Below are 72,089 nucleotides of genomic sequence, written 5' to 3' on the forward strand. Positions count from 1 at the left end.
AATTAACAGCCTGAGACAAATTGGAAGCAGCTGTGAATAATTAGACAATTTAAGTGCTGTGAAGGAGGAATAATTTCTGAAGCCTTTGTAATAAATCTTATGCTGTCTCAGGCCCCACACTGGACTTGAACCTTTTTTTTTTTCCCAAGGGTGAGTTAGCACATTACTCATAAAAGAAACAGTATCCCTTTTGTTTGGCCTGGGTCTGTTTAATAACAGAAGAGCCTATTGCAATTACGGGGGCAGCTCGGTAACAAAGCAAGTGCCGCTGACTGAAGGGGCCTGCACACTCCATGGTGAGATGGGCAGAAGCTCTCTACCCAGCTGTCTTGTCCAGCGTGGCTTGATTTCCACTCCAAACGATCTTCATTTTCAATTGGCTCCAGACTTTGGAGTTTACCATGGAAATGATAGAGTATGGTATTCACATAACACAAGACAGATCTTGGGTCCATGAACGTTTTAACTTCTACAGGATCCCGAGTTTGTTTTGCCTCACCATATTTCAAAGAGAGAGAGGAAAAAGCCTCATCATTAAAGAGCAGAAGGGAATAGAGGTGGCCCCTAGATCAATCCGTGGGGCTTCCCTGGTAGCTCAGATGGTAAAGATTCTGCCTGCAATGCAGGAGACCCAGGTTCGATCCCTGGGTCAGAAGATCCTCTGGAGAAGGAAATGCCTACCCACTTCAGTATTCTTGCCTGGAGAATTCCATGGAGAGAGGAGCCTGGCGGGCTACAGCCTGTGGGGTTGCAAAGAGTTGGACACGACTGAGCTACTAACACACACCAGACCAATCCCTTTAGAGAGGAGAATTGAGACACACAGAGAAGTGATGTGGCCGAAGTTGCTGTTGAAGTGGCAGCAGATGCAGGTCTAAAATCAGTCCACTTTGGATTCTGCACAGCAGTTCCAAGATGATTAAATAATCAAAGTCACCTGTTGCTGTCATTCAGTTGCTCAGTCCTGTCCTATTCTTTGTGACCCCATGGACTGCAGCACGCCAGGTTTCCCTGTCCTTCACCACCTCCCAGAGCTTGTTCAGACTCATGTCCATTGAGTCGGTGAAGCCATCCAACCATCTCATCCTCTGTCGCCCCCTTCTTCTCCCACCTTCACTCTTTCCCAGCATCAGAGTCTTTTCCAATGAGTCAGTTCTTTGCATCAGGTGGTCAAAGTATTGGAGCTTCAGCATCAGTCCTTCCAATGAATATTCAAGATTTATTTCCTTTAGGATTGACTAGTTTGATCTCCTTGCAGTCCAAGGGACTCTCAAGAGTCTTCTCCAGCACCACAGTTCAAAAGCATCAGTGCTTCGGCACTCAGCTTCCTTTGTGGCTCAACTCTCACATCCATACATGATTACTGGAAAAACCATATATTTGACTACAAGGACCTTTGTCCATAAAATAATGTCTCTGCTTTTTAATACTCTGTCTAGGTTTATCATAGCTTTTCTTCCAAGGAACAAGTGCCTTTTAATTTCATGGCAGCAGTCACCATCTGCAGTGATTTTGGAGCCCAAGGAAATAAAGTCTGTCACTGTTTCCATTGTTTCCCCATCTATTTGCCATGAAGTGATGGGACAGGATACCATGATCTTAGTTTTTTGAATATTGAGTTTTAAGCCAGTTTTTTCACTTTCCTCTTTCACTTTCATCAAGAGACTCTTTAGCTCCTCTTCTCTAAGTCACCTAGAGTTCCTTTAAAAGGAATGTATAGCAGCTACATGAGCACATTGAAAGGATTCAGATTATGGAATTTGGAGGCAATCTTGGGTTACAATACCAGTTCTACCCTTCCTAAATGTGATCTTGGGCAAGTCACTTCACCTCTTTAGGTCTCAGTTTACTCATCTGTGAAATGGGTATGAAATATTGAGTCTGTATGAGGATTGATGGGATAACATCTCACTAAATACAACTGCTTCATCAGTGTTGGTACCCACTCAGCTGATCATGGCTGGGGAAAAGCATGCACTTGGGCTCTCTTTGAGCTCATGATCCAAACCTCAGGTGGTATCTTCAGGCCACCCATTTTCCCTAGATCATTCTATTCCTCTCCTTGTCTCAAACTGCCACACCCCCTCTTCTCTGCTTGATTTCAGCTGATGACCTTCCATTTATTTTATTTCACTAAAACAAACTTGAAGCAATCAATCAGAAGAGAACTTTTAAATGGTCCTCCCTGAAATGAGGAGCTTCTTGTAGCTCAGCTGGTAAAGAATCCACCTGCCATGCAGAAAACCCTGGTTCGATTCCTGGGTTGAGAAGATCTGCTGGAAAAGGGATAGGCTGCCTACTGCAGTATTCATAGGCTTCCCTGGTGGTTCAGCTGGTAAAGAATCTGCCTGTGATGCAGGAGGTTTGGGTTCGTTTCCTGGGTTGGGAAGATCTCCTGGAGAAGAGAAAGGCTACCCACTCCAGTATTCTGGCCTGGAGAATATATTCTGGACTGTGTTCTGGACTGTATAGTCGATGGGATCTCAAAGAGTCAGACACGACTGAGCGACTTTCATTCCACTTTGCATGAAATCAACCAATCTACTCATACTCATATACTCTGCTTTTTCTTCTGTTAAAAAGGTGAAGGCACACAGTCTAAAGGATTTCTTCACCTTCTACTGGATCAAAGTTCAGAGAAGCTAAGTTATTTGCCCAAGGTTAATAATAGAGCTAAAATTTTCATCTTGTACCTATTAGAGAAGCTCTAGGAGACCTTTTCCTTAGCACCCAACAAAGAGACTGGCATAGCACATATGCTAAATAAATGTCTGTGATAAATAAATTATTAAATGAATGAGTGATCTCTGGATTTCAATGGAATTTCCATGATGCCAGTGATTTGCCAGCTATAACTCCCCAGCTCTCTCTCCTGAGAGAGAGGTCTCAGGTGTTTGTAAAGAGATAGAAGAATGAAATCTCTTGCATAAATGGCAAGGGAAGTTTGCCACATGTCCACAACTCTGCAGAGGGAAAAATTCACCTTCTAGAATTTGGTAGCTTAGATGAATTTTATGTTCCTCATAAAGGACACATTAACACAAAAACTATGAAAAGCTGTGACAAAACTAGATAGCACATTAAAAAGCAGAGACATCACTTTGCCTACAGAGATCCATATAGTCAAAGCTATGATTTTTCCAGGAGTCCTGTGAGTTGTACCATAAAGAAGGCTGAGCACTGAAGAATTGATGCTTTTGAATTGTGGTGCTGGAGAAGACTCTTGAGAGTCCATTGGACAAACTGAGATCAAACCAGTCAATACTAAAGGAAATCGACCCCAAACATTCATTGGAAGGACTGATGCTGAAGCTGAAGCTCCAATACAAGCCATGTGATGCAAAGAGCCAACTCACTGGGAAAGACCCTGATGCTGGGAAAGATTGAGGGCAGGAGGAGAAGGGAGAAACAGAGGGTGAGATGATTGGATGGCAACACCAACTCAATGGACATGAGTTTTAGCAAAGTCCAGGAGATAGTGAAGGATGGGGAAGTCTGGTGTGCTGTGGTCCATGGGGTAACAAAGAGTCAGACATGACGTAGCAACTGAACAACAAACACCACAAAAACTGACACTGGCCAAATGAAACTTGCAAAGGCCATTTGTAGAGACAATTCATAATCCAATGGGCATAGAATTTCCACAGGAAACAATTCTGATGAAAGATGAATCTACAATCAAAAATTACAGACCATGTATGACTTCACTGGTGGTCCAGTGGTTAAGACTCAGCATTCCACTACAGGCAGCACAGGTTCATAATACTTACAAAATGGATTTGATGTGTCAGTTAAATGTATAATTACTATCATTTTAATAGTTGTTTATGTACTTAAAATATCTCCTACACCACCAGTGGTATACCAACCAAGCTATAGAAAATATTAGCCTAGAGCAATTCCCCCGTTGTTTCAAATCTAGGGAAGTAAATCTTTACCAGAGGTCAAAGAGCAAGTTCAGGACAGAGCAGAGCTTGAACCCGGATGCCAGCATCTCGGTCCAAGGGTTGAGTCCTGGGTTTTGCATGACGTTGCCACCATTCACATCATCTTTACATAACTTTTAAATCTGTCGGCAAAAGTCAGAAATTCTTTATGCTTTTTCCAAAATAAACATATAAATGGTTTTAAAAGAGAGGGAGTTGTTTCCACCAGACATTTATTACTACTCTGTAAATTAAACCCATATTTATGTATGCCGATGAGCAGCAGTCCCCTAGTGGAGAAGCAAGTCTATGTGGAACGTGTTAAGGTCACAGTTAATTGAGGAGCTCAAAGGGCTTCATTAATGGGAAGTCATTTCTAACACTTGGAAAGAAATTAAAGGGAGAGGGATTTATTTCATGACTAAAATATTCCTAGTCTATGGGTAAATGGTACGGAGAGTGTTCCCATATTCCTCATCTGGTTCCCCCTCAAGCTAACATCTTACAAAACCATAGTACAATGATCAAAACCCTGGAAATTAACATTAGTCAACTCTCAACTGAACTAAAGACCTTATTCAAATTTCACCGATTTCCCCATCATACCCTTTTTTCTGTTCCAGGATCCTGACCAGATCCTGACTCAAGATTCTCTTGAGTCTCCTGCACGTCTCTGGCCATTTCTTCATTTTCCTTAGTGTTTTTGACCCTGACGCTTTTTCAAAAGTATAAATATGTGATTTTGTCAAATGGATAAGGTGAGATTCTTGACAGATCCGATGTTCTAGGGCAAGAAACTGAATCGATGGGCCAAAGTTTATAGGCAAGGAAAGGCCGTGTCTCTGCCTCCAGGGTCTTCATAGGTCCCACTGCCTGGTGCCACCCCTCCCACGATGAAGCCTCACCTGAGCTGTGTCCAAACCCCCCATGGACAGAAGTCAGCAGATGGGAGTCCCATGAACACTTTGTCCAAGAGTGGTGTCTTCATAACAGCTTTTAAGACAATATGTTGAGATGATGATTGTTACGACTGATTTTTTTTAAGTAGCAGAGGAGATAATATGAAACAGGACACTGAACCGCACACAGACACTTGCCATCAAGGGGAGCCCCCTTTCGCTGTGCTGTGTCCCTGAAACGAGCCATACAGACGCGTTGCCTTCAGGCCATCAAGACCTCCTCCTTCTCCAGCTCCAACCCTCTGTTTAGAATGTACTTGGTCTCTGTTGCTCATCTAGGTTGCTCATAACTTTTCTTCCAAGGAGTAAGCGTCTTTTAATTTCATGGCTGCAGTCTCCATCTGTAGTGATTTTGGAGCCCAGAAAAATAAAGTCTGACACTGTTTCAACTGTTTCCCCATCTATTTCCCGTCAAGTGATGGGACCGGATGCCATGATCTTCATTTTCTGAATGTTGAGCTTTAAGTCCACTTTTTCACTCTCCTCTTTTATTTTCATCAAGAGGCTTTTTAGTTCCTCTTCACTTTCTGCCATAAGGGTGGTGTCATCTGCATATCTGAGGTTATTGTTATTTCTCCCGGCAATCTTGATTCCAGCTTGTGCTTCTCCCAGCCCAGCATTTCTCATGATGTACTCTGCATAGAAGTTAAATAAGCAGGGTGACAATAGACAGCCTTGATGTACTCCTTTTCCTATCTGGAACCAGTCTGTTGTTCCATGTCCAGTTCTAACTGTTGCTTCCTGGCCTGCATACAGATTTCTCAAGAGGCAGGTCAGGTGTTCTGGTATTCCCCTCTCTTTCAGAATTTTCCACAGTTTATTGTGATCCACACAATCAAAGGCTTTGGCATAGTCAATAAAGCAGAAATAGATGTTTTTCTGGAACTCTCTTGCTTTTTCCATGATTCAGCAGATGTTGGCAATTTGATCTCTGGTTCCTTTGCCTTTTCTAAAACCAGCTTGAACATCAGGAAGTTCACAGTTCACGTACTGCTGAAGCCTGGCTTGGAGAATTTTGAGCATTACTTTACTAGTGTGTGAGATGAGTGCAATTGTGCGGTAGTTTGAGCATTCTTTGGCATTGTCTTTCTTAGGGATTGGAATGAAAACTGACCTTTTCCAGTCCTGAGGCCACTGCTGAGTTTTCCAAATTTGTTGGCATATTGAGTGCAGCACTTTCACAGCAACATCTTTCAGGATTTGAAATAGCTCTACTAGAATTCCATCACCTCCACTAGCTTTGTTCATAGTGATGCTTTCTAAGGCCCACTTGACTTCACATTTCAGGATGTCTGGCTCTAGATGAGTGATCACACCATCGTGATTATCCGGGTCATGAAGATCTTTTTTGTACACTTCTTCTGTGTATTCTTGCCACCTCTTCTTAATATCTTCTGCTTCTGTTAGGTCCAGGCTACTTCTGTCCTTTATGGAGCCTATCTTTGCATGAAATGTTCCCTTGGTATCTCTAATTTTCTTGAAGAGATCTCTAGTCTTTCCCATTCTGTTCTTTTTCTCTATTTCTTTGCATTGATCACTGAAGAAGGCTTTCTTATCTCTTCTTGCTATTCTCTGGAACTCTGCATTCAGATGCGTATATCTTTCCTTTTCTCCTTGGCTTTTCACCTCTCTTCTTTTCACAGCTATTTGTAAGGCTTCCCCAGACAACCATTTTGCTTTTTTGCATTTCTTTTCCATGGGGATGGTCTTGATCCCTGTCTCCTATACAATGTCACGAACCTCATTCCGTAGTTCATCAGGCACTCTATCTATCAGATCCAGGCCCTTAAATCTATTTCTCACTTCCACTGTATAATCATAAGGGATTTGATTTAGGTCATACCTGAATGGTCTAGTGGTTTTCCCTGCTTTCTAGATACTATCTAGAGCAACCTAGATAGTATATTCAAAAGCAGAGACATTACTTTGCCAACTAAGGTCCGTCTAGTCAAGGCTATGGTTTTTCCAGTAGTCATGTATGGATGTGAGAGTTGGACTGTGAAGAAGGCTGAGTGCTGAAGAATTGATGCTTTTGAACTGTGGTGTTGGAGAAGACTCTTGAGGGTCCCTTGGACTGCAAGGAGATCCAACCAGTCCATTCTGAAGGAGATCAACCCTGGGATTTCTTTGGAAGGAATGATGCTAAAGCTGAAACTCCAGTACTTTGGCCACCTCATGCGAAGAGTTGACTCATTGGAAAAGACTTTGATGCTGGGAGGGATTGGGGGCAGGAGGAGAAGGGGACGACCGAGGATGAGATGGCTGGATGACATCACTGACTCGACGGACGCGAGTCTGAGTGAACTCCAGGATTTGGTGATGGACAGGGAGGCCTGGCGTGCTGCGATTCATGGGGTTGCAAAGAGTTGGACACGACTGAGCGACTGAACTGAACTGAACTTGTCTCTGTTTGCGGACATCAAGTCTTCCCTTTCCTCCCCGTATCCATACTCACTCTTCAGAGGATCAAGGGGTTGAGAATTGCACAGCCCCCAGCCCCCAATCTGGTACCAGACAGCAGAGCCCAGTGATCCAGTGTGTGAAATCTGAGCCACACTGGCCTGGGTTGGAGGTCTGTCTGCTGAATGGAGTTTCTCAACCATAGGATACAGTTTTCTCATCTATAAAATGAGATAATCAATGCTAGCTCTACAGTGTAATTGCAATGCAATAAATAAGACCATATATGCAAGGCTTCCCAGGTGGCTCAAGCCGTAATGAATCCTCTTGCCACTGTGGGAGACTCAGGTTCGATCCCTGAGTCGGGAAGATTCCCTGGAAGAGGAAATGACAACCTACTCCAGTATTCTTGCCTGGATAGTCCCAAGGGCAGAGGAGCCTACCGGGCTACAGTCCAAGGGGTCACAAAGAGTCAGACGTGACTGAGCACGCCCCCTCCAATTTGTAAAGCGTTGGACCAGGCACAGGTCAACAGGTCAGGTCAACACCCCTGAGGCAGGTTACGCCAAGGAGGACTCACCCAGATGCTTCTTCCCCCTCTTCTTTCTCACTAAACGGTGAGTTTCCCTGCTCCCCGCCCCGGCCCCCAACCCCAGCCCACAAAGGTCCAGGTACAAAGGTCCAGAGACCTCTGGCTAGAAAGCCATTCGAAGATTCTCTGAGGCATCATCTTGCAGTGGGCGGACCTGGGTTCTGCAGGGACAGGAGTCAGGGGAGAGCAGGCAACTTCTGCTGCAGTTCAGGGAGCAAAGAGAGGGGCTTGAAGGAGACCCTGACCTCCGCTACTGTCACCCCATGAAGAGAGAACAGCACGCTGACTGAGGTAGGCAGACATGACCAGTGGGGACTGTCCCTCTGAGCTGGGAGGCAATGGGGACCCATATTAGGTATTGTCATATCAGCAGCCCATCATCCCTTTCTGGAGGTCATATAAGAATTTGGACACTTAAAACTGCAAAAACAGGACTTTCTGGTGGTCCCATGTGAAGAATCTCCCTGCCAATGGAGGAGACACGGGTTCAATCCCTGGAAATATTCCGCAGGCTGCAGAGCAACCAAGCCCACGTGCCACACGTACTGACGCGCAGCCAAAAATTAAATAAATAAATAAATACAAATTTTTAAAAACTGTAAAAACCTCTAGAGAACAGAAGAACTGTTCTGCTAGGATGCCCGGAGCAGTGCAGCAGAACCCCCCCGGAGGGCTCTTTAGGGCACAGCCTGCTGGCCCCACCCTGAGTTTCTGACTCTGGAGGTCTGGCTGGAGCCCAAGAATTTGCATCTCTAATAAACTACCTGGTGACGCCTTCTCTGCAAGTCTAGGGAACACACTTTGAGAACTAGTGCCCTAGAAGAATCCCTTTAAACCAGCGGTTTTTCTCCTGCTCATTAAAATCGTTGGGGATGTCTTAAAAGAAAAAAAAAAATCTGTGCCTGGACCTCCACCCCTAAAGATTCAGATTTTAAAAGTCTGCTTTAAAAACATCTCCCCAGGTGATTCTAATGTGACTCTAAGAGTTGAGAACCACCGTGACAAGGTCCTCAGGTTCGATCCCTGGGTCAGGAATATCCCCTGGAGGAAGGCATGGCAACCACTCCAGTATTCTTGTGTGGAGAGTCTCATGGACAGAGGAGCCTGGCGGGCTATAATCCATAGGGTCGCCAAGAGTCACACACAACTGAAGCAATTCAGCATGTACACACACATGCACACACATGATAAGGTAACCAATCAATGCATGCTTCCTGGGTTTTCTTTGTCTAAAGAGATTTAGTCCAAAACATTTCTTCTTCCTCATATTCTATAGCAGTTTGGAACTGGTGGCAGGTTTTTTCCCATGACTCCGTAATCTAAGGAAGTATTGGTGTCATTGGAATTATCCCAGTGCTTCCTTGCCGGGGTCCAGCCCCGGTGGATCCAGGGAATTCGAAGGGTGGACGGCGTTGGCGTGGAAAAACTCGTTTATTTATTAATATAAGATTAGATTAAGAAACTATAGTGCAGTAGGAAGATTAAGTGGAGAAAGAGGGCTGAATAGCTTGGTTTACACGGAAGACCAATAAAATTCCAGACAAGGAATTTGCACCATCTACGTTGGGCCACCGGTGCCCGCTTGAATATCTAAGGGTGCCTCGCCTTAAGCTCCCTTTCTCGCGGATCTTAATAACCACGGCAAATAAGTAGACCTGGCGAGCCTCCGCGCCCCAGATGGAAATTCAGCCTGAAATTAAAGAGCAGAGGGAAGAAAAGGGAGAGAAAAAGAGAGAGAGAGAGAGACACGGGGGGAGCCAGATTCCCCAGAAACCAGGCCGAGACTAGTCCGAGAAGCTGGTCCGAGAAGCTGGTCCGTCCTTTATTGTTCAGAAGGCCTTTTATACTTTTGATAAAACATGGAGATCAATGGGCAACACAAAATTATGTAGCGTTCGCAGCCCAGACTCTTTCTATACATCATTTTGTATACAAAAGGTCTCAGGTGATTTACATTATCTTCTGGCCAAGAGGCTTGTTAACACTTTTTGGCTCTCTTCCTTAATGAATGTTAATTTTGTTTCTCCTGAAGTGTTTTTCTTTAATCTACATCTCCTTAAAGCACTAAAGTTACATCTCTATAGAACAAAGGCACAGTGGGTTATAACAAAGAAGGTACTTAACTCAAAGATCTAATGTTGCTAATACCAGGTCTACTACTTGTTTTTCTATATACCAACTATATCTAAAAACAAAGGATATGAAAATTTGGCAGCAAGCATTGACTCAACAAATGAAACTTTTAATCAGTCCTATTCTAAAGATTTTGACTCTTCGGAAGCCCCTACATTCCTAGGATGTTTTAAGCTTCCTGTGCCTCCTGCGGTCAGGAGGCCTCAAACAACCACATGCGCAGCTGTACGAGTCCTGCAGGCAGGCTAGAAAGCCATCAGAGGGGTTTTTTGGATTGAAACACTCTTTCAAATGTAGAAGACTAAAGCCCTGAATTGACTTTTTCCAGAAAATGTCAGAAGAGTGGAAAAGCAGAGCACAAAAACCGGCAGATTTTTGTTGGGGTACATGCTTAGGAATTTCCAGAGGGGTCCCTGAAGTCTGAGCACGCCTTGCGTATGTCAGCTTCCTTCCTCATGACCTTGTCACGGGCGGGATTCCTCACACTGGCTTCCGGCACTTCCTGGCAGTTCTCTGATGAGAGTTTTCTCCAGGTCCACAGCGGGAAAGTGCAGAAAACTCAGGATGCTCAGGGCTCCAAGGGACCTGGGGAAACATACACACAGCTGTGCTAGGAGGAGGCCATCGGCCCCTCACAGGCGAAGGGGAAAGGAGTCCAAGCCTTCACTGGCATTAAGGTGGTGAAATTCCAGAAGTGACCTTCTCCAGGTCAAGCAGCAGACCCAGGGGGCAGCAAATTCAGGGCTAGAACTTTGTTGGCCTATGTTAGTTTCCTGGGGCTATTGCAACGCATTATCACAAACTTGGCATCTTAAAACAGCAGACATAAATTCTTACTTCTGGAGGCCAGAAGTTCCAAATCAAGGTGTCAACAGGGCCCCACTCCCTCGGAAGGAGCTAGAGAGAGAGAATCCTTTCCTGCCTTTTCCGGCATCTGGTGCCTCCAGCGTTCCTTGGCTTGTGGTCACCTGACTCCAGTCTCTGCCTCTGTGACTGCATGGCCTTCTCTGTGTCTGTGTCTCCTCTTCTGTTATGAGGACAGTTATCATTGGCTTGCCATCCGGCTCAGTGGCAAAGAATCTGCCTGCAGTGCAGAAGACCCGGGTTCAATCCCTAGATCAGGAAGATTCCCCTGGAAAAGGAAATGGCAACCCACTCCAGTATTTTTCCCTGGAAAGTCCCATGGAAAGAAGAGCCTGGCGGGCTACAGTCATGGGGTCACAAAATAGAAGGACACACCTTAGTAACTAAACAATAGGGTAATCCAAGGATGGTCTCAAGGTACATAGCTTAATTCCATCTGCAAAGACTCTTTTTCCAAATAATGTCATGTTCACCGGGCCCAGGTATTAAGACCTGGACATATATTTGGGGGGGCTACCCTTCAGCCCATAACAGCCTGTCTGCCCACAGCCTCGACAGAGAAAGGATCTGGTCTATACTCCCCCTGAGATTCCTCACTCACAGCCAGATGTGGAAGAGAATTTTTGCACTCCAGATTTCACAGTCAGGAACTGCCTTGTTTTAGGAGCTGAGAGGAATAAAGATTAGAGTGGAGGAGGGGAGGAGGGCAGAGGGAACTCGACAAGAAAGAACCTGGAGTGCCAGCCAGCCCGGGATTAATTCCCAAAGAACACTGGGTGGCCAGTTAACATGAAGGAGGCTGTGTCCCTATCAAGTCAGGCTGTGTCACCTATGGTCCAGCGGCCCCCCTCCACGCACGGGACATCCCATCCATCCGTGAGACTGAGTCTTGTCATCGCCTGCTCTCCTGCCTTCCCCTCCCGGGGCTGAGTGTCTCATTCCTTTCCTCATGTCCCCAGAGTCCTAGATATGGGGGAGGAGGAGGGAGCCTTGCAGGAAAGCAAGGGGCTCCAGAAATTGGACTCTGCTAAAAGGCTGAATATAAAACACGTCAAGTCATCAGACAGAAATGTCTCGTGAGTTTCAGTAAGATTATTGAGGCAAGAAGAGGGAAGAATCACTCCTGTGTGTTTGCCTGGTAGCATTCAATTGATGGGCTTCCCAGGAGGTACTGGTGGTAAAGAACACACCTGCCAATGCAGGAGACCAAGAGATGGGGGTTTGATGCCTACGTTGGGAAGATCCGCTGGAGGAGGAAATGGCAATCCACCCCAGTACTCTTGCCTGGAAAATCCCATGGACAGAAGAGCCTGGTGACTATAGTCCATAGTCTGAAGGAGCTGGACACGACTGAAGCAGCTGAGTGCATGCACCCTGCGACCCCAACGGTGATGATGTAGATTTGGGCCACAGGGTTGGCTTTATCTGTGAAGGAGGTGAGGTGAGGTGAAGTCGCTCAGTCGTGTCCAACTCTTTGCAACCCCATGGACTGTAACCTACTAGGCTTCTCCGTCCATGGTATTCTCCAGGCAAGAATACTGGAGTGGATTGCCATTTCCTTCTCCAGGGGATTTTCCCAACCCAGGGATCGAACCCGGGTCTTCCGCATTGGAGGCGGACGCTTTAACCTCTGAGCCAGAAATAATCTGTGAAGGAAACCGTGGACAATACTTAATTTACACCCTACCAGGTAATTTCTTCTTTTTGTAAGTTACATTATTTATTTTTAATTGAAGGATAATTGCTTTACAGTATTGTGTTGATTTCTGCCAAACATCAACATAAATCAGCAATAGGTACACACATGTCCCCTCCCTCTTGAACATCCCTCCCACCTCCCCGCTCCATCCCACCCCTCTAGGCTGCTACAGAGCCCGGATTTGAGTTTCCCGAGTCATACAGCAAACTGCCACTGGCTATCTATTTTGCATATAGTAATGTAAGTTTCCATGTTACTCTCTCCATACATCCCACCCTAGCCTTCCTCCCTGCCCCCACTTTTCTTTAAGCAAACGATGCCCTACAAAATCTAGCCTGCAGTCAGGTAAACTGATGACTATGGAAAGCCATGAAAATACCATTTCCGTAAATGCTCAAGTCACAGGCTCTGACATTTGGGGCCCGTGTGGGACAGAAATGACCCAGGACCAGCCCTGACCGAGGTCAGCATGGGGCTGGAGCTGCCTGTGCAGAGCCCACAGCTTCCATGAAGCCACTGGGGCTGGAGCCCCTTCCTGACGCTGGTCTCCAGCAAAGGAAGATCTGAGGGGCCACCGCGGGGCTGCCACCCTTGTTACATAAACAGGGGCCTTCCTGTAAGCAAAAAAGAAAGCATGAGTCAAGGCTCGTGAGGATGGATGTGCAAGATGAGTTCCCTCAACTGGATCACCTGGGGAGCAGGCAGTAAGGTGGGAGAAGTAACAGGAGGCCAGGCCCACGCACTGGGATTTTATGCTAAGGGCGGTAAGGAGCAGAGTGACGTAATTAGATGGATGCTTTAGTAAGATTGTGCTACTTATGATGTAGAAGCAATAAAAATGAATACATTTGATTTTGCATGCAAAAAGAAACTTTGGGTAAAAGATTTAAATTTCTGCATGGGTGAAAGCATGAATAAAGTCCAAAGACAAACCAGACAGTGGAAAAAATATTTGCAAGTCATATCAGAGAGAAAAGGTTGAGCTCCTTAATTTCTGAAGAGCTGCACACATCCATAACCAAAAGACTCAATTCTGCAAAAGAAATGAATGCATCAGTCATAAAAAAAGAAATAAAAATGGGTTTTAAACATGTTAAAAGTTGGTCAAACTCATTCTTAGTAAAGGGAATGCAAATAAAATACAGGATTCCATTTTATCCACTAAGTTTTAAAATTTAAATATTAAAAACATCTTTCTGTATATGTAGGTTGGAAGAGAGCAGTCATCTGCACCTTTAGGGAGAAAAATTGTCAATGGTGATTCAGAGTTAAATGCAGATATTCTTAACCCAACCACTTATCCACTTCTAGGAACTTGTTCTGTGGTTACATGCATGTATACGGATTTTCACTGGCAACAGGAAAAGTCTGGAAATGACAGAGAAGCCCATTAACAACTGAATAGTGGTTGAGAACATAGTTTTGGGCTGAAAGTGTCCCTCAAAAGGTATGCTGAAGTCCTGATCCCAGCACCTAATTTGGAAATAGAGTCACTGCAGACGTAATTAGCTAAGATGAAGTGGAATAGGGTGGGCTCATAGTCTAATAATTCTGGCGTCCTTATAGGAAGAAGCGAGGCATAGAAAGGAGACCACCACTGAAGGCAGAGAGGCCCAGGGCGAGGAAGCCGTGTAAGAGTGGAGGCAGAGGCTGCCGGGAGGCAGGTGGAAAGCCAGGGAAAACCAGGAACCATCAGCCACCACCAGAAGCTTGGGGAGAGGCATGGAACGGATGCTATCCAGAGGCTCAGAGGAAGCGTGGCCCCACGAACACCTTGATTCTGGACTTCCAGACTCCAGAGGCCTCCAGCTGAGAGAGAATAAGCTTCTACTGTTTCAGTCACAAGTCTGTGGCAGTTTGTTACAGCAGCCTTAGAAAACGAAGGCAGACACACACTCTGGAGCTGGACCGCCTGGGTAGCGTGCCTGCTCAGCCACTGGCCAGGCTTAGTTTCTCAGCTTCTCTGAGCCTCTATTTTCTCATCTCTAAAATGGAAATAACAAAGCACCATATCTCCTAGAATCGCTTTTAGATTAAATAAATTCATGCCTAAACTTTTTGGCAGAACTTGGGGCATAGAATACCATTGTATCAGTGTTTACTAGATACAAATAGATATATTTTTCCATAAGATAGAGCAGCTGTACTGCTTACAATAGCCAGGACATGGATGTACATGGATATACATGTACATTGGCAGATGAATGCATAAGAAAGCTGTGGTATATGTACATGATGGAATATTACTCAGCTGTTAAAAAGAATGCATCTGAATCAGTTCTAATGAGGTGGATGAAACTGGAGCGTATTATACAGAGTGAAGTAAGTCAGAAGGAAAAACACCAATACAGTATATTAATGCATATATATGGAATTTAGAAAGATGGTAACGATGACCCTATATGCGAGATAGCAAGAGACACAGATGTAAAGAACAGACTTCTGGACTCTGTGGGAGAAGGCGAGGGTGGGATGATTTGAGAGAACAGCATTGAAACATGTATCTTATCATATGTGGAATAGATTGCCAGTCCAGTTTCGAGGCATGAGACAGGGTGCTCAGGGCCGGTGCACTGGGATGACCCTGAGGGATGGGATGGGGAGGGAAGTGAGGGGGGGGGCGGTGTTCAGGATGGGGAACACATGTACACCCATGGCTGATTCATGTCAATGTATGGCATAAACCGCTAAAATATGGTAAAGTAATCAGCCTCCAATTAAAATAAATTAATAAAATTTTTTTTAAAGATAAAGCAGCTGTATAAAGAAAATACTATGGACGCCTTCAAAGAATGTGTGGATCTAATACACTGAAATGGAGTGATGTCTAAGCTACACTAAGGAGGAAAAAGTATTACAGGGCCGAATGCCATATGGGATTTGTTTCTTTTACCTTAGCCTTCATATTCTATTGCTTTTGCTACAAGTTAAGAATGTTACCTACAGCCTGAAATATACATGATAACCCATTCTCAAGGCTCTGGTCTTTAAAGACATAAATAACACTTTTCCATTCGGTCAAAAAAAAAAAAAAGTTGCAGAACACAGATTAACATTTGTTTAGTTGGAGGTTTATAGGAATATTGTGACCTGACCTAAGTGGAGAGCTGCAAGAACACAGTTTTCTGGTGTAAAAGAAGCCTGAATTCTAACTCGGGTGAGATGGTTCTTTGGGGACACTAGTCTAACATCTTCTTGGTCTGCTGGCCTTCCAAATAAAGTCGTGATGCCTCACCCTAATATCTTATTTATCAATTTCCTGGCCTCGTATGTGGCAAGCAGTACAAGCCTGGGCTCAGGAACAAAAGCAAGGCGCAGGTCAATACGCCCATGGAGGTAGAGACAGGCGAGGACAGGGGTTCTCTATCGCTGGCACCGACTGTCTTTGGAGGGAACTGCCAACTCTGGGGGTCTCTGGGGGCACCTGTGGGGCCTGGGGACAGGGTACCTAGTTTTTTCCTCATGCCTCATACTCTTTGAATTTTGAATCTTGTGATATATCTCCTTTTTATAAATTGAATAAAAAATTTCAAAGAAAAAGACCAGGCTGTCCACATTGGGAGGTTGGGTGGAGCTGCTGAGGTCAGAGCTCAGCAACTGACTAGGACTCAGTGTTGGTAGTCATATGGGAGATGATTTGAATCTGGGCAGCGGGTGGGAGAGAGAAGCAGGAACGTGGAAGCATATGCAGAGATGCTGAGAAGATGGACCCACAAAGATGCGAGGGAGAGGGAGACCTCAGGATGGCTCTGAGGAATCTGGCCTGAGCCATAAGTGGATAGATAAGCCATCTGCTGAGATGGAGAACAAGAGAAGAAGGCTAGCTGACTTTGGGGGCCTAAAGCCAGAGATGGCCAGTGGGGAGAGTAGAAGGTATTCAGTTTGGAAAATGCCCTTTATCTCATTCTATCTTCTTTTTTTAAAATTTAAATTTATTTTAATTGGAGGCTAATTACTTTATAATACGGTATTGGTTTTGCCATACATCAACATAAATCTGCCACAGGTGTACACGTGTTCCCCATCCTGAACCCCCTCCCTCCTCCCTCCCTGTACCATCCCTCTGGGTCATCCCAGTGCACCAGCCCCAAACATCCTGTATCCTGCATTGAACCTGGACTGGCGATTAGTTTCTTATATGATATTATACATGTTTCAATGCCATTCTCTCAAATCATCCCACCCTCTCCCTCTCCCACAGAGTCCAAAAGACTGTTCTATACATCTGTGTCTCTTTTGCTATCTCACATATAGGGTCGTCATTACCATCTTTCTAAATTCCATATATATGCATTAGTATACTGTATTGGTGTTTTTCTTTCTGGCTTACTTCACTCTGTATAATCGGCTCCAGTTTCATCCACCTCATTAAAACTGATTCAAATGTATTCTTTTTAATGGCTGAGTAATACTCCATTGTGTATATGTACCACAGCATTCTTATCCATTTGTCTGCTGATGGGCATCTAGGTTGCTTCCATGTCCTGGCTATTATAAACAGTGCTGCGATGAACATTGGGGTACACGCGTCTCTTTCAGTTCTGGCTTCCTCTGTGTGTATGCCCAGCAGGGGGATTGCTATCTTCTTATTTCATCTGTATTCTTATTTGTTCTCTACTCCATCTCATGAGAATGGACCCCTGTGTTTTCAGGATTCAGCTGTATTCAGCTCAGATAGAACCAGCCTTGTTTCCAAGCCCCACCACAGCAGTGTGAGGTTGGGCAAGTCAAAATCCTTCTGAACTTTACGATTAAATGAAGTCATAGATATAGAAAGAGTGGGTGGACTACCGGAAGGGATTAACAATGGGATTGATTCCAATAATAATCATTGCCACAGAAATGATTCCTTTTTTTCCTAAGAATTTCATAAGCATACGTAAGTAGAGTTATCTTTAAGTCTTCTTTGTTACAGTAAAAATAAAAGTTGGTCTTTGCTTCTGCAAAAGGAACCCTTTGGATTCTAAATAAATAGATTCTGGAATCCAGTATGTGCATGCTCAGTCGCTCCAGTCATGTCCGACTCTTTGTGACCCCACTGCCCATAACCCACCAGGCTCCTCTGTCCATGGGATTTCCCAGGCAGGAATATTGGACTGGATTGCCATTTCCTTCTCCAGGGGGTTGTTTGAAATGGGCAAACCCCAAGAATTCCTGGGCAAACCCTGGAGATTCCCTCAGAATCTCCAGGCAGAAGCATGTCTACGAATGAAATGCCAGGTAGACAGGCATCAGTCCTCAGACAGCAGAACCTAGGAGCTGACCCCACACAGCTGGCACTTCTTTCTGGGGGCCGCCTACACAGAGGTCACTATGAGTGACTTCTACACTCAAGAGTTGTACTGATACCATTGCCTTGAATTCCAAGTGCAACGAACAAAACATGCCTTGTAATTCCCACTCATGGATGGAAACATGGAAGGTTGGAGAAGTTAAAGGATGTGTCAGCAGCCACACAATTCCACTAAAGGGCTAAAGCCAGAACTTGAACTTGGCTCTGTCTGAGCCGGTTATCCCAACCAATGTGTATGTGTGTTCTTTGTCACTCAGTCTTGTCTTACTCTTTCCAACCCCATGGACTGCAGCCCACCAGGCACCTCTGTCCATGGGGATTCTCCAGGCAAGAACACTGGAATGGGTTGCCATGCCCTCCAGGGGATCTTCCCAACCCAGGGATCAAACCCACTTCTCCCACATTGCAGGCAGATTCTTTACCATCTGAGCCACCAGGGTGGCCACACTTTCTCCCCAGTTTATTTCTAATATGAAGCCCTCACTACGTGAGCACAGGCCACACCTTTCAGGGGTGGGGGCCCAGTTCCTGGGTCCTGCTACAATATTATGGCAGTGGGGAGGGCAGGGAAACATCTGGGGTTTGCCTCTCTCTGCCAGCCCCTTCTGCACACATTGGATTTAACCACCAATTTGTCTGGAATAAAGAGGCTCTGATCAGATGCTCCTGTATCCTTTGCTCTTCCTTGGAATTACCAGCTGGTTCCCCAGTGTGTGCCCCCAGTCCCTTAAGCTGCCTTCTAGGGAAGCAAGAGAGAAGGGGTTCTGTGGTTTACTGAGTTTGGGGAACACAGCCTACTCCATTTCTGTTTGGGAAATTCATGAAAACGTTATTGGCTTAAGGGCTTGGAGAAGACAGCAAGAAAAATAACATAAAGTGAAGCAAGTTAACCGCATTTAAAGCGGCAGGTCTCCATCTTATGCCACCGAGGATCCCTAAAGCCAGGCTTCTATGGAAAACCTTGCTGGCTCAAGTCATTCCCCAGTCCCTTTCTGAGGCTCGAGGGTGGCTGGCAGGGACTCTTGAGGGCTGGCGCTGGAGGTGGGGTGAAGGAACTGTCACCTGGCCAGGGCCAGAGCCCTCATGTGGCAGAGGGGCTGCTGTTTCTAATCTGTAGGGCCCACGTGATCAAGTACTAAGGGGCAGGGCACAGAGGCAGAAAAGGAGCTGAGGGCCCCCCCTAAGGGGACTTGGCTGGTTGCAGGAGCTTGGCAGAGGCTGGGAATGGACACTGCCCCATGCCGTGAGGAAGCATCGCTCGGGCCCTGACACCTGGTCCAGGCTGCCCCCCGCCCTGGTGAGCCTGACCCAGAAGTTAGGCTTTGCACCGGCTCTGCCTTGCAAAAATGCCATCACCCATCAATTTGTAGCTTTATTTCATGGCCTGTATGTGTCTCTGCTCTTCAAATTCTCCTTTTAGCCAATAATATCACCAGTTACCTCGTTAATCAATGAGTTAAATAAAATCTCTGGCATTCATTTCATGTTTTTATTTATATTTACATTCATTTATTTATACTTAAAACATTTTAAAATATCCTTTAACATGTCCACCTATATAGTTCTAAAAATCTAAGCCATCCCCTTTTTACTTGATTTCTTTCATGAGTTCTCTTCCTTATTTCTTGACTTAAACATGCCAAGCATACTCTTTCTTATTTAACAATGAAAAGTATTTCATGTTACAGATTTGTATCTGCAACCAGAAGAAAAATGACTTCCCCAAAGATAGCTTCACTCCCAGAACCTGTGACTATAATTTTATATGGCAGAAGATGTGATAAAGCTAAGGATTTTTGAGAGGAGGAGCTTATCCTGGCTTATCTAGCTGGGCCCTAAACGCCATTATTTGTATCTTTTCAAGAGTGACACTGAGGGAGATTTAATACAGACAGAGGAGAAGGCGATGTGAAGACAGAGATAGGATGGAGCCACAAGCCTCAAGATCACTGGGACGGATGGAAGAGACGCTCCCCTGCAACCCTCAGAGGGAGCATAGCACTGCTAACACCTTGATTTCAGACTTCTGCTCTCCAGAACTGTGAAAGAATGCATTTCTGCTGTGTTAAGCCACCAGCTTTGTGGTTCTTTGTTACAGCAGCCACAGGAAGCTAATACCTCATCTAACACATATTTGGCCATGTTACATAGATTTCCGAGTACTGGGTGGTCATTTAAAATATTTTCTAGGAAATAGAGGCCTCCAATTGAAGCTTTCAGTTACTCTTTGACCAAAGACATACTTAGAAGAAAATTCGGTTCCATTCTTTTTAAGTGGGCTTTGTTAGTTTCTACTGCTGACGATAATTAGAGAGCTATTTTCGGCACTCTAAATTTGGCTTGCGCTTTCTCTGAATTTATCCATATTTTTATCATAGTTAAAATTTGTCATCAGTTTTTTAATGTTCTGTGGGGTTAGAAAAGTTGTAAACCAACTTGTAAGAGGTAATAAATAAATACACATATCCAGGAACTTTCCAGGTGACCCAGTGGTGAAGATTCCACACTTCAAATGCAGCGGGCCTGGGTTCAATCCCTGGTCAGAGAACTAGATCCCACATGCAGTAACTCAGACTCAGTGCAGCCAAATAAGTTTATAAAACAGACATACATACATATATTGTTTGCATCATCCGCAGTCCTGTTCTTACCTAGCCAATCTCAAAGGACTTCTTAATGCCAGATTCTCCTACTCGTATTATGTTTGTGATCATTTATCTTCATATTATTAACAGTTTTTGCTTTCTAACTTTTAATACTATGCAGTTCATCCCATATGATTTTGTGCTTTGTTCTCTTGATATATTTTATCAATTTTTAGCAATCAAAATTTCGCCTTTGTGAGTTTTTCGGTTTTGCTTGTTTTGCCTTACGATTGCTTGAAAAGGGCTTTGTAAACAATTTTTCTTCAAACTTTTCAACCGCTTTGTTTTTACACGTGCCTCATGGAAACAGTACATAGCCAAATCTGGAGTTGTATTTATTCCTTTCTCCAGTCTAGGAGTGAGCATGAGGTTTAATCCATTCATATTTATTGTCATAACTGACATTTTTGTGCTTGTTTCCATGGCTTTGCTCTATAAGATACTATTAATGATTTCTTCTTCTTTGTTTTGCTTTGATTTTTTTTTTCTGATGGTTAGGAAGTTATCCATACCATTTTTGAATCTTCTGTACACACTGGAACCCACCTACAGCTTCCAGAAGCCATCTCTCACTGTAACTTCCAGCTTTACTCTTGGTGTAGCCACCCTCTTACATATTCCTTCAACAAACATTTAATAAATGCACACTATGTGCCAGGTAGGTGCTAGGCCCCAGGAATCAGAGATGAGCAAGGATGGTTTGGTAAAGAGAGACACAATAAGTAAGTAGTCATCAAAAGTTGTATAAGTAATTATTCGATCAGTAAGTACATAAATGCAATTGTGATAACGATACAGGTACTTTCAAATTCTACTGATGTAGAGCAATTGCAAGGAAATTGACTTGCTTGAAAATCAGTTCAGCTCAGTCACTCAGTTGTGTCCGACTCTGCAACCCCATGGACTGCAGCACGCCAGGCTTCCCTGTCCATCACCGCCTCCCAGAACTTGCTCAAACTCATGTCCTTCAAGTTGGTGATGCCATCCAACCTTCTCATTCTCTGTCATCTCCTCCTCCCGCCTTCAATCTTTCCAAGCATCAGAGTCTTTTCCAATGAGTCAGCTCTTCGCATCAGGTGGCCAAAGTACTGGAGTTTCAGCTTCAGTATCAGTCCTTCCAGTGAATATTCAGGACTGATTTCCTTTAGGATGGACTGGTTTGGTCTCCTTGCAGTCCAAGGGACTCTCAAATACAGTCTGGGTTTCTTCTTACAATCTGTGCTGCTTCTGGGAAAGGTGAGCTGTGCATAGGCCCTCAGCAGCATTTTAGACTCTGTCCTCTGCCTGGGAATCCATTTCTGGCTGATGCCTGGCACCCTCTCCAAGCAACTAGTTGGTGCAGGGTTTTCTGTTCCTACATCTTGTGCCTCTTTCAGTAGGAAAGAATCCCACAATCCTTACTCTTTTTTTTAGGAAGATGGAAAGTTTTTACTTCAAAGAGCCCCCAGAAACCAGCACAGCAACTAGCCATTGAAATAATGCCTTACCCAGTATCTTTTACTCTACACTGCTTCAACCCTTTGAGAAGAAGACAGGACATTGGTAGTTAATACATTATCATAGTCCTAACTCAGTCCTTAAGTTACAAGGCAAGCCTGAGTGAGTCCCTTCACCCTCTAAGACTTGGCTTCCTAATCTTGATGTGGCCAGACTGGTACAGTCAACAGATCACTAAAGGAAGCTCGCAGGCCTTGGGTTTTGCCCCAGATCCGGGGGCAGCAGCCGAGGTGACCAGGGGGGCAGGAATTAACACTCACTGGAAGAAACAGTGAAAACCAGTTCAGGAGACATCCGGAAATCCCACAAGGAGAAACAGATCGAGAACCAGAGTCACTTGCCAGGCTTCCAGGGACACAAGTTGTTGGGAGAAGAGGCTGGCACAGGAGTCAGAGAGGCTGAGCGTGTCTGGCAGGCACACACAGGCCCATGGGCCTCTATGACAACTGGAGCAGACGGGCTTAGGGCTGAGCCCTGGCGCTGTGGTTCCCCGATCCCGATTCACCCTGGGGTTCTGGGAAACAATTTCGGGATGAGACCACCATGGTTTCCCCTTCAGCCCTCCACTGTGATCAATCATGGCAACTAAATTTTCCAGTGACGCTCCCCTGCTAATGCCAAACGGCAGTTTCCCAAGAGGCCCGCCCACAAGGAAGAGTTTGTGGATTTGGGGATCCAACCAAACCCACTGGGGTCAACTACATGGCCAGCTCTCATCGGGGAGAGCAAAACCCCAAGAGTGGGAGTCCCCGTGGAGGGTGTGGGCAGCAGACGAGAGTTCTCGAGACTCCACTCACTTGAGACACACTCTGGTCCCTCCACTGCAGGGTCCCAGGCCAGCCCGCAGCCAACAGGGCTCACAGAGAACAGAAGCGTCAGCTCAGTCACTGCCCCTGTCCCTCCTCTGTCACCATCCCAGATGGCTCACCATCCGTCTCAGTCTTGCGGACAAATATACTGGGCTGGTCGAAAAGGCCGTTCAGTTTTCTCCATAGGGTCTTACAGAAAAATATGAACGAACTTTTTGGCCAACCCAATATTAAAAGAGGATGAGACGGTTGGACGGCATCATCGATGCCATGGATACGAACTTGGACAAACTCCTGGAGACGGTGAGGGACGGGAAAGCCTGGCATGCTGCTGTCCATGGGATGGCAAAGAGTTGGACACGACTTGGTGATTGAACAACAAAATATTTAAAGCACTTTAGCTCTGGGATACCGATTAGGAGACAGGAAGGGGAAAAAATTCACCTACATAGTCTCCAGTTCTGCCTTTCCCCTAACGTGGTACCTAACAGGAGGCACCATTCATAAGGAGAGTTAGCCGCTGGCTAAGATTTTCTTTTTATTCTTTTTTTAAATCTGGTGTTTATAATTCCAATTGGTGTAAAATTTCCTGATGGTTAACACATCACATTACTGACACTTTTGAATGAATGACTCATTCCCGAATAATTGACTAGCTTTGTAATTTGGGAAGTAAAATCACATTTATGAGTCCCCCGAGGGGAGGGTCTATATTGTTGTGCATAAAACGTAGATAAATCATAAAAGCAAAATCTGCAAACACTCCCATTAGCCTTTGTCCTTGCATTAAGGTAGTGCCTCTTAAATGTGCACAGCTGCCTAGAATCACCAGAGTGCTTTAAGATCGGGCCCTGTTTTATCTTGATGGTAAAATTACATGTTGGTCACCGTAATCCTATCTGTGTCCAATGGGTCGGCCATGCTCTGAATCCCAGCCCCCATCCTCCCTGTCCCAGCCTGGCTGCTCAATCCAGTTCCAACCACCCAGGCCACACTGACTTTGAGTGCTTTGTGGCCAAATGTGGAACCTCATCAAGAAGAAACACTCCCCAATTAAGCCAGATTCGATTACAAGCAGCACCCACAAATAATAAATAGGTGCATTGCCGATTTAGGGTTCAACAAACCCACAACATGATCCTAATAAGACCTGACAAGGGTATTTTTTTTCCAGTGGTTGAGAGTCAACTATTATTATTTTGTTTTAACTGCACACATGCATGCATTTCTAAGCATATCTATTTTTAAGGGCAAAAAAAGTCTGTATGGAACCAAAAGGCAGACTCAAGCCTGCACTCTTTGGTGCCGATCTCTAATTGTATTTTTATGTGCTGTGGATTTGAAATCTAGAAGTCCTGGGATTTTAAGCCTCAGGTCCTTTTCCCACTTTTCCAGAGTACTGTAAATTAGTTTAGTATGCTTGAAAGAACCCCTAATTGTAACTGCTCTTGTTGACATATCAACTTGAGGCCGCACAGAGCTGGCTTTGGGACTGTTGCCCTTGGTTTTGTAGTTACAGTGCATTTTAAGGGCCTGACAGGTCCGGTGCTAAGATGTTCTGAATTAGATTTGAATTACAACCGCTAAATGCCCTTGTCAAAGATTGTTAGTCCTGACACTAGCCATATACCTTGAGCTGACTGTTCTGATGCAAGGCCGACGGCTTAAACAAAGACATGCCCCCAAGTTTCATTCCGAATTGTCAAAATGTAATTGAGTTAAAAAGAGCAACTACAGCATAAGAATTGCAATCTTTGCTGCTTCTTTTCACTTTGAAATAAATCCAGGGGACAATTTAGCCGCATCATAGGCGCAAAATGAGAAGAGCATTTTCCACCGAGATACAGCGCGCTTACAAAATAAAAATCCAGATCCCCTCCCCGTATCGCAGGATCAGAAGAGCCAGAGATCTTTCCAAATGCCTTTCAGTTGTGGACTCAGTCCTTCCCAGGTGAAAGAAAGGAAAATAGCCAGCCAGCCAATTGGCCCAGCCTTGCCAGGTACGCGGCTGTCACCCCACAAACAGTCATGGAAGCAAACGAATGGTAAGATAGACAGATCATGGGCAGGGAGATGGGGCACCGGAGTCAGGCAGCCTGGCTTGAATCCCCTTCTGGCTGCCAAACGCGGGATTCAACCAGTGATTTGTCTTTTCTGAGCCTCCTTCTCCTCGTGGGCAAACATGGGGATAGCCATGCCTACATCCTTAGGTGTAATTATAGTTATGTTAATTGCAATCATGACTATTAAAGCACAATCACTTGATATATTTTCTTTCGTTTCTTCAGAAGATCACCCACAACAAGTCTTCATGAAACTACCCTAGGAACTTCCAGCCAGAAGACACAGAGGAGCAAGGCCTGGAGAGGCTGGGAGCACAACTATGTGGGAAGCTGCTGGGGCCGGAAAGAGTGATGGGGATCATGGTAGCTGAAGAATGCTTGTGCCAGCTAAAATTTCCCAAATTCAAACTTCAAATATCTGGGCCAAAGCAAACTTCACCGCCAGTGGATTCAGCCAGGGGCCAACAGTTTTTCCCTAGAAGGCTCATCTCTTCTTATATTTAAAGGAAAGCACCCAGGAGAGTGGAACTCAGGCTGTTAGATAAAATACAGGATGCCCAATGAAATTTGAATTTCAGATAAAGTAATTTATTAGTATATAGACATCCTAAATATCACAGGGGCATATTTTTAAAATAGTCACTGTTTATCTGAATTTAAATTTAGGTGGATAGCTTTGTCTCCTTTTGCTAAATCTGGCAATCCCTGTTAGAAAAAGCCTGGAACCGGGAATCAGAAAAGACCAGAAAATGGTACCACTGACCCCGATTCACAGGAGAGGGAAGACGACAACACATCACACAGGACTTGGGACGCTGTGAAAGCTCTACTAAGCTTCACTGCTGCTATTATTTCAAAATTGACGAGTGTCATTAAAATGCACCATACAAGAATGAGGCTGTTTCATTAGCAGAGTGAGAAGTCCTTCTCCTCCACTGCTAAGAAAAGAACGCGGTGTCTCGACTCCGTGTGTTATTTCTTAGCAGGGATGGAAATAGCAAGTTATCAAATTGCACAGTTGGATTCTTGGACTTGGAACAATGAGCACAAATCTGGGCAGCTTAGCATGAAAAGAAATACCCCAGAGAAGACGTTCCAGTGGCTTGTTTGGGGGATCCCCCGTCCAGGGACAAGGGGGTTGTGATGAAAGATGAGGTTCTCTGTCTGCATCTGGAAAGGCCATTGTGTGCTTCGGTTGAGAAAAGCTGGAGGCGCCCAGGAATGCTGGCCCTGGCAAGTGGACAAGAAGGGAGAAAAGGCAGGTAGCAGACAGGGACGGACAGTTCGTTAAAGCTGGAGGGTTTCACTTGGCTTTCATCACTGACCAGGAGGACTGGGAGCAGCTGCCCTCTTCTCTTTAGTCTGCGCAGAAATCTCTTCCATTGCTCGAAAATAAATAAAAGGAAGGAAAATTAATAATTTTTGTGGGTCGTGCATAAAGCCAAAAAGCAAAAATATCCTCCTCTTTGCAAAAAAGGGAGAAATGCTGAAATGATGAACTACGTGCCGGAAATTAACCTCCTGGCGCGCCCCATCGGATAAACAGGCTTTTATGAAAGCAAATTATTTCTCGGTTAGGAGAAGACTCAGACAGACCAAGAAGAAGGAGACATTTGTCTCCAGGCCCATCGGCTCCAGCAGTTAAGCCGCAGATTGGAGGGAACGAGCTCAACAAGGCATCCTCTAGCCCCTTCGTTAATTTCCAATTCCATTAAGAAGCTGATCGACTCTGTTCCTTCGGCCCCTTCCCCCACCTCCCTGGGCCTGATTCGGATGCAAGTTACAGCGCTGGAGTTCAAGCTGCTGCCGCTTAAGAAGGCTTATTTTGACACAGTAATTACAGGGCTCGAGCGATGCTTTACATTAGAGTATAAAACACTCATTAAATTAAAATTCTTCCATGAAATCATGAAAATAAACAGTCTGTCCAAACTGGCATCAACAAATTCACAGGGCGCCTCTGCGTTTTCTCAGGCCCAGGCTGCATTTAACCACGAAGTGTGAATGGCTCACATTCCTCTGAAGGCCGCATTCTGCTTCTTTTTAAGATTACTGCTTTAATTGTTTTTACAACTTGTAAGATTTTAAAGCTATTAAGCTTCAAAGTTGCGGGGGTGGGACAACGTGAAATGGGGATGCTTGTACCCTGATCAGCTTGTGCGGTGGGGTGGGGGGGTACAAGTCACCCCTCCTAGCTCCCAGACGATTAAAATGGGACAATTAAAAAGCAAGGGACAAGAGGGGATGGACAATTTTTGCATAAGCCCTTGAGGGATAGAAAATAAACATCACATTTCAAGGCTTTTAGACAGGAGAAGAGGGGGCAGCATGGTTCGGTGGAAAGAGCAGAAAACTTAGAGCCAGACAACTGGATGTGAACTTAGCCACTGGCTTTTCTGAGCTCATGGTCCTTAAGTACAAAATGAAGACAAGTAAGCACGGTGGGGATCTCCTTATTGGTGGTAGTGATGTAATGATGTTCTATAAACGTCACCACAAACACTGAGTTAGCCAATATTGAATGGTTGCTCTTGGGAGAAACATAGGGTCAGGCTCCCAAGAGCCTCTGATCACAATATTCCTCATCAACTGATTACAAGCAACCTTGTTGTATGTGTGTTTCTGTTCAGAGACATTTTATTTAATATACACTGCTGGCTTATTAACATTGAACTCACAGCCAACCTCACTCACATGTGAACCAACGCACACATTTTCTCAGTAAGACACCTTGCAGCCTACTTGATCTTGACCGCATGACCCGTGGGGACCACTACAACGGGGAAACCATCAACAAAAGGTGCAAAGGTGCACTGGATAGACTACAGCCAGGACCCTTCTTTCCAGCCCGAGAGCGAAAACTGGAAGGCAAGGCGTTGCCATGTGCAACCTCAGGCATGAACATCCACATATCAGGTGACCCAAGCGTTTCACTCTACCCATGCCCTTGGAAGTGTTCCCTGCCCTGGGTTTGTCTTGGAGGTTACAGATAAATTTTAGCACAGTAGCAAATTCACAAAGAGGGAATCAATGAATAATGAAGGTCGGCGGTGCTGGATAAGCATGAGTTCTTATGGGGGTGTTCTTAAAGAAAAAGAGAGAGAGAGAAGGTAAACACTTTGCCTTCCCAGCAGGGGCTTCAGGGAATGGAGTGAAGATGACACAGTGTCACTTGTATCAGGAAGAATAAATCTCAGTACTGCTCCCCGCCACCTACAGAGACAAGAGGAACAGAAGTCATGACAAAGAGTTTGTTCACATCACAGAAAAGACAGATTTTAAGACACAGGATCTCTAGCAGCTTGTTTTAAAAATATGTTGATGGGCCACAGGCTTTATCCAGAGCATGGGGGGAGAGGTTCTAGAAAGAGGACAAAATTGAAGCAGAGGGGACTTCCCTGGAAGTCATGTGGTTGAGAATGCACCATGCAGCGCAGGGGATGTGGGTTCAATCCTTACAGGGGTAATGAAGAGCCCGAAAGCCAGGGAGCAATGAAGTCCAAGAGCGGCGCTGCTGAACCGGGGCACCTCATCTAGAGAAGCCGTGCACCGCAACTGAGACTCAGCGCAGCTAGATAAATAACTGGAGCAGAGATCTTTTGAGGTTTCTAGGGTATTCGGAGATCATTGCAAGCAGGTGGGAGGAGAGCTTCCGAGAGGCACAGTCCAGGCGAGTTCTCCTAAAGAAGATGCATTTCCTCCCTGAACTCCCTGACTCCCGTTCCCCCCACCCTCATCCCCCCAACCATCCCATATTCCATTTTAAGCTGTGTGCATTCCTATGCTGCCAGGTCTGCAGGTCTGGGTGCTCAAGTAGTACCTGCCTTTCTGGGGAGATGTAGGGGAATTCTAGGTTGCAGGAGGAACCATGGAGAATGGACCAGAACACAGGAGGTAAGATGGAGATAACATGGAGAGGTGGCCGGAAGCAGAGCTTACAGTTGGTGAAGATGAGGAGAAACATACACCCTGGAGAAAGAGCCTCTGAGAAATCAGATAGAGGGGGCTGGTGGGGGTCCCCTCATCCATGTGGTGAGACTTGAAGCCATCCCCTTTAACTGTTCTAAGGAAAAGGGGCCCTAAGGGGCAGCCTTAGGAAACACCCAGGAAGCTAATACTTGGTGGCTGTAAAGATTTAAAATAATTTCTCCAAAGTGCTCAGAACATAATGGAGCTCAAAAATAGCAGCGTTGTATGTGTGTTGCCCTTAGTCGCACAGTCATGCCTGACTTTGCAACCCCGTGGACTGTAGCTCGCCAGGCTCCTCTGTCCATGGGGATTCTCCAGGCAAGGATACTGGACGGGGTTGCCATGCCCACCTTCAGGGGATCTTCCCAACCCAGGGATCAAACCCAGGTCTCCCGCACTGCAGGCAGATTCTTTACCATTTGAGACAGCAGGGTTGTAGGTGTAATGGTTACAAATAAAATACATTGTCTTCACGTCTGCTTCTGTCCACTGCCTCTCATGGTATGATGACCTCGCAGGACAGAACCTGAGTCTCAGTGCTTTCTGGATCCCTCCATGGTTAGAAGGAGATCCAGTACACAGCAGGGACTCAGGAAACATCCCCAAAGCAGAAAAGGATGCTGGATTTCGTGAAGACCATCCCCTGCCTTCTGAAAGGAGGCCTTGCTTTAATAGAAATCCACAGGGCTGACAGACTGGAATAGATGCCCAGTGTTTCCAAGGCTGGTACCAGAAAATAACCTGAATTCCTACAGGGTCCCAGACTTTCCAACCAGGGTCATGAGGAACCCACTCGGGTGTCAGGTGAGCTCTGGGAACCCGGGGGGACAGGTGAGGCAGAGGGAAGATCAAGGAGACCCAGTTCAGGAAGCCCCATTCAATGTCTTCCACCAGCCACACAGCAAAGCTCTAAGTGTCTTAGATTATTCAGGGTAGTGTTCAACAAAACAGAGATCTCTGCTCTACAAATAAAATAATAAAACAGTGCATTCACACTGCTGATGGCAAATCACTTACTAATGGAGAGAAGAAAATTAGGAGAATGAAAGGGACTTGATCAAGCTCACAAAACAAGAAAGGGGACAGATGTCAGCCCCAAAGCCAGGCTCTGCTGCACCACAGGATGGCCCTCCTGGAGTAGAGCCATTTAAGTGTGCATCCCCTGTATTAATCAGGATGGGCTGGACCAGGCTGCAGTGACAAACAAGCCCCCAGCTCTCAGGATCTTGAACCAAAACGTGGCTGCTCACTGATACAAGCTCCAGTGCAGCTCTGGGTGGTTCACCAGCACAGCCATTCTCCATGGTGATTCAGGAGTCAGGAGGCGTCTGTCCTGTGGCTTCACCACCTCACTGTATAGGGGGTTGGAAGTGTTGAGCACAAAATGAGATGGACAGGTGTACACTTGCTGGTCCGGATGTGGATCAGAGCAATTTCGTTGAACAGCATAATATCAATATTGCATGTGTGATCAGTTGCTCGGTTGTGTCTGATTCTTTGTGACCCCACAGACTGTAACAGCCAGGCCCCTCTGTCCGTGGAATTTTCCAAGTAAGAACACTGGAATGGGTTGCCATTTCCTTCTCCAGGGGATCTTCCCAATCTAGGGATTGAACCTGTGTCTCCTGCGTCTCCTGCATTGGCAGGTAGATTCTTTACCACTGAGACACCTGGGAAACAGTATCAATATTAATGCATCAGAAACTCTGACCCAAGAATTCCACATTAAGGAATATATTTAAAATATGTACAAAAAGTTGTGCACACAGATATTAAGCATAACATTTTATATAATAGTGAAAAAGTTTGAACTCTATTCAACAATAGGGAGCCAGTAAAGTTGAAGTGGTTGAATATTATGCTGCCACTAAAAGCGATGGCAATAAAGAGTTTGTCATGAAATGACAACATGTTTTTGATAAAAATATTATAGAAAAATAACATTTAATTACTTTCTTCAATTTCAATGTGTGTGTGCCAAGTCACTTCAGTCATGATAGACTCTGTGTCATGCTATGGACTGCAGCCTGCCAGGTTCCTCTGTCCATGGGATTCTCCAGGCAAGAATACTGGAGTGGGTCGCCATGCCCTCCTCCGGTGCATCTTCCCGACCCAGGGATCAAACTCCTGTCTCTTATGTCTACCCGCATTGGCAGCTGGATTCTTTCCACTAGTGCCACCTGGGAAGCCCCTTTATCCTTATACATTCTTTCAGAAAGGACTTACTGGTGGCATGGTATGCGCTGGGCACTCTGCTAAGATCTGGATGCAGTGTCATCCATTTACTTATCCATTCATTGAAAATATGTTTTTTGAAAGTCTCCTAGTCAGGCAGTTGGGTAGGAACTAGGAAGCAAAATTGCCTGTAAGTATGTAAGTAATACCAATGTGGAAAAAAAAGGCTGGAAGGAAAATACACCAAGATGTTTATAGTGATTAACTCTTGGAGTGAGATTCTGGGTAATTCTTATTTTATTGTGTACATTGTCCCTGTTTTCTGCAATGGACATTTGTTGCTCTTGAAATTAAAAAAAAAAAAATGACTAGTAGATGAAAATTTAAAATCAGAAGCCAAGCATAGTTGTGAACATGAGTTTGCAGAGAACCTAGCATAGGAAAAACTGAGCTCAGAGGCCAACATTGACCTCTGGCTCCAAAACAAGTCCCTGCCCATTTCTGCTTCCTTCTGATGTCAACAGTGTTTGCTTTCTTAGTGAAAGGGGTTTACCTGTCCTTCTGTGCCATAACCAGTTTTCTCTTTGAAACATAAAGATCACGTAACTTTTAAACAGATCTGAATTAGGGCCCTAGCTCTGTCGCCTAATAGTCAGGGGACCTGGAAAAAAACTTGTTTAAGCTCTCCAGGCCCTACTTCTTGATCTATAAAATGGGATGATAATAGTTCCTCCTTAGTGGCCCCTGCTGGGTAAGTATGTAAGGTTCCTGGTTCAGAACTCAAAGAGATCTGTAGCATGCGTTACTTACCTCCCTTAAGTATCCCCATCCTCCATCCACTCTGGGAAATGCTAGGAATTCTGATAAGGTATTCTAAAATGTCTTCAAGAATGATCGATGTGAGAAATATCACAGGAGTTCAGAGACAGGGCCCAGAGAGGATACATCACGTTCTCTTCACAGCCAGTGTCCTTCTCCCTGCCTGCCCAGCCAGCTTAACAATGGCTTCCATCTTCCTGGTCTCAAAACCAATCCTTTTGAAACCAGAAAGCAATAGTTTTCCCAGTAATCTGAAGTTACAAGCTGCTGTTTTCTCCTCATTGAGTCAAAGGGCAATGCCAGTGACAAGGGAGTCTGGGAAAGTCATTTTAAACGGAAAACATTGTTACCCTGAACAGAATCCCAGGTTCTGTTTACAAGGAAGAAGTGAAGAGGGTTTTGAGTTGGCAACTGTGTGTGCTGTGATTTAATATCCTTTAACAGGAAAATGGCTGCAGGACTCTGTTCTCAAGAAATAATCCAGAAAGACTCGATGTATAAAAATGTTTATCACTGAATTATTTTTAATAGTAAAGAGTTAAAAAGAAACTTAGTATCCGAACAGAAGAGATTGGTTAATCAAGTTGTAAGGTACCTTCACTCAATAAAATATTATGCAGTCACTAAAATTATTCTTAAGAAGACTAGGAGGCAACATGGAAAAATGCTTATGCTCTCATGTTAAGTGAAAAAGCAGAATATCAAGTCACCACATACTTGTGGCTGAAACTATGTAAAATATGTACACACAAGGGAAAACACTGAAGGGAACTACAAAAAAATGATAGCCGCCCAAACCAGGTGATGGTGTTGTGTGTGGACAATTATTTTCCCGTATTTCAAAATTTTCCGCAATGTTACTCAATTATTTTTTCCAATAAAAAAGTTACCCATCAAAAATCAAATTATCCAAAAAGCCTAGCAGAAAACAGAATGAAATATTTGTCAGACTCTTGAAAGTGTGGTTATTTTCTAAGCTTTGAAGCCAAAGAGAAAATTTGCAAAAGAAAAGACACACAAGTCTGATGAAACAAAACATAAACATTCAGCCAAATGCAAGATTTAACCAATACACTTTATTTAGCAAAAGAAAGCATTTTAACAGGACACGCACTATTGGCAATGTTTTGTTGTAACCCAGTGCTAGCTGGCAGGGGAAATTGGCATGATCTTTTGGGAAAACAACTTGGCAACGTATCTTAAGAGCTGTAAACACAAACCATAGATTTTGGCCTGGCATGACCACCCTGGAGACAGCATGCTGAAGAGACAGTTCTGTAGAAGATAAAGCAACATGCAGGTAGATGTTCCTTGCAGTGTGGTTTATAAATGCAACTCTGGTAAAGCTTCTTGTCAGCGGCTTAGAAGAACATAAGTGATACTTCCTGCAATGTTAGCCTTCTGATATGAAAACAATGCTGTAAACTGGAAATATGTCTTGCTATAATGATAGATGTTAAAAAGTAGAGTAGACAGGGCTGCAAGTATGTGCATCCTCAGTCACTCAGTCATGTCTGACTCTTTTGCGACCCCATGGACTATGGTCCACCAGGCTCCATAACTGAATCATTTTGCTGTACAGCTGCAATTAACACAAGCTCGTAAATAAACTACTTCAATTTTAAAAAAATTTTACAAAAGAAATGTAGTTAGTGCTGGTTAGGACCTAGACTTCATATTGTATTTATTTAATTAAATTTAAAAATTGAAACAATATAAAATATTTTCTGGTAAAAGCTTTGCTATACTCACTGCATATCATTAACATTAATTAAAACTAATTTTACCTGTTTCCCTTTCCTTTTTTATTATGGCTTCCAAAAATTATAAAATTCATACATGCTTTTCATTATCTTTCTACTGGGCTGTACTGTTCTAGATGTTAATCTTTTGCTAATTATGTTTTATAAGAATCAGTTCTAGCTTGAAGCTTGTCTTTTCTTGTTTCATGATATCTTTGGATAATCAGAACTTCTCTATCTTTACGGTTTTTAGGTAGGGAGAGATTTCTTTAAAATGATCCCCAGAATCATAAGCCTTAAAAGAAAAGATTAATAATTGATTTTATCGACATTTTACTTTAAATTTTATTTCAAAACTTCAGAATATTTGCCTGTCATGTTGAAGTTCTTAATCTATCTGGGATTCCTTTTATCATGATGTGAGGTAGGGATCCATTTCTTTATTCCAATATAAATTGCCATTTGTTTGAGTCCCATCGATTGACCAGTCCAACTTTTCTTTCACTCAACCTGTCGACCTGTTCAATACCAGGTCCGCACAATGTGCTAATCTGCTTCTGGTTACGCCTCTGTTTCTTTGCTCTGTTTGTCTATTCTTGTTCATTCACATCATTGTTTCATGACAATCATTTAATGCTTCTAACAGCTGCCAAGGTAAGTTACCTTGACTTCTAATTCTTCTCCAGGAGGATCTGGCTATTCTTGGCCTTTGTAGCTTTTGTATAAATTTTGAAAATCAACTGTCAAATTTGTTTTTACATAAATAGCAGGGAAAATCTCTGGAAATTTGATAGAAATGACACTAGATCAATCAGTTTGGAAAGAACTGATGTCTATCGAATATTAAATCTTCAATGGACATGAATTTGAGCAAACTCCAGGAGATAGTGAAGGACAGCAAGGCCTGACCTGCTGCAGTCCATGGGGTCGCAAAGCGTCGGACACGACTGAGCAACTGAACAATAACTGCCTCTAAACATACTGTCATGATTTCTGACTTTGTCTTGATCTATTTGGCTTGCCCTGATAGCTAAATTTTCATTGCTGCTGCAAATGATAACCTTTTACTACATTTTCTATTGGCTCGTTGTTAATATGTAAATAGAAATATAATCTAAAAATGCATATATTGCTTTTAAATCTAGTTTACTATTCTGCTCAGGCTGCAATACACAGAACGTCACAGACTATGTAGCTTAAACAAGAGAAGTTTATTTTTTCACAGTTCTGGAATCTGAAATCAAAGATCAAAGTACTGCCAGAGATAGTTTCTGGTGAAACCTCTCTCCTTGGATTGTAGACAACTGCCTTCTCATCATGTCCTCAAATTGCCTTTCTTCTGAGCACACATGGAGAAAAATCCCTGGTGCCTTTTTCCCTTCTTAGAAAGACACCAGATTAGTTCTTTACCCTCACGACTTCATTTAACCTTAATTACCTCCTTAAATGATCTGTTCCCAAACACTAGGGGTTAGGGCTTCAACTTACGAATGGGGAAGGTGCGATTCAGACTATAACATCTAGAAAACTTGTTAAATCCCCTTATTTGGTCAGATAAATTTGTCCATAGTTTCTTTTAGATTTAGGACCAGAATGTCATCTCTGAATAAGGATACTTCTGTTTCTTCCTTTCCACTGTTTACATCCTTTATTTCTTTTCTTTCTGTTTTGACCAGGACCTCCAGCAAAGTATTAAACAGAAACAATGATGGAAAATTTTGTCTTTCTATTGATTTTAAAGGGAATGATTTTTAAATTTTACTATTGAGTTTGGTATAGGTTTTGGTAGATATTTTTTTTCCAACTTAAGGACATTCCTTTCATAACTGCTAAGAGTTTCAACCATAAATTGAATTTAATCAAGTGCTTTTTCTGGAAATATTGAGGTAATCCCATGGTTTGCTTCCTTTAAGCTGTTAACATAGTGAATTTTCCTAAGATACTTTCTAATGTTGATTCAGGCTTGCCTATCTGGAAGACATCTGATTTCATCATGATTTGTTTTCTTTCCTTCAACATTTCTGGATCCAATTCATTAATATTTTGTTTAGGATATTTGCATTTCCGTTCATGGACGATATTGACCTGTCCCATTCCAAAACTTGGCAGCTTAAAACAATAAACATTCATTATCTCACAGTTTTTGGAGGTCAGGAATTTGAGCATGGCTGTGGCTTCAGTCTTATCTGAAGGCTCAAGTGAGGAAAATATGCTTCCAAAGAGGTCCTAGTGACTTGGATCCGGAAATTAAACTGACCACAAGGAGTGAAAGAGCAGGATCAACGGCCCCTCCCTTCCACAAAGCGAGGTCACCACCAGCGCAGGATTCCTCATTCCTCACCCTCCTCTGCTGTCGGCCACGAAGCAGGGAACCTGGGCTTTAGTGTCCCAGCAGCAACCACTAACTGTGTGATTTGGGGGAGATCATTCAAATTCCTTCTCTTTTCTGGATAGAAAGTACCTTTTCCTTTTGAAGAAGCCTTTGCACGTGACAGATCAGCCTCAGATCAGGTCTGAAAAGAGAAGGCAGAAGGAAATGATAACAAAATGACTCTGTCCAAAGAAATGGGCTGGGGGTTTTGTCCCTGAGAAGCAGAGGAGAGAAAGAAGAAGGCTCTTATAAACAAGAATGATAGTATTCAGGGGACTTCCCTGGTGGTCTAGGGAAGACTTCGCACTCCCGATGCAGGAGCCTAGGTTTGATCCCCAGGGAACTAGATCATACATACTGCAGCGAAGAGTTTACGTGCTGCAACTAAAGATCCTACATGCCACAGCTAAGACCTAGTTCAGCCAAATAAATAAACAGTTGTTTGTTTGTTTAAGAATAATAGGGTTTAATTTTAAACTCCTTAGTATATAAGCAAATCTGACAATAAAATCTGGCACATACTCAAAAGACCTAGGACTTTGGGTATGTGTGTGTGTGTGTGTGTGTGTGTGTGTGTGTGTGTCTGTTTGTGTGAGTGTAAACCAAGGAAAGGCACAGAGGCTCACAAGGGAGCCAGGCACACATACAGAGGAGGAGCAATCTCTAAACTGGGTCACATCAGTTGAGGCAGCAGCTCTGGGCTTGAAGGCAACATAGGAGCAGAACCCCCTGAGACCCGCAGAAACCTCGGCTGCACACAGAACATGGTGGGAAGCCTCGAGCCCATCCTCGTGGTTCTTTGGAGGCATGGAGTCCCAGCCAGTGTAGCCATCTGGGGGACCTGACAAGGCTTCCTGAAGAAGATGGCTTCCTGATAGCTCTTGTAGCTGGTTCTCTGTTCAGCAGCCTTTCTGCAGTGAAAAGGAAAGACGTGTGTCTCTCCGCATATGTGAAGAAGTCCTCTTCTCCCCGAGAAGCAGGACTCAGGACTAGAAACATCCTCGGGAAGAAAGCACAGAGTCTAGAGGGCGAAAGAGCCCCCTGAAAGTCGCCGGAGAGAAACCAGGTTCCCAACAGCTTTGCACAGCCTGCTTCTAGAGTCTTCTCTCCTCTCTCTTTGCTGTGGTGGTCAAGCCATCCTGGAGCCCCATCTCCCCCATGCTCTGGACAGAGGGGGCCTGGACTGGCAGCCATTGAGCGGGACCAGGATCTCAACTTAAGGCCCATAACAGCCCTGGAAATCCTAGGCTGCTGTCTACAGCGAGGGCAGCCGCGCCATGGTCGAAAGCCTGGGTCTGGCCTCCCTGCGAAGAGCTGATGCAACCGTGGTGGCTGTGAACATTCTTGGAACAGTCTCTGGCAGAGTCCTCAATTATGGCTGCTGGGGCTTCGTCTGAAGCCGTTCCAGGAGATGGCCTGCCTCAGTAATTGTCCCCGTTTTATCTCAAGATGCAGATCTGGAGGCTGATCTCCCAGACTTATGAAGTTACAACCAACGCAATACTTTTTCCATTTGCATAAGGCAAATCTGAAACATATATGTACATACATTTTGTCTTGAACCTGTGAACGTGTACAGATCCCAGCAACTCCAGGACTAAACTCCTGACCATTTTATTAATCCAGTTTGTGCATCCCAGATCATCTGGGGTGGAGGCAAACCTGTTTGGGTGCTCTGGCAATTTCATGGGAATGTCTTTCACGGATCATGCTGTGTTTCCCCTGCTCCAGCTTCACAGGTTGGTGGATGGTGGCCATCATGAGCGAACAGCCATATTGTGCCCAAATCATGCCATTACTATGCCTCAGAATCCTGTGAGCTGGCTCGTCATGTTCACAGTGCTCCCATCCCTGAGACCTCAGTATTTCATATTCCTGCTGCACAAACTTGAAAGAGTCACAAACGTGAACACATGGTGCCTGGAAGCAGTGTCAAGTAGCCTAGCACTTCCCAATCCTAGGCCAAAATTGTGGTTCAGGGGAGGCTGATTAGCGGGCTTTCAAGCAAAATAAAAGGAAAGTATTTATTAAATGCTGGGTTAAAATTTTTTAAGAGTCTGAATCCTTGTTCTGCAGGACTTCTCAGAGCCTTTACTATGCCAAGATGCCTTGTGCATTTCCAAGAGGGAGATTCAGTGCACGGCGTTTGTCACACTAAGGACCACAAAACCCTTTTGTTTCAGGTGCAATGAGCATCAGTTGTTTTTACTTGCCCAGCATCCTTCCCCTCTTTCAGCAACTGACTTTTGTTTCCATAGTGGTTTGAAGGGGCTGAATCTGAACCTCTGCCATTTCCCTCATCAAGAAAAGCAAACAGGTCATTCAGGGCGGGCCCAAAAGAGTCCTTCTTGGAAAGTCTTGCTGTCCCTACTTGTGAAGAAGTCCTCTCTTGTCGGGGCTACAGACTTGATAGCATCAGCTAACAACGGGCCTTAAAGCCGAGAGGTACAACACGGTCAGGGTCTTTGCATCAAGCCACGCCTGAAGCCACCTCTTCCGCAGACTCAGGGTTGGGCTTTGCTCCAAGGAGCAGGAAAAGCCCCGGCTGGTACAAAGAATAACCCAGGGGACAGTAGTGATACACACTTCACTTCAGAGAATGTTTATGATGCTTCCAGCCACAAGGAATGTTGCCCACCCCCCCACTCAAAATGGCTTCACCAATAAAAAACATAGATTTTCTATCCAAACAGAAGCCCCTGTAGGTGGCTCCTAGGCTGGTGAATTCAGACGCTTAATGTTGCATCAGGGAACTGATTCATTCCGTTTCCACCCAAGATGGGAGTCCCTTTAGAAGTACCCCTTATGCCGGTGCCTAAACTTTCCAAGCCTCAGTTTCCTTATTTTTTCAGGCCCAAACCTCAAAGTTACCCTTGATTTCCACCCCCTTTCCTTTCCCATCTGTATCCAACCCATCGGTAAACCATTGGAAATATCTGTCTAAACTGTCGTCTCACAACTGTTGTCCAAATCACCCTCATCTCTGCCCGGGAGGTTTGTTTTTTTTTTTTTAACAGTTTAACTGAGATGTAATTCACATGTGGGCTTCCCTGGTGGATCAGACAGTAAAGAATATGCTTACAATGCAGGAGACTCAGGCTCAATCCCTGGGTCAGGAAGATCCCCTGCAGAAGAGAATGGCTACTCACTTCCATATTCTTACCTTGAGAATTCCATGGACAGGATTTCTTCCCTTTAAAGTGTATCTTTCAGCAACTTTTAGTGCACAAGCATCACCACAATCTAATTTTAGATCATTTTTATCACTCAAAAAAGAAACAGCCACTCCCCATTCTCCACCACCAGCTTCATGCAACCATTAATTGTTTTCTGTCTCTATAGAGTCCCCTATTCAGGACATTTCATATAAATAGAATCATACAATACAAGGTCTTTTGTGACTGGCTCCTTTCATGGGTTCATCTATGCTGTAGCACATGTCAGCACTTCATTCCTTTTTATCGCCAAATAGTATTCCGCTATGCGGATAGTCCACAATTAGTTTATTTATTCACCAGTTGATGGACATTTGGGTTGTTTCTGCTTTTTGGCTCATGGAATAAAGCTGCTATGAACATTCATGTACAGGACTTTGTTTGGATTTATGTTTTTGTTCCCTTGAGTATATACCTAGGCGTGGAACTGCTGGGTTTCATGGTAACTCTTGTTTCACCACTAGAGGAATACCAGATTGTTTTTCAAAGAGGCTGCCCCATTACACAACCTTCTTAGCAATGCATGAGTGTTTCATTCTAGTGAACGTGAGGAAGTATCCTCACGATGGTTTTGATTCGCATTTCCCAGAGGATTATTGATGTTGAGCATGTTCTCATGTGCTTACTGGCTATTTGCATATCTTATTTGGAGACATGTCTATGTACATTCTTGGCCCACTTTTTAATTGAGTTCTCTTTTTATTACTGAGTTATGAGAATTCCTTATATATTCTAGATATAAGACTTTGGCCAAAACTGATTTGCAAATATTGTCTCCCATTCTGCGGGTTGCCTTTTTACTTTCTTATCCTTTGAAGCACAAGTTACTTTAATTTTGATGAGGTTCAATTTATCTGGCTTTTTTCCTTAAGTTGCTTCTGATTTTGGTATCATATCTAAGAAAGCTTTGCCTAATCCTAGGTCACAATGATTTATTCTTGTGGTTTCTTCTCACATTTTACAGTTTTAGCTCTTGCATTTAAGTCTTCAATCTATTTTCAGTTAACTTTTGTATATGGTGTGAGGTGGGGGGCTGACTTTGTGCTTTTGCTTGTAGATTTCATGTTGACCCAGTACTGTTCATTGAAGACACTATTCTTTCCCTCATTGAATTGTTTTGACATCTTTGTGGACAATCAATTGACTATATATTTGAGAGCTCATTTCTGGGCTCTCAATCCTATTCCACTGTTCAATATGTCTGCTCTCATGTCAATGCCATACTATCTTAACTACTGTAGCTTTGTAATAAGTTTTGAAATTGAGAGGTGTGAGTTTTCCAACTTCGTACTTTTTTTCAAGACTGTTTTGTCTATTATGGGTCCCTTAAATTTCAATATGTATTTTAGGATCAACTTGCCAATTTGTGAAAAAACACTGGCTGGAATTTGCATAGGATTTGTATGGAACAGATCAATTTATATAGTGTTGCTATCTTAAGTCTTCTGACCCATGAACACAGGATGTTTCCCCATTTGTTTGAGTCTTCTTTAATTTTTTAAACAATGTTTTGTGACTTTCTGTGTGTATATTTTACACTTTATATTAGCTTCTCCCTAAGTATTTTCTTCTTTTTGATGCTATTATAAATGGAATAGTTTTATTAATTTCATTTTTCATGTTATTCACTGCTCCTTGTAGAATTACAGTTGAATTTGTTTATTGATCTTTTATCCTGAAATGTGATTAAATTTGTCAAAGAATCTTAATGAATTTTCAGAGGTTTTCATATACAAGATCATGTGATTTGCAACTACAGATGATTTAATTCTTTCTTTCTGATCTGGATGACTTTTATTTAACTTTCTTGCTTAAGTGCCCTGGCTGAATGGTTGATGGGCTTCCCAAGTGGCTCAGTGATAAAGAATCCACCTGCCAATGCAGGAGACATGTGTTCATTCCCTGGTCTGGGAAAATCCCCTGGCGAAGGAAATGGCAACCCACTCCAGTAATCTTGTCTGGGAAATCCCACAGACAGAGAAACCTGGCAGGCTAGAGTCCATGGGGTCTCAAAAGAGTAGGATACAGTTTAGTGACAGAACAACAACAAAAATGGTAAACAGAATTGGCAGGAGCAGATATTCTTGTCATATTCCTGATCCTAGGGATGAAATATTTAGCCTTTCACTTATTCAGTATGATATTTGTGATAGGATTTTCATAGATGTTCTTTGTCAGGTTAAGGAAGTCCCTTTCTACTTCTAGTTTGTCGAGAGTTTTTATCATGAGAGAGTACTGGGTTTTGTCCATGCTTTTTCTGTACTTATTGAGATATTCACATAGGTTTTGTTCTTCATTCTATTGATAAGACAGGTTTTGAATGTTGAACCAACCTTGTATTCCTAGGATAAATCCCGCAAGGTCATAGTATATAAAACTTTTTATATATTGCTAGATTTGGTTAGCTATTATTTTGTTGAGTATTTTGCACCCACATTTATAAGGGATATTGATCTATAGTTTTCTTGTAATACCTGTGTTTAGTTTTGTATTAGGCTAATACTGCCCTCCTAGTATTAGTTGGGAAGTGTTTACTCCTTTTCTTAGAAGACTTTGTGAAGAATTGATATCAATTCTTCTTCAAGTGGTTGGTAGAATTCACCAAGTAAACTGATGTTTTTGTTTGTGAGAAGTTTTAAAATTACTAATTCAATCTCATTACCTGTTATAGGTCTATTCAGATTTTCTATTTCTTCTTGACTCAATTTTGATAGTGTTTCTCGCAACCTGTCCATTTCACCTAAGCTATCTAGCTTGTTGGCATAGTTATAGAATTCCTTTGTAATTCTTTTTCTTTCTGTAAAGGTGGCTGCCGTGTCCCTCTTACATTCCTGATCTAGTAACTAGAATTTTTTTTTTCTTTTTTCTTCATCAGCCTAGCTAAACATTTGTCAGTTTTGTTGATCATTTCAAAGACCCAAGTTTTGACTTCATTGATGTTTTTCCATTATTGCTCTGTTCCCTATTTCATTTATTTCCTTTCTACTATTTATTATGTTCTTCCATCTTCTTGTTTTAAGTTTAGTTTGCTTTTTTCCAGTATGTTAAGATAGAAGTTTAATTTATTGATTTTAGATCTTTTTTAATATAGACACTTACACCTATACATCTCCATCTAAGCACTATTTTAGCTGCATTCTTATGTTTTAATATTTTGTATAATTTTCATTAGTCTCAAGGTATTTTCTAATTTTCCGTATGATATAGTCTTTGACCCACTGGTTATTTAGGAATATGTTGTTTAATTTCCACATATTTATTAATTCCCCTAACTTCCTTCTGTTATTGATTCTAATGTTATTGATTCCACTGTGGTTGAAGAAGATACTTTGTATTATCCTAACCATTTAAAAAGTTACTGAAGCATGTTTTATGACCTAGTGTATGGTCTAATCTAGAGAATATTCCATGTGCTCTGAGAAGAATATACATTCTTCTGTTGTTGGGCTTTATGGAAATTTGTTAGATCTAGGGACGGGGGAGCCTGGTGGGCTGCCATCTATGGGGTCGCACAGAGTCAGACACGACTGAAGCAACTTAGCAGCAGCAGCAGCAGTTGGTTTATAATGTTGTTCAAACCTTTTAATTTCGTGTTGGTCTTCTGCCAATATAGCTTCCACCAGAGCAAACTGGTGACTGGGGCCCCACTAATTTTGTCTTACCTCACCTGGGATAGAGCTTCTACCCTGCAAATGCAGCTAAGTAGAGGAAGAAACCCCCAGAACTCTTGGCCACTCCTGCCTGGACTAGAACCTTTGCAGCACAGAGCTGGGGAGATGAGAAATGCTAGTGGTCTGTCCCTCCTGAGGATATATTGTAGCCTCAACTGAGAGCTAGGGAAAGAAGGATTAATCCTGTGTTCTTGGCTGCACTCACCTAATTTAGAGCTTCTGTCATTCTAAGTTGGGAATAGGGAGCTTAGAAATTAATTAATTAGTTAATTAAACTGAGTCAAGAAAAATTAAATGTGCATTAATTTTTTAAACACCATCCTTATAAGAGAAGGGGGCAAAAAGAAGCAAATGTAGAAAAATATGGAAAGCCTATTGAAAATGTGTTCATTTCCCCAGCACCCCTAGGGAGGAGGGAATGGATTGTACATCCACTGTGACAATTTAATAGATTTTCTGAAATAAATGTTTCTGTATTTTTTGTATGCCTTAGAACAATTTGCAGAGATTTTCATGGCTGTATTTTGTTTTGTCTTTAATTTTCAACCGTTACTGTTATTTCACTAGGGAGAGGATTTGCAGAACTCTTCACACTACCATTCAAGAAGCCATGTTCTCTCCCATGAATTTTTTCAACGGTCTCAAAACTGAGCCCATTTGCACCCCTATTCCCCTACATCTATTTCTACCAACAGCCAGAGAGACTCTCCGAAAGGATAAATTCCTTGCTTATCACTTTCCAAAGCCTTCCCATCAATTTTAGAATATCAATGACTTCCCAGTTCCAGAATATTTCAACTACTGTCTATCCTTCCAACCTCACAACACATCATTTCTCTCCTCATTCTTTCCATATGGGCTGTCTTTCAGACCTCAGACTATGAAAGACTGTTTCCCACCTGGGGCTTTGCACTTGCTATTCCTTCTGCTAGGAACACTCTTCCTTCCAGTTGTCATATCCTTGGCTGCCTCTTGGGCTTTCCTGGTGGCTCAGAGGTTAAAGTGTCTGCCTACAATGCAGGAGACCTGGGTTCAATCCCTGGGTAGGGAAGATCCCCTGGAGAAGGGAATGACAACCCACTCTAGTACTCTTGCCTGGAAAATCCCATGCACTGAGAAGCCTGGTAGGCTACATACAGTCCATGGGGTCGCAAAGAGTCGGACACGACTGAGTGACTTCACTCTCACTTTCTTTCTGGTTCCTTCTTGGTATTCAGTCTCAGCTGAGATGTCATCTCCCCAAAGAAATGACCACCCATTCTATCAAAATTGCTCTCCATCCACCCAAATCTGCATGTCACTTCTCTCCATCATATTGCCTTTGTCCATTTTCTCCATGGCCCCTCCTACTCCCCAAACTTGTCTCATTCATATATCTGTTCACTTTTGCATCCCCAGGTTTCCACCAGTAGAGAATCTGAAGCCCTGTCAGCCTGTTTCCCACATTTTCTTCAGTTCTTGGAACAACACTGGGTACATTGGAGGGGTTTGGCAACCTGGCAAACTTAGCACTGGATTTTATACTCCTTTCAGGTCATTTGACAAATGTGATAGTTGATTATATGCACCAACTTGGCCAAGATATGGTGCCCAATTGCTTAGTCAAACATCAGTCTTGATGTTGCTGTGAAGGTATTTTTAAGATGTGGTTAATCCTTAAATAAGAAGATTTTGAGTAAAGATTAACTTTTAAATCAGCAGACCTTGAGTACAGCAGATTACCCTCCATAAGGTGGGTGGGCCTCATCCAATCAGTTGAAGACATTAACTACAAAGACAGGTTTCCTGAGGAGGAAGAATTCTTCTTTTAGACTGCCTCTGGACTTAAGAATGGCAATATTAACACATGCTGGAATTTCCAGCTTGCTGGCCTGACTTGCAAATTTTGGACTATCAATCACAAGACAATTTATTAAAATAAATCTCTCAAAAGATATATATATATGTGTGTGTATGTGTGTGTGTGTATATATATATATATATACACACATCAGTTCAGTTCAGTTCAGTCGCTCAGTCATCCGACTCTTTGCGATCCCATGAATCGCAGCAGGCCAGGCCTCCCTGTCCATCACCAACCCCCAGAGTTCACTCAGACTCACATCCATTGAGTCAGTGATGCCATCCAGCCATCTCATCCTCCGTCATCCCCTTCTCCTCCTGCCCCCATATATATATGTGTGTGTGTGTGTATATTATATATATATATATATATAATATACACATATAATATATACATACGATCACATATATTCTATTGCTCTGGAGAATTTGGACTAATATGATAAGAGTCAGTCCTACTTTAGGAGAGGGACTAAAATTCCTTGAAGGCAGGAACCATGACATACCACTTTCTCCATTTCTATGTGTCTCCCCAGCACCCAGCATGACACCAAGTGTACAAGCGCTCTTCCATGAGGCCTTGATGACTTGACTAATAAATCAACAAATATCTCTGGGTCTCCTTACATTGTAGACCTTTCACAGCTGCACAAGAAAGGGGAAAAGAAAATCTATCTGTGAACCAGGTTTCCAATCTGTTTCCTTTAAAACAAATGAAGTTTATATTCTATGGGAGCCCCTTAAAAAGAGCAGGCTTTATCCCATTGAAATTGAGTCTGTAAATGCAAAACATTAAAAAAAAAATTATGAATTGGTATTTGATATTCCTATATTTCAATATTCCTTTGATATTCCAATATGAAATTTAAACTGCTGGGGTTTTATGCATTCTTTGTCTTTCCTTTGATTTGGCGCAACTTGTTGCTTTGAATATGTTTGCTTTAATCACTGGACCATGGAGCAGGAGGGATGTGTGTCTTGTTTGGGGAGGGGCTGGAGTGGGGGTTGGTGCAGCCATCTGGGCACAGAAAATGACTGCCTTCTGCAAACCACTGCATCTTCCTGCTGGAACGCGGCTGGTGGGGATTGCCAGGCCCACAGGGAGGGGTGGACTTCCCTGGCCTTGATCCAAGGGGGACACTTGAACCTCTACCCTACAGTTCAAAGGCAGAACAGCAGAAAAAGCAGCTGCGGCAGAGTCCCTGGCAGGTGTCAGGACTGGGGACAAGATCCTGGGACATCTGACTGATGGCTGATCTGGAACACGAGTGCATCCAGTGCCCACTGTCACATTCTCTGCGGGGGGTAGGGGGTGGGAGATAGGGGAATTAATCAGGCAGGCTTTGACTAAAGAGAAGACATGATTTTGATGATTGCGGGATGGCGATGGTGACAGTGTTGATGATGTAATGCATAGCAATGTAGCTACAATGGCCCACAGTTATGAAGCCTTAACTACATGCCAGAGATGGTGCCAAATTCTTGAGAAGGACTGTCTCGTTTTATCTTCAGAATGGTTGTGTCTCTTTGCATTTCCCAAAGCAGACCCTGAGACCAGGACTTGGGCACAGTTGTTTCATTTGGAGGTTGTCCCAGGAAGAGTAAAAAGGAGACAGAGGAGCCGAGCAGGGCAGGAAAGGCGGGCTAAGGCGTTAGTCACCTTACAGGTACTGCGGCTCCACCTGCATGGGGATACACCTCTAGGAAATTAAGGGACCACCTCAGAATCGTCCCATAGGAGGAGGTGGAGGCTGCTGCATTCATCCCCGGACCCGCACCCCCACTGGCAAAGGGTTTCTTCCAGGGTGAGAACTCCCCTGCAATTCTGAGTTGCAGGGGCCAGCTGGGGACAACCCTCAAGGTGATCTGGAGCCAGAAAAGGCCCTCAAGCAGAGCAGCAGAGTGACTGTGCCTCTTGAGAAGGAGAACCATCCCCCAGCCAGACACAGTCCACCACAGCTCAGGTGAACTTGGAGATGGGCTGAGAAGATCCAGGACTCAGCATCAAAGGACCTGTCACAGCACTTCTTGGAGAAGTATTTTATTAACCCCATTTGCCACAGATGAAACTGAGGTTTAGAAAAGTGACCAGCTCAGGTCCAAGTTTGTCTGGCTAGAAAAAGTACAGAAAGTGAAAGTGTATTAGATGCTCAGTTGTGTCCAACTCTTTGCAACCCCATGGACTGTAGCCCTCCAGGCTCCTCTGTCCTTGCAATTCTCCAGGCAAGAATACTGGAGTGGGTTTCCATTCCCTTCTCCAGGGGATCTTCCCCACTCAGAGATCAAACCTTTATTCACCACCTACTGTGTGTCCAATGTGAAGCTGGCAAACAGATAGAATGAAGACAGTCCCTGTCCCCAAGGGTCTCATGCTGGATGGAAGCAAGCCACCCCCAGTCCTGAGTGACATGGTCACCTAAAGGTAAGTAGAGAAGGAACATGGAAGAGCCCTAATTTGGCAGGTGGGAGCAGAAAGTCCCTGGAAGAGGTGACATATGTGTTAGGGGTGGATTTTGCTGTGTATAGTTTATTTATATACCAAGCAGTTTTGTTTATTAAAGAACAATTGAACAAATTTAGAAAATATGGAGCCACCCTTCCCACCCTCAGTAACCCTACCCCCATCTTAGAAAGGGTGAAGATGGCTGGGGGCCCGCCACCCTGACAGCCTGGCTGCCCCTTTTCTAAGCACCGGTTACTCTCAGAGGGACCCCAAGCAGCTTGACAGACTGGCATGAGGGTAGCTGGCCTGGAGTTGCCCCGAAGAGGGACAGGCAAAGGAAGAGTAAGGATTCAGAGCTGGAAGTCCTGATCCCCAAGCCTGGCTCCATCGTGTAACCAACCACGCAAGCTACCTTTCTTCCCATCAAACCTGACCGCCCGGCAGATCCAGGGCTCTACAGAAAAGAGCCCCGTGGCCAGGCACCATTCCAAGTCCCCATTGTACCACTCAGGATGCTTCTGGGTGCAGAGGATAGACCTCAACCCAGACTCATTTGGGCAAAATGGGAGTTGATGGGTGCCTCTAAGGGAGTTTAAGGGTGTTTCCAGTTCTGGGCATAGGCTGCCTGGGAGCCTCATGGTGTCAGAGGAACACAGTCCTCGGTCTGGAATCATCCCTCCCCATGTGGGTTCACTCCACACAGCTCTGGATCCTCAGTCCACCAGTGCAGTCAAGGGACAGCCGCCTTCTGGAAGGTTCCAGTCCAGGGTTCCCATTGGCCAAGCTGGGTCCTGTGCCAGAGGGAGGCTGGTCTCTGCTCTGCCTGGCCTGGCTCGCTGGTGGGCTCAGCCTCAGCTGAACCCTGTGCACTGAGAGCAGAGAGGAGCAAGTCCCCAGAGAACTCGGGCAGCTGATGCCAACAGGACATATGTGTACAGGGCAGAGAGGGGAAGTGGACTCACAGGCAAAATGCCAGGTGCCACCCTCGTCACCCTTCCTCGGAGAGGAAGAGGAAGAGGTGTCCTCATGGGGTGTGTGTGTGTGTGTGTGTGTGTGTGTGTGTGTTTGAAAGGACATGTGTGGGCTTAGTGTGGGGTGGGAGTGAGCGCCTGGGTAGGGGGGTGCAGACCAGTGATGATGGGTGTTTCAGGGCACGGGGGTGGGGGATGAGAGGGGGGAACAGATCTGAGTGTGGCTGCAAGTGCCCGTGGTGGGAGGGGTCTGGCCAGCCAGGAGGACACAGGCAGGGAGTCCTGCCACTCCATCGCCTTTCCCTAAGGCTTCCAGATGACCCCAGGAATGTGGAGCAGCAAGCGGACACCCGAGCCACTCACATGCCCCCACATTAGACTATCGGGACGGGCCACGCCACCCAAGGCTGCATCTGGGAAAGACCTGCACCATGGCCGGCCAAGGGGCTCAAGGCCTCCGTGCCACCCTGTGTCCTGTGCCCTCGTCTCCAGGACAGCGCAGCAGGGAGGGGGCCGGGCCATCACACAACCCCTCCCAGAAGAGGGGCCCTGAGAGCAGGTGGCACAGAGCAGGACCTCAGCATCTCCCACCCAGGACCCCTGGTCCGTCAGTACTGCCACTTTCCTAAGACCAGACCCCTCACTTTTTCCACTGAGGGTTTCAGCCTCTGCGGGAAAGACCAGCTGAGTCTAGACCCACCCCCAGACTGGAGACTCATCCTTTGCTTTTCTTCAAAGAGCGCCTACCATACCCTCAACGTGAAAGTCGCTCAGTCATGTCTGACTCTTTGAGATCCTGTGAACCCTCTGTCCATGGAAATCTCCAGGCAAGAATACTGGAGTGAGTCACCATCCCTTTTTCCTGGGTGTCCTCCTGACCCAGGGATCGAAACCGGGTCTCCTGCATTGCAGGCAGATTCTTAACCACTGAGCCAGCAGGGAAGCCGTGTGTGTGTGTGTGTGTGTGTGTGTATGCGTGTGCTTAGTCATGTCCAACTCTGTGACCCACAAGGCTCCTCTGTCCATGGGATTTTCCTGGCAGCAATACTGGAGTGGGTTGCCATTTCCTTTTCCACATTGGTGCAGCAGTAAAGAATCTCCCTGCAATGCAGCGGACCCAGGTTCAATCCCTGGGTCAGGAGGATCCCCTGGAGAAGGAAATGGCTATCCACTCCAGTATTCTTGCCAGTAAAATTCCATGGACAGAGGAGCCTGGCGGGCTACATTCCATGGGGTCACAAAGAGTTGGACATGACTGAGCACGCCCCCACACACACCATGCCCTCAGGCTCCCCAAGTGTTTACAGGGCAGAAGAAAAGCCAAACAAACATTCTATAAAAGGAATGTGGCCTGGGCTGGGGCAGGGGTCCCCAGGATGGCTTGGAACAAGTGGTGGGCACTGGTGGGGGGAACGTTCATGCTCCCAGGGAGGTGTCTGCGTGTGTGTGTGTGTCAGGACGTGCAACCGTAGACAGGGAGTAGGGGGATGCCGGGGCAGTGGTCTCAGGATCATTCCACACCCTCTGCCCCCCTGACCAAGCCTTGACTTTGACTTGGCCTTGATCAGAGCCTCGGCCTTGATCCCAGCCTCGGCCTTGATCCTAAAGACGAGAGGAACAGAGAGGGGAAAGGGGCAAACCTTGTGACTCAGCTGATTCATCCTGCCTGGCTCGGTACCAAGTAGGATCCAGAGCACATGAAAGGATGCATAAACTGTAATAGAAAGATGACGCGAAGAAATCAGCTCAAGGGAAACAGAGCAGGAGGAAGAAGATGAAGCCCAGAGCCAGATCAGAAAAGAACGACGAGGCTGAGGTCTCTGAGTACTTGGGCCGTGGTAGCTGGCAAGCTGGACCTGCATCTTCCAAAGAGCCAAGCTCCGTCAGAAGTCCTGTCACCAGGAACCGCGATATTCAAAACAGATGGAAAGGGGGCTGCTCCGGGTTGGGGAGGGGAGCACTCCAGGGCCGAGCTCCACCACCTCCATTTCCACCGTCCTCACAGCTGCCCTGAGCCACCCCCTCAGGCCCCCAGGCTCCAGGCCCTACCATCTAGAAACCTCTACACTGATTGGTTCTATCTCCTTCGCACTCACAGCAAACCCCCAGGGCTGGAGAAGCCCACGGTCTGCCTGAGACTGAAGGAAGAGAGAAACGTCTACAGTGGGTGCTCACAGGACATGCTGCCCCGGGCTGCTCACAGCATCCTGACAACACAGAACGGGCTTCTAGGGCTACGTCCCTGTCCTGTGAGGTCTCTGCAGAGCCAGGCACCTCCCCATCCCATGAGAGGGACCCTGTCCTCCGCCCATCAAACAGGAACACATACAGAGTGACAGCCCGGGACCCAGACCCATGCCTGGCACTGCCACCTCTCTGAGGGCTGTCCTTTGGAAAAGACGAGTGTGTTCAAACCACAGAACTGAGAGCAGGAGGGCTGGCCAGCCCACAGCCAGCCACGCTCACAATCAGAACCGCTCATACCAGGATGTCCAGCACCGCTGACCAAGAGTAGCCTTGGGGACCACCCTGGAACCCAGCGCACGTGGACTAAGAGGGTTTCTCCCTCCAGCATCACTTGGCCTCCCCTTCCACTCTTCACACCCCATCACCCACACAAGAGCTCGTGTGCTCGCTGACCTGGGTGCTGACCTCTCTCTGAGGTCATCTGGACCCCCCGCCCTGTTCACCGAAGCTCAGACATGACTGTCCACTCCCAGGAGCAGGGTGCAAGGGAGTTAGTTCCCTCGGATGGCTCACCCAGCACCGGGCATCTCACTGTTAACATCCTCCCTGCAGTGCACACACACCGTTGACGGGAATTCCTCTCCTTGAATGGTTTGCGTTGTCAGAGGGTAAAATCTGATGCGTAGCAAATGACTCTGAGTTCACCAGTAATAACCCCCGGGAGACCACACTGAGGAAGTTATCTGCTACCAAATAATAAAATATCTCCATTTATTCTCAGAAGCTTTGGACGGCAAAGAGAGACCGCCATCACCGGGGGACTCTGAAAACCTTCAGACAGGATCTGTCTGGCTTGCCCGCCTAATTCACAGTGACTTAATACATCACGGAGAAGGGGGGTGGGGCGAGGCCAGGAAACCAAGCACAGCCAGATTTCCTCCATATAAAATACCATCAACTGAAAGATTTAACAACAGTTCAGCTGGGGCGGGGGGGTGGGGGGGTGGGGAGGGTGTGAGCATACACACAGATGCAGGATGTACCTTGGCTTCAAAACATGCTGAAAAGTAGTACAAGGGCGGAGAATGATCCCCCGCTTCAAATGAAGGAAATACGGTAGATCGCTGCCCAGAGGACTGCAAATTCTTTGTTTCCAGCCCCTTTCCCTGGGGCGTGCTTTTTAGAGCCCCGAAGGCCAGTGTGTAGTGTGAATCACACACTCTAAAAGGGAAAGAGAGAATGTTCCAGTATCAGTGCCTCCAAGTGTCCCCGGCGGCCCAGTCTGTCCCCCAAGTCCTCTGCACTCCCATGCCCCACAGCCACCCAGCGCTGACCACGTGTCCCCAGACAGGAAGACGCTCAAGGAAATTCAAGGAAAGGGAAGAAATTAACGAGACTTTATGGAGCACCTGCCTCACATCAGGCCCTTGCTGGATGCTGGCGAGACCAGGCTCAACAAGACCCAACCTGTGTCCTCAATGAGGGGAGATGACTATCAGTCACTGAGAGGCTGCTGAGTTAGCCGCTGGGCTGGATACCACTCACAGAGCATCCCACTTGGTCCTTGCAACAGCTCCTGCAGATAACGATTATACCCATTTTACCGCTGAGAAAATAAAAGCTGGGTGAAGCTAAGTCACTTCAAGCCCAGGAAGCCAAGAGAAGATGGAGACAGATGCTGAACTCTCCCCAGAGCTTGTCCGTGCTTTTACCACCTCAGGCAGCCCTTTCCCATAATCCCAAACCCAAAGCTACATTGCTGAGCCCCAGATCACGCCAGGCCCCAAGGTACCACAACACGTGAATCACATCTCTTCCGCCTCCTGCCTGTCAACCTTTCCAATCTGTCCACTCTTGATTTCCACTGCCAAAGGCATAGACCAGATGCCCATGGTCACAGTCACGAAAGGCCACCGTGACCTCCCAATGAGTCTCTTGGCTTCTGTTCTCACTGGTCCAGTACCCACACCCCAGCCAGCACGGCCTCTGTGAAACAGCCCATACAATGTGTGCCTTCTGTTTAACTGCTCTGCAGGCTTCCCATTGCCCTGGAGATAGAATGTCCCACCTTCAAGGACCCACATGATCCAGCCCAACTTGACCTCCACCCCCTGAATCATGCTTCAGCACTTTTGCCTTCCATCCATTCTTCCAAAATGTGCACTTCCTTCCAGCCTCTGAGCCCTGGCACACGCTGTTCCTGGGCCTGAAATGCTATTCCCCTCCGTGAACCAACACTTCTTCATCTTGCTGGGAAACGACTGAAGCATCCACACTAAAGTTCTCTTCTCTCCTAGAACCTGGCTCTTTTCCTTAAAGCCCTCATCAGAAGATACAAGTATCTATTTTCCTGTTTATGTACTAAAAATGGTCCCCTCCACTGAGCCTCTGAATTGGTTCTCTCTTTCACCATTGAGTTCTTCACATTGCACAGAGTCCGTGCCAAATAAGTGTGCTGAGTAAATGTGCACATTCATCAAAAGGAATAATAATGCCCATCTCCAAGGCACGTCCTCCATGGACGGCGACAAAGGAGTGGTGTCATTCCTTGTCACCATGTCTGAAGCAGCCACCACCCACTGGGCAGACTCGACAATCCCGATGGGATTCTGATGAAACAAACCATGCTACATCCACCCCCACGGACTACTCCTCCGTCATAAGAAAGAACCAGCTTGGATGAATCTCAAGGGCATTGTGCTAAGTGAAAAAAAGCCTGTCTCAAAAGGTTACATACCATATGGCTCCTCGAGTTGACCAAATTATAGAGATGCAGAGATGATAAGGGCTGGTGAGGAGGGGGGAGCATCACACATGAGGAGGGTGGGTGTTATTCTTGCAGGGATGCAGGAGAGAGCTCCGTGAGGTACATCATCTCAATCCTGACCATGGTGGTAGTACACGAATCTACACATGACATAAATGTCATGGAAGATACACAAAGATACATGAAAATAAAGCCACATGAACATGTGTTAAAATGGCAAATCAAAAAAATGGGGGGGGGGAGGAAATCCAAGCAAAGCCTGGAGTCCACCTCCCTGCATTGCAACAAACAGTGTGCTTTGATCACACATGTGAGTTGTCACCATTGACAGAAGCTGGGAGAAGGGAGTGCACAGGACCTCTTGGGCCTATTTTTGAAACTTCTTGGGAGTCTATAATTATTTCGAAATAGAGAGTGAGAAAAACTTAAATTAAGATGATAGAATTTATGAGCCAGCCAAGGCTCAGACTCTCCATACCCACCTTTTCCCCTCCTTCCTTGGGACACCGGGTAACATCTGCCTTGGGGGCTACCTCCCAGCCGGGAACATGCAGACTGCCCGGACCCATGGACCAGGCTCCCACGGGAGGAAAGGACTAGAACCCTGAAGTCTACCCCTCGACGTGGTTGTATAACACACATAAGTCAGGCGCCCCAGCCGGTCTCTCACTTTTGCATCATAGTCTGAGGGAGGATCCCAAACTTTTCTGGTGATCTGAGGTCTAGTAAGAGAAAACGCTCCTCTGAGAAGCCCTACCTCTCCGTCTTGGAAGAAGCTTTTTAGGAGATGGCCACATGCAAACCTCACTCTGGAAACCTCCCTCATAGACCCATCCTGACAATCAAGGAATGAAAAATCTAACTGAACTGTTTTGTCCCAAAGCGTCTGTCTATCAACTGTGTCACAGACCATAGGCAGCAAAGCTGCTGGCTTTCACTAAGGGTGAACCTTTGCCCATGCTGGCTGGGTTAGACCATAAGACAGATGCATATGGAGGCCACTTGGGTTTGTGACTCAGGGATGAGATGGCGAGTCTGGTTTGAGTTTGGTCCAGATTCTGGTGGGGGAAAGTGAAAAAATACATTCCCAGCTTGTGGCCACACGGTAAGCAGAGGCTGTGTCTACACTAACACAGGGCCACGGGCACAGTGTTGCCTTAACCCTTAGCTAGAATGAGCACTGATGTCTCCACGTCAAATGCTGCCAAAGACCAGGGTCTCCGGGGTGAACCGGCTGCTGAGCTGGCTTGGAAGAGAGTGGGCGCTGAATGAGGTCTCAGTCGTGTCCTAGCCTCCGCTCTGCCGCTAATTTACCGCGGGACCTTCTGTGAACCCCTTCCCCTCCCTGGGCCTCAGTTTCCCCATCTTCCAAGTGCCCTGACTTTTCTGAGGCCATCCTTAGAGCTAAACATTTATCTGCCCCAAGGTTTTTCAATCTCAGCCCTATGGACACTTTGAGCCAGAACATTCTTTGTTGGGGGAGAAGGGGTTATGGTGAGCATAGGAATACATTTAGCAGCATTTCTGGCTAGTACCTACTAGATCCCAGGAACACTGCCTCACCGCCCACCCACCGCCATGGTGGGATGATCCAAAATGTCCCCAGACATGGTCAAAAGTCCCCTGGGGGTAAAATCGCTATAGGCGGAGAACCCCTGCCCTGGACTCACAGACACTCAAATCAAGAAGGAGCAGGGAGTCCAGACCCTCACCTGATGGCAGAGGCCGTGCAGCTCCTCCATCAGACCGTCTTCCTTCCAACTCAGCTCCAGCATCCTCCGCCCTGGGAGCTCTGAAGCAAGGTGCTTCCCTCCAGGGCAACACTCTCCATTCCAAAGGGCTCTTTGAATTGAACTGCAGCATTCATCGCTATTTAGAACCATCCAGAACCAGTCTGCACCCTCCCTCCCTTGTGTTCCAGGCCACTGTCTATTTGAAGAAAACCATAAATTCCCTTCTCGTGTCCAATGCCACCCTTGGAGGGAGGGCAGGCACACGCAGTGGGAGGGCTGAAGTGGAGGGGAATAAGAGGTGAACCACATCTGGCTCTGGGAAGAAGAACCCCTCCTTCCCCCCACTCTAGAGCCTGACAACCAGCAACAGCAGCCAACAAAGGTCTGTCCAGTCAAGGCTTTGGTTTTCCCAGTGGTCATGTACGGATGTGAGAGTTAGACTGTAAAGAAAGCTAAGCACCAAAGAATTGATGCTTTTGAACTGTGGAGTTGGAGAAGACTCTTGAGAGTCCCTTAGAATGCAAGGAGATCCAACCAGTTCATCCTAAAGGAGATCAGTCCTGGGTGTTCACTGGAAGGACTGATGCTGAACCTGAAACTCCAATACTTTGGCCACCTGATGCGAAGAGCTGACTCATTGGAAAAGACCCTGATGCTGGGAAAGATTGAGGGCAGGAGAAGGGGACGACAGAGGATGAGATGGTTGGATGGCATCACCAACTCGATGGACATGAGTTTGGGTGAACTCTGGGAGTTGGTGATGGACAGGGAGGTCTGGCATGCTACAGTCCATGGGGTTGCAAAGAGTCAGACACAACTGAGTGACTGAACTGAACTGAATGTGATGGATTTGCTAGGTTAACACCTGACCCCGGCAGGCCACAAACAGCCTCCCTGGGTAGAGTATCCATCATTTGCCCTGCCCTCCACATAGGCCCATGTGAAGCCCTAGAAATGAGAATAAAGCAAAATCAGTGTATAAATAGGTACAGTCCTTTCAGGGTTCTCCTCTCTCCCTACAGACTTTCACTGCATCTAAAATGCCCTGATTTGAGATAAGAAATAGTCACAAGCTACCTAGTATGGGTGGCTCGGAAAGTCCTCTATGTCAGCAGGAACAAAGCCTTACTAGCAGGGTTCTCCTTGAGCACTCCCAGCCTGAACTCCGTCCTCTCACCCTGCTCCATCTTTCCCCTTGGCACTCACTGTTCCCTGGCAGGGAGAGCAGGTCATATTTCTGTATCTCATTCCCCCTTCAATGTCAGCTCCATGAGGTGGAGTCTCTGCCTTGTTCACAGCCATCTCCCCAGTAACACGAGTAGACAGGTCATACACACTTGCTACATGAATGCAGAGACACTGGGCAAGTCTTCACTGGGGGAATGGCCAGTGGATGGCGGCCAAGTGAAGATGAAGGATGTAGCCTGAAGCTTAAAGAGCCCAGTGGCTGGCATAGTGTGGACTGGGGTGAATAGGGTGACATTTAGAACATTGGTGCTTGGGACTTGAGACACACAGAGGTGGAAGGAGAAGGCATAGAATGCTAGGGTTGGCAGCAAACATAGAGGCTCCTTATGCAGAGGGGATAATATGTTTGTCAACTACTATGGCAACACAAATCAAGACATGACTTGATGTATAAATACAACTTTGAAAAGCATTTAATATATTTTAATAAATGTATGTGTATATAAAAAATGGATGATATTAATTATAGTAAGAATGGCTCAAAAAATCATTCTAACAATTATTCAATTGATGGTTGATTCTTTTAATTATTTTATTGAAATATAGTTGACTTATAATGTTTTATTAGTTGGCCATAAAGTTCATTTGGGTTTTTCTATAACATCTTATTGGACTTTTTGGCCAACCCCATAGATTCCTTTCTAATATTATTTTCCATTATGGTTTATCATAAAAATGGACAGTTGATTTTAACAATTGTTGGGCAGTCCCTTGACCTGGCTGTTATGAACTAAATTGTCGACAGCCTCATCCAAGCCATGATTTGACACAGGGAATGCTCCCCTCTTAGTGAGCCTTGGCTGCTCTCATGAAATACCCTGGACTGGGTGGTGTATTTCACCCAGTATTCATTTATTTCACACAGCTCTGGAGGCTGGAAGTCTGAGATGCTAGCAGACTTCGCTCCTGGTGAGGCCTCTCTTCCTGGCTTGGATGCTTGCGTACATTGTATGCAGACAGGACCTCTCAGCGTGTGAGCAGAGATGGAGCTCTGGTAACTCTTCTTAAAAGGGCACTAATCCCACCACAGGGGCTCCAACCTCATGAGTACTTCTAAACCTGATCACCCCTGAAAAGCCCCACCTCTTAACACCATCACATTGGGGGTTAGGGCTTCAATATACCAATTTGTGGGGAAACGTTCAGTTTATAACACCCCCAAACTCTCCCAGTGGCCTGCCACATTGAGACACTGGGACCCTGGTGTCCGGCAGGTGGACACCCATTTTTGTGACAAGATCTGGACATCTGGCCCCATGTGATCCCACCATGTCCCTAACCTCATCTCCATCCTTGTCCCTCATCCCACCTCTGTCTGAATCTGCTGCCCCCCCCCTGCCTGGGGTCCTCTTCTCCCGAGTGTGTACATGCATCTTTACATGGGAAACTCATTGAGTTTTCACTCAAGGTTAACTTCCCAGTTAAACTTTCTTTTCCAGTGAGTCAGCTCTTCACATCAGGTGGACACAAGTTTGCGCCAACTCCAGGAGGTAGCGAAGGACAGGGAAGCCCGATGAGCTGCAGTCCTTAGGGTTGCAAAGAGTCAGACACGACTGAGCAACTGAACAATGACAACAACAAACTTTCTCTGGCCACCCGTCCTGACACTTTCACATCCTCTGCCTTGCTTTCTCCCTGCACGTGTCCCCAGCTGACCTTCCACACACGATGAGTCAAGAAGGATTGAACCGAGGGTGAGGTCATTCTCTGGGGAGCCAAGGGAGTGCCAGAAAGTGGCCCAGGGCCACCAGGAGAAAACCACTCACCAAGGACTACTGGGTCCTCCCTCACAAAAGTAGAACAGGATTTCAAAAGGAAAGAGGAGGGCAAAGGAAAGGAACTTGCCTGAAGGCCCAGCCTTCCATCATGTCCTTTTCATTCCTGGTGGAACATTACACAGCTGTTAAAAAAAGAATGAAATAATGCTGTTTGCAGGAACATGGACAGATCTAGATACTGAGGAAAGTAAGTCAGACAGAGAAGAAGAAATAACCTATGACATCCCTTACAGGCAGAATCTGAAAAGAAGGGATACAAATGAACTTATTTACAAAACAGAAACAGACCCACAGACTTAGAGAGCAAAGTTTGGGGTGGACATGTACGTACTGCTAGATTTAAAATGCATAACCAGCAGAGTCCTATTACATAACACAGGGAACTCTGCTCAATGTTATATGGCAGCCTGGATGGGAAGGCAGTTTGAGGGAGAATGGATACATGTGTATGTATGACTGTATACCTAAAACTCTCACAACATTGTTAATGGTCTATACTCCAGCATAAAATTAAAAATTTTTTTTTAATTACCTGTGACACAGATGTTTTCAGTCCCACAGTTCGCAGGTGAAATCCAAGACTGGGAGAGTTAAAGCTCCAGGTCATAGAATCATTAAACACAAAGTCTGGACCAAGCCCAGGTCAGCCCAGCTCTGAAGCCTGGGTCCTGCCTCTGCACAGTCTCTGCATCGGGGAAGCGATGAACGTGGAGAACAGAAACCAAAGCTTCTCAACTGCAAAGCCTTCTTCCATTCACATCCAACCCAGGGATCCAAACGGTCGGGATCTCAGAGCCTTCAGAGAGAAGTCTGTGGCAAAGCCCTGACAGTCTGGAGCCACGAGCTTGCATCCTCCCGTGGAAAGGAGCCCAGGGCCGGCGCCCTGCTCTGTGTTCCTGCCCGTCAAAGCTGTCGACTCCCATCAGAACAAGGCCCCTGACAAACAAAACCCAGGCCCTGCCTCGGGCTGGTTTCAGATTTCTACAACACAGTAAATCGGCATGTTTTTATTTCTCCATCTGTAAACATCTCTCCATCTAATACGGTAACTGCTGTTTATACAGAGCTATAAAAACAGAGGTCAGAGCACAATAAGATTATAGTCTTACTTCAATACATCCAATCCATAATAAAATAAAATCTTACAAACGATCCAGAGGACCCATCGAGGAGTCCTTGAAGAATTAACGTCTGTTGTATGGAAGGGTTCGACTCGGGCATGATATTTTCCACAGCTGTCAGGACCTATTTAAAAGGCAATATCCTTTCTCTGGCATTTGATTTAGACTCTGTTTATACCATGTGGAGGATTGTTAATTCCGCAACATCTGACTCAGGGCTGTTTGATTACCCCGCGCCCACAGCCAAGGGGACGGTGTCTGATGCAGTGTGAGGTCGTGCGGCAAGACCAGGGCCCCACTCTCGCCAGGCCCCCGATGCTGATGAGGTGTGCCTGGTTGGGGTGGGGGTGTGGGTGGGATCCCGCAGTGCGGAAAATGAGACAGTCCGCTTTCCAGGCCGAGTGACTGGCAGCGAGGGGAGCTTTGGCCTGAGATGGCAGGACGCGGCCCCGCCATGTGCCGGCCACAAGCTGGGGCCAGTCATTTGTTACTTGCAGAGTCAGTTTCCCAGGTAGTAAGCTGGGAAACCGGCCTGTACCTTACCAAGCGCGTGTTCAGTCACTAGTTGTGTCCGACTCTTGGAGACCCCATGGACTGCAGCCTGCCAGCTTCCTCTGTCCGTGGCATTTTCCAGGCAAGAATACTGGAGTGGGTTGCCATTTCCTTCTCCAGCACGGTGTGAATGACTGAATTATGTCCCCCAAATTCATATGCTGAAGCCCCAACTGGCAGCCCCTCCAAAGACGACTGTGTTTGAAGACAGAGCCTTGAAGAAAGGGGTTAAGTTAAAATGAGATCATCCCAGTGGGCCGTCATCCAGTCTGACTGGTATCTTAAAAGTAGAGGACACAGGGAATTCCCTGCTGGTCCAGTGGTTAAGACTCCATGCTTCCATGGCAGGGGCCATGTGTTCGATCCCTGGTCAGGGATCTCACTTGCCACATGGCGGGGCCAAAAAGAAAAAGGAAGAGAGAAAAGAGGACACAGACATGCATAGGGGAAAGAGCAGGTGAGGACACAGGAAGACAGGCCTCCGCAAGCCAAGGAGAGAAGCCTCGGAGGAAACCAATCAGCTGCTCTAACAAGTTAAGGCTTTAAAACAGCACACATTTATCCTCTTACAATCCCGGAGGTCAGAAGTCCAAGATGAGTCTTACAGGGCTCAGACCCGGGAATAAGCAGGGCTGGCTTGTGCCGGAGGGTGGGGTGGGGCGGGGGGGGGGGATCCACTGTCTGCCTTTTCCAACTTCCAGGGACCGCTTGATTTCCTTGGCTTGCAGCCCCATCCTCCATCTTCAAGACCCGGAAAGGGTAGGTTCTAATCTCTCTCTCCCTGATTCTACCCCCTTAGGCTGGTATGTGGCTTTCCACGGACTCTGCTTCCATTTTTGCCCCCTTCGCAGTATCTCTCTCTCACTGAGCAGCCCACACATCACACTTGTGATATGTAAATTGGATCCTAACAATCAGTACCTGGGGGTCGGGGGTGGGGTCTGACTCCCGGACAGTGAGATGGCCTCAGGGTGGACAGACAGGCTCCAGCTCCTCTGGCCTCCTCTCCTGCCAGTCACCCCTGCCGCCTGTTCCCCTCACAGTGGGCCGCTCTGTTCCGAGGCCCCCACCCCCCGGAACCTTCTCACCACTCACAGCTCCCTGGCTGGATCTCCTTCCTGGGCCATGCTGGATTCCAGGACACCTCCATGAGAGTCAGTTTCAGGTAGCCCAGTCCTAGGCTTACTCCTACCGTGACTTCCACTCTCGGGAAGGCGTCTTAGGATTTTCTTAGACAAAAAGAGACAGTAAGATGCACACACGTATTATGTGTATATATACGCTCAGTTGTTTAGTCATGTCCAACTCTTTTGGGACCTTATGGACTGTAGCCCGCCAGGTTCTTCTGTCCATGAGATTTTTCAGGCAAGATTACTGGAGTGGGTTGCCATTTCCTTCTCCAGGGGATCTTGCCCACCCAGGGATGGAGCCCACGTCTCTTCCATCTCCTGCAATGGTAGGTGAATTCTTTACCTGTATAGGCTTTTCTGCTGGCATCCTGGTAAAGAATCCGCCTACCAAATTCAGGAGATGAGAGTTCAATCCCTAGATTGAGAAGATCCCCTGGAAGAGGAAATGGCAACCCACTCCAGTATTCTTGCCTGAAAAAATGTCATGGACAGAGGAGCCTGGCAGGCTACAGTCCATGGGGTCACAAAAGCGTCAGACTTGACTTGGTAACTAACAACAAAGTACACACATAATTGCAGCTTGCATGATTATGGAGACTAGCAAATCGAGCATATGGAGGGTGGGCTAGCAAATTGGAGAATCCGGGAGGATGACGACGCTGCGACTCAAGTCTAGTGGCAGTCTTGTAAAGAGTTCCGTCTTCCGAGGGGAAGTCAGTATTCAGTTCTAAGCAGGACTTCAACTGATCAGATGAGTCCCACCCACATTAGGAAGGACAATCTGTTTTACTCAAAGTTCGGCAATGTAAATGTTAATCTCATCCCCGAACACCCTCACAAAAGCATCTAGAATAACGTTTAGCCACATATCTAGACATATCCAGCCAAGTTGACACGTGGAGTAACCGTCACAGCAGGTAAAAACATCCCTGCAACAAGTAGCTGATCCTCACACAACGCACCAGCTTGAGCTCAGGGTCTGCCCCCAACATCACCACTCACCAGCTGTGGGACCTTGGACAAGTCAGCTTATGTGTCTGGGTCATGCCCTGCACTGATGATGGATGCAAGGGTCCTGCACCTTTAATGGTGGGTACAAGAGTCTTGCACCTTGAGGCTGGGACATGGATTGCAGGGGAAGGTGTTAGTAAGGGCTTGTCGGGGTGGCCAGCACACGGGATGCCCAGGAAACACCAACGCTCAGCAGAAGCAGCACAACCTTATTGGCTGCTGAGCTAAGGGCCTGCCCTCCACCCTCCACTCCTCTGTTCCTCATCTACTGGTCCTCTCTGCATCTGTCTCACTCCTGACCTTTGCTGAGTCGTTAGCTCAATCCCCAGCCCTCCACCTTGGGGGCAAATCCATCACTGCTGAGGACCCAGTCCATTTGCTTCATCAATCACTAGCTTCTGCTTCAGCCAAGCCCTTTGGACCCCTCCCCTGATATCCGACCACGTGGCCACCAGCACCACCCACCTTGGAGCTGACCCCGTTTCCCCATCACACACATGAACCCAAGACACACACACATATAATGCAGACACAGAGGCATGCAAACACACCCATGTACACACAACCCAACACATGCACACATATACATGAATACCCCAGCACACTCACACATGCACACACACACTCCAGGATTGGGCAGCTCTCCTGATTTTTGAAAGAAAGCACTTGGTGTATAAAATCCCCTTTTATCTCCAGGCTGTCATGTGAGCCAGTCACACCCAGCCCTCTTAGAGGGCTGTCATTATGGGCTAAGTAGTTTTAAATATTGTACAGTTTTGTTCAAAAATGTTTACAGAGGCCTCCTCTGTGTCTGGGCCAGTGTGGCGTTCTGGGTGTACAGACACAACAGTGAGAGTGTGTGACGTAATTTCTTGGCATCGTGATGTTATTTTCAGGGACAATGTGGCCCAGGGCAGATGGACGCTTGGCACAGAAAAGGGACCGACGGCCAAGGGACTTTCCTCCACCACAGTGGCTGAGCGTAACACGTGTCTCAGGGGCTTGACTGACCCCTCTTAAAGCTTCCACCAGAGGATGTCGTGGTCCCAGCCGTGAGCTAACCCTTGGACAGGCCCCTGGGCTGTGCCGCCCTCCCTGTTGCTGGAGCATGGGCTCCACAGCTGGTCTTTGACTGCCCCTGCCCCGGGGGTGCTTCTCAGCAGAGCCAGAGCAGGGGGCCATCACTCAGAGGCAGCAGGACCCTAACTCCGCATCATCTGTGACCAAGCATCCCTGAGCAGTGAATCTATACCAGGCCCAGGGACACCAGGATGGATCACTGTGGCCCCGTCCTCAGGGAAGAGCTTAGGGTTATAGGATGTGATCTTCAAAGGCTCTGTGACTCTAATAGTCCTGAACACAGGCAATGTTCTGAGTTCTGTCTAGGCTGCAAGTTGGCATTTATGAAGCTTTTACAGATAACTTCCCTGGTGGCTCAGATGGTAAAGCATCTGCCTACAATGCAGGAGACCCGGGTTCAGTCCCTGGGTCGGGAAGATCCCCTGGAGAAGGCAATGGCAGCCCACTCCAGTATTCTTGCCTGGAAAATCCCATGGACAGAGGAGTCTGGTAGGCTATAGTCCATGGGGTCGCAAAGAGTCGGAGATGACTGAGTAACTTCACTTTCACTTTCATCCTAGAAAACTGCTGGACACACTGTGACACAAAATATATCGATGGAAGAATCCAGAGTTTGTCCCAGGCACACATTAGGGCCTCAGAAGTGCACTGTGAGTGAGAACCCAGCCTCTGAGGTCAGACAGGCCTGGCGTCTAGTCCTGGCTCTGCTCCTTGCAGGCTGTGTGATCTTAGGGAAGTCACTCAACCTCGCTGGGCCTCATGTCCTTCACCTGTGACGTGAAAGTGAGGACAATCACACTGACCACAGAGAGAGAGGTGAGGGTGAAAGCGTCCCACCAGCACTTACTGGCAAACTAACAGATAAATAGCAAGTGCTTCCTACGTGTTTGTTGTTATTATTATTATTGAAACGTGGTCCCAGACACATTTCACATACGGAGCCCAATCTGTTGCAGCCAGCCAGGCAGAGGGCCGAGCAGCACACGGCAGCGTTTTGCCTGTAAAAACATTTTGGTGCAATTTTCTGACCCGCAAAAATATTTTTACAGTGAAAACGCACGTCTGGCGTCGACTGCTTAGTCTCACTGGCTTGTGTAGCTTCTCGGGAAAATAAACAAAAGTGAATTCACCGACACCAGGGGATGGACTCAAGTCAAACAAACATGGCCCTCGCTGCCCCGGCGTGGCCCCTGCCTGGCCCAGCAGAGCAGCGGAGTCTCAGACCAAATCACCTGACCCAAGAGGCCCCAGACACAGAGCCTCACAGACTGAGGGCGGCTGGGCCCCGGGGGCAGAGCCCACCTCCGGCTTCTCAGAGGAGGTGGCAGGAGAGGCCAGAGAAGGAAGGGGACTGCCCGAGATCACACAGCAAGACAGGGCATTTGTTCACTTGTTTGGAGATTTGATGTTACTGAAGACACACTGATTCTTTTCTGTTAATTAATTTTGATTGACATATAGTTGATTTATTATGTTTTAAGTGTATAGCAAAGTGATTCAGATATATATATATATACCTTTTCAGATTCTTTTCCACACAGTCTACAACAGGATATTGAATATCGTTTCCTGCGCTGTACAGTAGGACCTTGTTATTTACCTATTTTATATATAAAGTAGTGTGTATCTGCTAATCCTGGCTTCCCAGGTGGCACAATGGTAAAGAACCAGCCTGCCAATGCAGGAGATACAAGAGACGCAGGTTTGATCCCTGTGTAGGGAAGATCCCCTGAAGGAGGAAATGGCAACCCAGTCCAGGATCCTTGCCTGGAAAATTCCAGGGACAGAGGAGCCTGGCAGGGCCATGAGGTCACAAGGAGTCAGACATGACTGAACACACACACAAACACATCTGCTAATCTCCCACTCCCAATTTACCCCTCCCCTTCCACTTCCCCTTTGGTTAACCATAAGCTCGTTTTCTATATAGCCGAGTTTATTTGTTTTGCAAATAAGTTCATTTGTGCTATCTCATAGATTCCACATATACGTGATCTCATACGGCATCTGTCTCTGTCTTACTTGCTTTACTTCGTATGATCATCTCAGGTCCATCCATGTTGCTGCAAACAGCGTGGCTTCGTTCTTTTTTATGGCTGAGTAATATTCCATTGTGTATACATACCAGGTCTTCTTTATCCATTCATTTGTTGACGGGCATTTAGGTTGCTTCTAATGTCCTGGCTATTGAGAATAGTGTTGCTATGAACATAGAAGGCTTCCCTGGTAGCTCAGCTGGTAAAGAATCTGCCTGCAGTGTGGGAGATATGGGTTCAATCCCTGTGTCGGAAAGATCCCCTGGAGAAGGGCATGGCAACCCACTCCAGTATTCTTGTTGGAGAATCCCCATGGACAGAGGAGCCTGGTGGGCTACAGTCCATGGGATTGCAAAAAGTTGGACATGACTGTGCGACTAAGCAACAGCGCAGTACATTCACATAAAGGAGTATGTATCCTTTCGAATTAGTTTTTCACACACCGATTTTTTTAAGGAGGCCATTGCCATCAGTGTAGGGAGAGGGATGCGGTTTGGGGAAATGATCTGATGTGGCCAAGGTCATCATGTCCAAGGCTTGCGCTTCCTTCCTTCTCTCTGCTCCTGGGAAGCCTCTGCCCTGCCCTGGATAACTGCTTCCCAATCAACCTACTTTGTCCAGAAAGATGGTGGGAAGGTCGAGAATAAGCACAAGTCTTGACAGAAAACAGAATTTACTACATGTGTGACCACAGACAAGCCCCGTATGCCCCACTTTTGCCCCTTGTAAGATGCCAGGCACAGACAACAAGCAGTGACAAATCTGTACCGTGGAATACTACGCAGCAAGGAAAAAGAATGAAACACACACACACTCAGCTTGCTGAACCTCACAGAAGTCGTTGGACTGAAAAAGGCCAGGCATGAAAGATTGCTCCATTGATGTAAAGTTCCAGAACAAACAAAATTCCTGAGGTGATAGGGGCCAAAACAGTGGTTGCCTCCGGGGTGGGACAGGTGCTGGGAGGGGACCCTCAGGGGGCCGGAAACATCCTGCATCCAAGTTTGAGTGCTGATTACCTGGTGAATACAGGTATAACATGCATCCAGTTCAGCCCTGATGGTTCCTGCACTTTAACATGAGTAAATCAGGCCCCAACACAAATAGCTAAAATAAAATGATGGCGACAGAAGCACCTCTTGCACGGCGATCAGCGGCACGGCTGATGCACTGAGCGGGAGAAGGCAAACACTACTCCCCTTTTATTTACTGTCTTGATCACTATTTGGAAATTGCATGTTTTTTTCCCATGTAGATTCCTTCATGATTCAGTCACTCATTGACCCTTGGGCTCTGCCAGGGAATTTCGTGCCAGCACAGTACAAGACGGCTGGTACTTCTTCCAAATCACTCCAGTGCCAGTGGAGAGGGGTTGCCAGAGGGGAGCCTGCAGCGCCGATGGTACCAGGCATAGGATGCAGGAAGAAGGCACTGCTGGTGCTCACCAGCCCCCAGCAGGTGCCCACAGCACAGCCCCAGAATCAGCACCATGACAAGTGCCCAGGGGCAAAGCATGGGGTGCAGGATGCCAAGGTCAGGAAGTCCTGGTATTATCTGGGGCACAGGAAGGCCTCCCAGAGGAAATGGCAGCTCAAGGGTGAGATAGCAATTGACCAGAGGAAAAGAGGGGAGGGGAAGGTGCACCAGGCCAAGGACCCAAGTGGACAAAGGCCACATGTGGCAAAGGGGTGAGCTTGGAGCATCGGCAGGTGAGAGGAGACTGATGCCTGCCAAGTAAGAAGTGAGAGGAGAGCAACACTACGTGAGGCAGGGCCAACTCGGGCCAGGAGCCCAGGCCCTGTCAAGAATTTGGGTCTTTCTGTGAAGATGGGCCAATAGGCTGGGGTTCTGAGGTTTAAGCAGGAGCCTGACATGGTAAGAGTTGGAGGTTTTCGTCATTCTGCATGCTAGGTGGAAAGTGGCTCAGAGGCAAGTCTGCAGGAGACGCAAGAACTTTAGGGCCTATAAGAGTCATCTAGGCAAGAAGGAGAGACTGACCATGATATAGACAGAGGACAGACCTCCTCCCTTCCTAGGAGGTACAGCCCAGGGCTCAGTGACCAGACAGGGTGGAAGCTCAAGAGAAGGAAGGCTTCTGGGTGATAGACAGGTTTCTACCTGAAGCACTGGGTGGAAACAGTGGAAGACAAGTTTGGGGTCCCCAAAGTCCAGAATGTTCTCATCTCGTCTCGACATCAACCCTTGGGCATCCCAGTTTGGACCAGTCACCCCAGTTGCTGTGGAGAAACACAGCTGAGCCAAAGGTGCTGGAGAAGCAAGTCCAGCCACCCTAGTACCCTCCCAGCCCCAGACCTGGGGCTTCTGGAACATCCCGGGCATTGTGGTCAAATGCAGGTCCTCATTAGGTAGGTCCGGGCTGAGCCCAAGAACCTGTGGTCCAGCAGGCCGCTGCTGTTGACCAGTGACCACACCCAGTGGCAAGGGGTTTGCAGGCCCTGCCCGGCTGAGTGTCAGGCCTGCCGACCCTGCCTGGGAGGTCCAGGAGCACAGGAACCACCACCAAACAGCTTTCCTCTCACCTGTCCCCACCCCCACCGAGACAGGCCTTCCCCTTCTCTCCCCCCAACGCCATCCTCAGCCGTCCCCAGGAGTCCCAGCAGGTTGGCACTGATGGACTCAGGACCGCAGCCTCCTGGCCCCGGGGGGAACCTGCTGAGTTCCTGCTCCGGGAGCCCGCGGCCACCACGGGAGCGGAGCTGGCCCTGCGGCGGGAAGCCGCGGGCCCTGAGGAGTGTCCAGGTAGAGCCGGCTGAGTGGCACTAGGGAAAGAGGGGAGTGAGCCACGAAGGGACTCGAGCGGCCGTTTCCTAGGGCGGCCATGGCAACGAAGCACACGCTGGGAGACTCCACGCTGCCGAAATGTCTTCTCTCCTGGTTCTGGAGGCCAGACACTTGACACTGAGGTGCGCGCCCTGCCACGCTCTCTCTGAAGCCTCAAGGGAGGAGTCTTTCCTCACCTCCCCATCTCCAGGTGGCTCCTGGAAGCCCATAGTCGTCTTCGGCTTGTGGGAGCTCAGCTCCGACATCGGCCGCCACCTCCACATAGCTCTCTCCTCTCTGTGTCTGCGTGTCTCGGCCCAGCCGTCTCATCAGGACGTCAGTCACGGGACTTAAGGCAGTGTGACCCTGTTCTAATTCAGCTACATCTGCACAGATCCCATCTCAATGCAGACATAAAGAACGGACCTGTGGGCACAGCGGGGGAAGGAGAGGATGAGATGAACTGAGAAAGCAGCACTGACTTTCATACACTACCATCTGCAAAACCAATAGCTGGCGAGAAGCTGCTGGATAACACAGGGAGCCCAGCCTAGTGCTCTGTGACGGTCTAGAGGGATGCAATGGGGAGACGGGAGGGAGGGGATATACACACACACATATACACACATACACACACACACACACACATATATACACACACATATACATACACATGTACACATACACACATACACACATACATAAACACACATATACATACACATGTACACATATATACACACATAAACACACATACATACACATATACACACATACACACACATAAACACACACACATGCACACACATGCGCACATAAATATACACACATATACACACATATACACATACACACACATGCACACACATATATACACACACATACACACATACACACATATATACACACATATATACACATACACACACATATACACAAACACACACATACACACACATATACACACATACACATATACACACACGCACACACATACACACACAAATATACACACATACACACACATATACACATACACACACATGCACACACATATATACACACACATACACACATACATGCACACACATATATACACACACATATACACATACACACACATATACACATACATACACAAACACACACATACACACACATATACACACATGCACACATACACATATACACACATAAACACATACACATATATACACAGACATACACACATATCTACACACATACACACACACATATACACACAAACACATGTATATCTATGACTGATCTACACTGTTGTACGGCAGAAACCAACACAACATTGTAAAGCAATTACCTTCCAATTTTAAAAAATGAAATATGCTTGGAAAGGAAAAAAAAATCCTATCCCCAAACAATGTCACACTGAGGTCACAGTACCAATACTTGATAGAAGGACTTGCATGTATTTTTGAAAGATCACCATTCAGCCCACCTCGGGGGAGGCACCCAGAGAGTGTGTGAGGCCAGGCAGGGGCCAGGGCCCTCCCGGTGCCACCCACCCCAGCGGCCCTACCACCAAGCACATCCCCAGCGTGTGAGCACCAGCCTGATGTCTGCCTTCTCTGCAGCCCCTCAGGGCCACCGCGCAGGGAAGTCCTGGCCTGTGAACTCTGCCCCTCTGGCTGTAAACTGTCTGCAAGGCTTCAAATAAACAACCACAGTCCCCAAAGTCTGGTGGCTCACCGTTCATCGAGGCTTTGGCAGTTGTCAGCAAACTCCACCTCCCCAGACCCTAAAAACTAACCGACATGCAGAGCCGCCCACAGAGGCCAGTGAGGGGGTGCCCGCAGCGGCTGCCCAAACCCGAGCACCTCCCATGGCCCTGCCAGAGCCAAACCAGCCACGGAGACGCCACCGAGGAGAGCAGGGGCAACGCGTTCTCCTCTAACTCAGCTGATGGCGGCAGGATGAGAACTCTGCACCTCCTTGCCTTGCCGGCCTTGGCTTCCCAAGCAACTCGGGGAGGTCTGGTTCCGCCCACGTCGGGTACCAGCAAAAGGCTTCATCCCTCAGATGGCTGGCGCAGGAATGGGTCCCTCCCTTCTCTGTGACAGAAGGGAGGGACCTCGGTTCACCACGGGTAACACAGACTCCCATTACCCTTGAATGTCTGGGCTGGTGGCAGGTCTCAGCAAGGGTCACTCGCTGGTGGGCCCTGGGCAAAATTCAGCCCCCCACATGGGATTAATTGGGACACTGCAGAGTGATTTTTAAGTGTCTTTAGATACTGGCCAACATTTTAAAGGGGGGAAATTTCATATGGAAATCTGGATTTTTGAGTTTTCCGAAAAAGATCCCACCTGGCCAAGTGGAACCAACATCACCTCCTGGAAGGTCGCTAGCATCCTTCTAGGGCTTCTGCTGGGGTTTCCTTCCAGTAAGCTGAGAAGACCGTGAGATGGATCTTGTGTCTCTATCAAATGGGAAAGGGAGACATCAGTTAGAAAGGCAACGTTTCTGCCTGGGCATACAATCCAGAAAGGAGGAAAGCTCTAAGTAGAAAATATACATGCCCCTCTGTGTTCGTAGAAACGCTAGTTCAAATAGCCAAGACATGGAAGCAACCTACATGTCCGTCAACAGATGAATGGATAAAGAAGGTGTGGTATATGTACCCACTGGACTGCCACTCAGCCATAAAAAGGAATGAAATAATGCCATTTGCAGTGATGTGGATGAACCCAGAGACTGTCATTCTAAGTGAAGGAAGTCAGGCAGAGAAAGACCAATACCATGTGATCTCACTTATCTGTGGGATCTAAAATATGATATAGATGAACTCATTTACCAAAGAGAAACAGACTCACAGACACAAAACAAACTTGCTGTTACTAAAGGGGAGAGTGGGAGAGGTACAGACTACTGGATATAAAACAGATAAACAACAAGGACCTAATGTACAGGGAACTATATTTAATATCTTGTAATAACAATTGCACTCATCTCACACGCTAGTAAAGTAATGCTCAAAGTTCTCCAAGCCAGGCTTCAGCAATACGTGAACAGTGAAATTCCAGATGTTCAAGCTGCTTTTAGAAAAGGCAGAGGAACCAGAGATCAAATTGCCAACATCTGCTGGATCATCAAAAAAGCAAGAGAGTTCCAGAAAAACATCTATTTCTGCTTTATTGACTATGCCAAAGCCTTTGACTGTGTGGATCACAATCAACTGCGGAAAATTCTGAAAGAGATGGGAATACCAGACCACCTGACCTGCCTCTTGAGAAACCTGTATGCAGGTCAGGAATCAACAGTTAGAACTGGACATGGAACAACAGACTGGTTCCAAATAGGAAAAGGAGTACGTCAAGGCTGTATATTGTCACCCTGCTTATTTAACTTCTATGCAGAGTACATCATGAGAAATGCTGGACTGGAAGAAACACAAGCTGGAATCAAGATTGCCGGGAGAAATATCAATAACCTCAGATATGCAGATGACACCACCCTTATGGCAGAAAGTGAAGAGGAAAGCCTGTTGATGAAAGTGAAAGAGGAAAGTGAAAAAGTGGGCTTAAAGCTCAACATTCAGAGAACGAAGATCATGGCATCTGGTCCCATCACTTCATGGGAAACAGATGGGGAAACAGTGGAAACAGTGTCAGACTTTATTTTTCTGGGCTCCCAAATCACTTCAAATGGTGACCGCAGCCATGAAATTAAAAGATGCTTACTCCTTGGAAGGAAAGTTGTGACCAACCTAGATAGCATATTCAAAAGCAAAGACATTACTTTGCCAAAAATGTCTGTCTAGTCAAGGCTATGGTTTTTCCAGTGGTCATGTATGGATTTGAGAGTTGGACTGTGAAGAAAGCTGAGCACCAAAGAATTGATGTTTTTGAACTGTGGTTTTGGAGAAGACTCTTGATGGTCGCTTGGACTGCAAGGAGATCCAACCAGTCCATTCTAAAGGAGATCAGTCCTGGGTGTTCACTGGAAGGCCTGATGCTGAAGCTGAAACTCCAATACTTTGGCCACCTCATGGGAAGAGTTGACTCATTGGAAAAGACCCTGATGTTGGGAGGGATTGAGGGCAGGAGGAGAAGGAGACGACAGAGGATGAGATGGTTGGATGGCATCACCGACTCAATGGACATGAGTTGGGTAAACTCTGGGTGTTGGTGATGGACAGGGAGGCCTGGCATGCTCCGATTCATGGGGTCACAAACAGTCGGACACGACTGAGCAACTGAACCGAACTGAATAATGTATAATGGGAAGGAATTAAAAAAAGAATATAGAGACATACAAATATGTGTATACCTGAATCCCTTTGCTCTACACTTAAACTAATACAATATTTTAAATCAACTATACTTCAATAAGAAAAAAAAAAAGAAAGGCAGGGTTTCCAAGAGTGGTGGGATGGGATGACAGGCCGAGAGATTTCCTGGACTCACAGGACGCCTTCTCAGCAGCTGCGGGCACACCCTGAATCCACACAGAAACCTCTTGAATTACAGCTCACCAGCGTTCTCCCTGACAACAAACTTCCAGATGATTCCACCAAGGGCTCTGGTCAAAG

The sequence above is a fragment of the Capricornis sumatraensis genome, chromosome 19, assembly GCF_032405125.1.
Source record: "Capricornis sumatraensis isolate serow.1 chromosome 19, serow.2, whole genome shotgun sequence".
NCBI lineage: Eukaryota > Metazoa > Chordata > Mammalia > Artiodactyla > Bovidae > Capricornis > Capricornis sumatraensis.